The sequence below is a fragment of the Oncorhynchus nerka genome, linkage group LG17 (assembly GCF_034236695.1).
Source record: "Oncorhynchus nerka isolate Pitt River linkage group LG17, Oner_Uvic_2.0, whole genome shotgun sequence".
In the NCBI taxonomy this organism is placed as follows: domain Eukaryota; kingdom Metazoa; phylum Chordata; class Actinopteri; order Salmoniformes; family Salmonidae; genus Oncorhynchus; species Oncorhynchus nerka.
Genome location: NC_088412.1, coordinates 37,499,123 through 37,571,211, shown reverse-complemented (window position 1 = coordinate 37,571,211; position 72,089 = coordinate 37,499,123). Strand labels below are relative to the sequence as shown.

The window sequence follows — 72,089 nt, the reverse complement described above, 5'->3', positions numbered from 1 at the left end:
GGCTTTACCGCACAACGCTTCCTGGTGTATGATACAATGATAAGCTGTCAGCTCACCTGTCGCGTTTTCCTCTTGCATCTTTTCCCGTATCTTCGCCACCAGTCCGCTCCTGTGTCCACACATCGCAGGTGCTCCGTCGGTTGTCAAACCCACGAGTTTTTCCCAAGGCAGCTCCATCTCATTTACACATCTTGACACCTCTTCATACAAATCATGCCCCGTAGTTGTGCCATGCATAGGACGTAAAGCCAAAAACTCCTCTGTCACGCTTAGGTTGGAGTCCACTCCGCGGATGAAAATTGACAACTGGGCAATGTCAGAAATGTCGGTGCTCTCATCCACAGCCAAGGAATATGCAATAAAATCTTTTCCCTTTTTCACAAGCTGCTCTTTTAGATTGATGGACAACTGGTCTACTCTCTCGGCAATGGTGTTTCTGCTCAGACTCACATTTAAAAAGAGTTGCCTTTTTCTGGGCAAACTCGTCACAAACTTTAATCATGCAGTTTTTGATGAAATCCCCTCCGTAAATGGCCGGGCTGATTTAGCGATCTCTTCTGCCAAAATAAAACTGGCCTTGACAGCAGCCTGGCCTTGTGATTTGGCTTTTTGAACAGAGCCTGTCGAGATTTGAGGCCTCGTTTTAATTCCTCTGCCTTTTGTAGCCTTTGTTCCATGTCCATATTCTTGTTTTTGTCCGCGTGTTTCGTTTCATAATGTCGTCTCAGATTATACTCTTTCAGTACCGCCACACTTTCTCCACACAGAAGACACACAGGTTTTCCAGCTACCTTCGTGAACATATACTCCGACTCCCACCTTGTTTGAAACCCCCGGTTCTCAGTATCCACCTTCCGTTTTGCCATTTTTGATGGGTATCTGAAAGTTAATTTTACTGTGATGCTGACGACTGCTGTGCCAATAAATATTGAAATGAAGCAGCCTACTGCTCGGTGCGTCACCTTTGCATTGTGGGAAATGTAGTATTGGTGCGTGTAAAAGATCTGCGGGCTGCCGGCTTGCTGCGGGCCGGTTCTAATAATAAATCAAGATCATCCCAGGGGCCGTAAAAAACCTTCTTGCGGGCCGGATGTGGCCCGCGGGCCTTGACTCTGACATATGTGCCCTACAGCATCCATAGTATCATTTGTTCATATAGTCATAAATTCTGTGGTCTCTACAGACTCTATAGTCTTGTCACTTTCCATGCATATAGAATAACACCTCATGCTATTACTTAAAAACTTCTTAGGGCTGCAATCCCGTTAACAGGATTGATATGACAACAGCCAGTGAAAGTGCAGAGCGCCAAATTCAAACAGAAATCTCAAAATTAAAAATCCTCAAACATACATGTATTTTATACCATTTTAAAGGTAATCTTGTTGTTAATCCCAGCAAAGTGTCCGATTTCAAATAGGCTATACAGCAAAAGCACCACAAATGATTATGTTAGGTCACCCCCAAGTCAAAGAAAAATTCAGCCATTTTTCCAGCCAAAGAGAGGAGTCACAAAAAGCACAAATAGAGATCAAATTAATCACTAACCTTTGATGATCTTCATAAGATGACACTCATAGGACATCATGTTACACAATACAGATATGTTTTGTTCGATAAAGTGCATAGTTATATTTAAAAAATCTCAGTATACATTGGTGCGTTATGTTCACTAGTTCCAAAAACATCCGGTGATATTGCAGAGAGCCACATCATTTTACCGAAATACTCATTATAAATGTCGATGAAAATACAATTGTTAGACATGGAAATATGGATACACTTCTCCTTAATGCAACCGCGTGTCAGATTTCAGAAAAACTTTACGAAAAAAGCAAACCATGCAATAATCTGAGAACGGCGCTCAGAAAACAAAGAGATATTCGCCATGTTGGAGTCAACAGAAATCAGAAATAACATAAATATTCACTTACCTTTGATGATCTTCATCAGAATGCACTCCCAGGAATCCCAGTTCCACATTAAATGTTTAATTTGTTCAATAATGTCCATCATTTATGTCTAAAGAGCTACTTTTGTTAACACGTTTGGTAAGCAAATCCAAAGTCATGAAGCGCGTTCACTAGTTGCAGACGAAATGTCAAATAGTTCCGTTACTGCCCGTAGAAACATGTCAAACGATGTATGGAATCAATCTTTAGGATGTTTTTAACATAAAACTTCAATAATATTCCAACCGGAGAATTCCTTTGTTTTCAGAAAAGTAAAGGAACGGGAGATACCTCTCATGTGAAATGTGCGTGACCAGCGTGTGACTGCTGGCAGACCTCTGACTCATTCCTCTCTCATTCGTTCCCACGTCACAGTAGAATCCTCAAACAAGTTTCTAAAGACGGTTGACATCTAGTGGAAGCCTTCGGAAGTGCAACATAACCAATATCCCACTGTGTATTCAATAGGGGCTGGGTTGAAAATCGACCAACCTCAGATTTCCCACTTCCTGTTTGGATTTCTTCTCAGGTCTTTGCCTGCCATATGAGTTCTGTTATACTCACAGACATCATTCAAACAGTTTTAGAAACTTCTGAGTGTTTTCTATCCAACACTAATAATAATATGCATATATTAGCAACTGGGACTGAGGAGCAGGCAGTTTACTCTGGGCATCTTTTCATCCAAGCTACTCAATACTGCCCCTGCAGCCATAAGAAGTTAAGACTAGTGGTACCCTCTATACATATTTGTTTAGTTTTATTATATATTTAGATTTTTTTTATACAAATGCATTTCAAATTGACTTACCGAAATCAGTTGCCGTCCCTCAATTGTTCATGGATGATGGGTCTCCTCCTGGGCAGCTCACAGTAAAGGTCTGGCCTGGGTGGGTCTCGTTGTCTTTTGGTCAGACGGGAATTTCCCTCACGCTCCTTAAAATGTGCTACCAATTTTCCTCACAGACCCCATCTGGAAAGCTCCGCAGGCAGAATCAATCATCCTGTTCATTGACGCCAAATTGTTGTGGAAATTAATTTATAGAGGTACAGGAACTCAATCTTAAATTAATAATTGTTTATTGTCAGCCCGCTGGAGAGGTTCCAACAAACTCAATGCACCAAGTATACATGTCGATTAGGAGCTCTAACGGGGCAGTCCCGTTAGTTCCTTATATACTGAGTTATATTTGCATGATTTAGCTTATTCATCATTCATAATTAATTTTTGCTTCCTTCATGTGATGACCAATACTGGGTCATGCATGTGACAGACCAATACCTCACTAGGCTTTTTCTTTCTAAGCTGAGACCTTTAAAACGGAGATATCCCTTTGTCTAAACAAGATTCTGGGCTTACTGCCGAATTGCAGATACTGATAGTGAGGATTCGTTCAATCAGTCACTTGCATGAACACAGAAATTGGTTTATAGAAAAGCACAAACAAAAATGTCCATCACACTAATACAGATGCCATGCTCAATGGGTGACATGCTCAATGGGTGACATACAGGTCTGGTGAATATGTGGGCCATGGAAGAATTGGGACAATTTCAGCTTCCAGAAATTGTGTACAGATCCTTGGGACATGGGGCTGTGCATTATCAAGCTGAAACATGAGGTGATGGCGTCGGATGAAAGGCATGACAATGGGCCTCAGGATCTCGCCACGGTGTGCATTCAAATTGCCATCAATAAAGTGCAAATGTATCCATAGCTTATGCCTGCCCATATCATAACCCCACCGCCACTATGGGTCACTCTGTTCACAACGTTGACGTCAGCAATCCGCCACATGACGCCATACACACTGTCTGCCATATGCCCGGTACAGTTGAAACCGGGATGCATCCGTGAAGAGCACACTTCTTCAGCATGCCAGTGGCCATCAAAGGTGAGCATTTGCTGAACTGCAGTCACGTCAAGACCCTGGTGAGAACAACGAGCATGCAGATGACCTTTCATGAGACGGTTTCTGACAGTTTGTGCAGAAATTCTTTGATTGTAGGTTTGCACAGTTTCATCAGCTGTCTGTGTGGCTGGTCTCAGACTATCCCGCAGGTGAAGAAGCCGGATGTGGAGGTCCTGGCTAGCGTGGTTACACGTTGTCTGGGGCTGTGTGAGCAGTTGGGACGTACTGCCAAATTCTCTAAACCGACATTGGCTTGTGGTAGAGAAATTAACAATTATCTGACAACAGCTCTGGTAGCCATTCCTGCAGTCAGCATGCCAATTGCACACTCCCTTAAAACTTTAGATATCTGTGGCATTGTACATTTTAGAGTGGCCTTTTATTGTCCCCAGTACAACGTTGCTGGGTTTTTCACGCTCAACAGTTTCCCGTGTGCATCAACAATGGTCCACCACACAAAATAATCAACATGGGTCAGCATTCCCGTGGAACGCTTTCGACACCTTGTTGAGTCCAAGCCCTGACGAATTGAGGCTGATCTGGGGGCAAAAGTGAAAGGGTGCAACTCAACATTAGGAAGGTGTTCTTAATGTTTTGGACACTGTATTGCGGGGAATTATTAATGATTTACACAATGAAACAATGAGTGTGCAAGAATTGGCAGCAGTCAGTGCGCTTTCATGGAGAAAGGTGCCTAGCGCGTCTTCTCCACACAACACAAATTGTAAGCAAGCTAGTTACAGTTCCTCCGAAGGACATGATTGCCATTGGGAAAAGAGGGTGTGCTATCAGCTGATCATTAATCAAGTTAACATCCACAGTTTTTATATGACTAAAGTCATACCATGACAGCTGTGGTGGTAACAGGTAGTTTTGGTTCAATTTTATACATCCCGACAGATAATTTGTTCATTTGACATGGTGGGATTTTTTTGTGTCTGTAAAATTAATTATGCAAGAAATGGCGGTGGAAATGCCTTTGTGCGGAAATATTGATTTCTATAACCATCATATTGAAGTAAACTTGGAGTAAACTTACAATTAGAGTGATTATCTTAATTTACCGAGGTTAGCTAGCCAGCTATTTGTCGTCCTTAACGTAGGAGACACTGCTAGCTAGCCAACAGCTAGCCAACGTCTACCGAATAGAACTTCCGCACTCAACAACCCGGTCCGCTTCGCTCCACAGGTAGTATCACATTTTCATTTCATTTCATTACAGTACAACGGTTTGATTTGTCTGATCGTAGCTAGCTACATAGCTAGCTACATAGCCGTCTTTGTATCAAAGATAATTGTGTAGTCTAGAGCGTTTTTCTAGGTTAGCTAGCCAGCTATTGTCGTTCTTTTAACGCAACGTAATCAACACTGCTAGCTAGCCAGCTAGCCCCCGAATAGCAGCACTGTAAAAACTATTACACTCAACGGAACGACTTGATTAGTGTAGTGTCAACAACGCAGCCACTGCCAGCTAGCCTACAAAGTCAACAACGCAGCCACTGCCAGCTAGCCTACTTCAGCAGTACTGTATCATTTTAATCATTTTAGTCAATAAGATTCTTGCTACGTAAGCTTAACTTTCTGAACATTCGAGACGTGTAGTCCACTTGTCATTCCAATCTCCTTTGCATTAGCGTAGCCTCTTCTGTAGCCTGTCAACTATGTGTCTGTCTATCCCTGTTCTCTCCTCTCTGCACAGACCATACAAACGCTCCACACCGCGTGGCCGCGGCCACCCTAATCTGGTGGTCCCAGCGCGCACGACCCACGTGGAGTTCCAGGTCTCCGGTAGCCTCTGGAACTGCCGATCTGCGGCCAACAAGGCAGAGTTCATCTCAGCCTATGCCTCCCTCCAGTCCCTCGACTTCTTGGCACTGACGGAAACATGGATCACCACAGATAACACTGCTACTCCTACTGCTCTCTCTTCGTCCGCCCACGTGTTCTCGCACACCCGAGAGCTTCTGGTCAGCGGGGTGGTGGCACCGGGATCCTCATCTCTCCCAAGTGGTCATTCTCTCTTTCTCCCCTTACCCATCTGTCTATCGCCTCCTTTGAATTCCATGCTGTCACAGTTACCAGCCCTTTCAAGCTTAACATCCTTATCATTTATCGCCCTCCAGGTTCCCTCGGAGAGTTCATCAATGAGCTTGATGCCTTGATAAGCTCCTTTCCTGAGGACGGCTCACCTCTCACAGTTCTGGGCGACTTTAACCTCCCCACGTCTACCTTTGACTCATTCCTCTCTGCCTCCTTCTTTCCACTCCTCTCCTCTTCTGACCTCACCCTCTCACCTTCCCCCCCTACTCACAAGGCAGGCAATACGCTCGACCTCATCTTTACTAGATGCTGTTCTTCCACTAACCTCATTGCAACTCCTCCAAGTTTCCGACCACTACCTTGTATCCTTTTCCCTCTCGCTCTCATCCAACACTTCCCACACTGCCCCTACTCGGATGGTATCGCGCCGTCCCAACCTTCGCTCTCTCTCTCCCCCGCTACTCTCTCCTCTTCCATCCTATCATCTCTTCCCTCTGCTCAAACCTTCTCCAACCTATCTCCTGATTCTGCCTCCTCAACCCTCCTCTCCTCCCTTTCTGCATCCTTTGACTCTCTATGTCCCCTATCCTCCAGGCCGGCTCGGTCCTCCCCTCCCGCTCCGTGGCTCGACGACTCATTGCGAGCTCACAGAACAGGGCTCCGGGCAGCCGAGCGGAAATGGAGGAAAACTCGCCTCCCTGCGGACCTGGCATCCTTTCACTCCCTCCTCTCTACATTTTCCTCCTCTGTCTCTGCTGCTAAAGCCACTTTCTACCACTCTAAATTCCAAGCATCTGCCTCTAACCCTAGGAAGCTCTTTGCCACCTTCTCCTCCCTCCTGAATCCTCCTCCCCTCCCCTTTCTCCTCCCTCTCTGCAGATGACTTCGTCAACCATTTTGAAAAGAAGGTCGACGACATCCGATCCTCGTTTGCTAAGTCAAACGACACCGCTGGTTCTGCTCACACTGCCCTACCCTGTGCTCTGACCTCTTTCTCCCCTCTCTCTCCAGATGAAATCTTGCGTCTTGTGACGGCCGGCCGCCCAACAACCTGCCCGCTTGACCCTATCCCCTCCTCTCTTCTCCAGACCATTTCCGGAGACCTTCTCCCTTACCTCACCTCGCTCATCAACTCATCCCTGACCGCTGGCTACGTCCCTTCCGTCTTCAAGAGAGCGAGAGTTGCACCCCTTCTGAAAAAACCTACACTCGATCCCTCCGATGTCAACAACTACAGACCAGTATCCCTTCTTTCTTTTCTCTCCAAAACTCTTGAACGTGCCGTCCTTGGCCAGCTCTCCCGCTATCTCTCTCAGAATGACCTTCTTGATCCAAATCAGTCAGGTTTCAAGACTAGTCATTCAACTGAGACTGCTCTTCTCTGTATCACGGAGGCGCTCCGCTCCGCACTGCTAAAGCTAACTCTCTCTCCTCTGCTCTCATCCTTCTAGACCTATCGGCTGCCTTCGATACTGTGAACCATCAGATCCTCCTCTCCACCCTCTCCGAGTTGGGCATCTCCGGCGCGGCCCACGCTTGGATTGCGTCCTACCTGACAGGTCGCTCCTACCAGGTGGCGTGGCGAGAATCTGTCTCCTCACCACGTGCTCTCACCACTGGTGTCCCCCCAGGGCTCTGTTCTAGGCCCTCTCCTATTCTCGCTATACACCAAGTCACTTGGCTCTGTCATAACCTCACATGGTCTCTCCTATCATTGCTATGCAGACGACACACAATTAATCTTCTCCTTTCCCCCTTCTGATGACCAGGTGGCGAATCGCATCTCTGCATGTCTGGCAGACATATCAGTGTGGATGACGGATCACCACCTCAAGGACTGCCCGTTCCATGATCTCGCCATCACGGTTGACAACTCCATTGTGTCCTCCTCCCAGAGCGCTAAGAACCTTGGCGTGATCCTGGACAACACCCTGTCGTTCTCAACTAACATCAAGGCGGTGGCCCGTTCCTGTAGGTTCATGCTCTACAACATCCGCAGAGTACGACCCTGCCTCACACAGGAAGCGGCGCAGGTCCTAATCCAGGCACTTGTCATCTCCCGTCTGGATTACTGCAACTCGCTGTTGGCTGGGCTCCCTGCCTGTGCCATTAAACCCCTACAACTCATCCAGAACGCCGCAGCCCGTCTGGTGTTCAACCTTCCCAAGTTCTCTCACGTCACCCCGCTCCTCCGCTCTCTCCACTGGCTTCCAGTTGAAGCTCGCATCCGCTACAAGACCATGGTGCTTGCCTACGGAGCTGTGAGGGGAACGGCACCTCAGTACCTCCAGGCTCTGATCAGGCCCTACACCCAAACAAGGGCACTGCGTTCATCCACCTCTGGCCTGCTCGCCTCCCTACCACTGAGGAAGTACAGTTCCCGCTCAGCCCAGTCAAAACTGTTCGCTGCTCTGGCCCCCCAATGGTGGAACAAACTCCCTCACGACGCCAGGACAGCGGAGTCAATCACCACCTTCCGGAGACACCTGAAACCCCACCTCTTTAAGGAATACCTAGGATAGGATAAAGTAATCCTTCTCACCCCCCTTAAAAGATTTAGATGCACTATTGTAAAGTGGCTGTTCCACTGGATGTCATAAGGTGAATGCACCAATTTGTAAGTCGCTCTGGATAAGAGCGTCTGCTAAATGACTTAAATGTAAATGTAAATGTAATGAGTCAAGCGATGACATGGTATGTGGTCCTCCCACTACGACTTGGTAAACCATGCAGTTTATTAGGCTACAGATTAAATAAATGATGATCAAAGTGCGATAAATATCGAGAGTCTTATTCTGGTGACATGGTGATCGATGCTGTTTGGACAAATAAAAACACTTGCTCTTATCCATAATCTCATCATGTAGACTAGCCTACCCGCACTGTATCTGCGAGCTGTTGGCTAGAGGGCACGTGCCAAGACCAGAGTAGGAACAATTGCTATTTAACTCAGCAGTTGTGACAAAAACAAAATACGCACTGAACCTTATATTTTTATTTGGTACATGAAAACTCAAGCGAAAAAGTACATTTTGTTTGCACTATGTCGTCACACACTGATTTCAATCTGCAACAAGTCCGTTTGGTGGAAACACACCACTGGTGGGACAACGCACATATTTTCTTTATGCGAATTTTTGAATATTTGCATGAAATTTTGATGGAAACCTAGCTATTGATGTAAATCTGCTAGCTCAATTTAGTTCCATAACTTGGTTTCCATTCAATTTTTAACACATTTTCATGCCAATATTCTAAAGTCTGCATAAAACAACATGCGCATTTTCCCAATAGAGATGCGTTTGTATCAAAACAGACTTTCTGCAGATAAAAGGCTTTGCGTGATGACGTAGTGCACATAAAAATTACTTTTGCGGTTAAATTGACATGTACCGAATACAAGTTATATGGGTTTCCATCGCATTTTCAGCTCTACTGATGGCTTTGTCACAAAAACTGTTATATCGTAAACTCTAGTCTTGGTACATGCGCTCTAGCCAACAGCTCGCACATACAGTGGGGGTAGACTACCTACATTATGAGATAATTATGGATAAGAGCGATATTATTTGTATTTCTCAAACGGCAGCCAAGCATCGATCATCATGTCAACAGAATAATATCCTCCATATTTATTGGAAAGGTACATCAAGCTCTTTTTTTTTGTACATTGTACAAATTGTTTGTCCTTGTACATTTATCAGCTGTGAAGTTCAGAATTTATTTAATCTGGCGCCAAATAGAGCCCCACAGTGGAGGTGTCATAATACCCTTAAAACCTAGCAGTCAAACAGGGAAATGTGTCCAATCGCTTTTCCACCAGTCATTTTTCCCATAGCCCTTATTTTAAGTGTTTCTAAAATTCCCTATGGGATAAATGACTGGTGGGAAAATGATTGGAACCATTTCCTTGTTTGACCGCAAGGTTTTATTGGTATTATTGTGGTACTCTATTGACTACATGGTTTCCCAAAGTCATAGTTGGAGGACCACCCAACATATCATTGCCTGACTCCAAGTTCACTTTGATATGATGGTTATTCTATCAATATTTGCACATAAAGGCGTTTCCGCCGCCATTTGTCGCATAATTAATTTTATATACATAAAAAGATCCCACTATGTCGAACGAACAAATTGTCTGCATTTATAAAATTGTACAGGCATTTCATGTTTCCATCAGCCCAGTCGTGACTTTTTCCACACATCAATAATTAATCTGCATGAAATGGTTGGATGGAAACGTGGTTTATGATTGTGATTTAACTCGCTATCTTTCTGCTGCACGTATTTGCCAACCAGACCCAATATTGATGATTATGTAGGCTAAATCAAGTGTTATCAAATGTAATGCTGCTGTGGCCGTACTGTTTATATACAGTGCATTTGGAAAGTAGTCAGACCAAATCAAATCAAATGTATTTGTCACATACGATGCGAAATGCTTGTGCTTCTAGTTCCGACAATGCAGTAATAACCAACGAGTAATCTAACCTAACAATTCCAAAACTACTACCTTATACACACGAGTGTAAAGGCATAAAGTACATGTACATAAAGATATATGAATGAGTCATGGTACAGAACGGCATAGGCAAGATGCAGTAGATGGTATCGAGTACAGTATATACATATGAGATGAGTAATGTAGGGTATGTAAACAAAGTGGCATAGTTTAAAGTGGCTAGTGATACATGTATTACATGAAGATGCAGTAGATGATAGAGTACAGTATATACATATACATATGAGATGAATAATGTAGTGTATGTAAACATTATATTAAGTAGCATTGTTTAAAGTGGCTAGTGATATATTTTACATCAATTTCCATCAATTCCCATTATTAAAGTGGCTGGAGTTGAGTCAGTGTGTTGGCAGCAGCCACTCAATGTTAGTGGTGGCTGTTTAACAGTCTGATGGCCTTGAGATAGAAGCTGTTTTTCAGTCTCTCGGTCCCAGCTTTGATGCACCTGTACTGACCTCGCCTTCTGGATGATAGGGGGGTGAACAGGCAGTGGCTCGGGTGGTTGTTGTCCTTGATGATCTTTTTGGCCTTCCTGTGACATCGGGTGGTGTAGGTGTCCTGGAGGGCAGGTAGTTTGCCCCCGGTGATGCGTTGTGCAGACCTCACTACCCTCTGAAGAGCCTTACGGTTGTGGGCGGAGCAGTTGCCGTACCAGGCGGTGATACAGCCCGACAGGATGCTCTCGATTGTGCATCTGTAGAAGTTTGTGAGTGTGTTTGGTGACAAGCCGAATTTCTTCAGCCTCCTGAGGTTGAAGAGGCACTGCTGCGCCTTCTTCACGATGCTGTCTGTGTGGGTGGACCAATTCAGTTTGTCTGTGATGTGTACGCCGAGGAACTTAAAACGTACTACCCTCTCCACTACTGTTCCATCGATGTGGATGGGGGGGTGCTCCCTCTGCTGTTTCCTGAAGTCCACAATCATCTCCTTAGTTTTGTTGACGTTGAGTGTGAGGTTATTTTCCTGACACCACACTCCGAGGGCCCTCACCTCCTCCCTGTAGGCCGTTTCGTCGTTGTTGGTAATCAAGCCTAACACTGTAGTGTCGTCCGCAAACTTGATGATTGAGTTGGAGGCGTGCGTGGCCACGCAGTCGTGGGTGAACAGGGAGTACAGGAGAGGGCTCAGAACGCACCCTTGTGGGGGCCCAGTGTTGACGATCAGCGGGGTGGAGATGTTGTTACCTACCCTCACCACCTGGGGGCGGCCCGTCAGGAAGTCCAGTACCCAGTTGCACAGGGCAGGGTCGAGACCCAGGGTCTCGAGCTTGATGACGAGCTTGGAGGGTACTATAGTGTTAAATGCTGAGCTGTAGTCGATGAACAGCATTCTCAAATAGGTGTTCCTCTTGTCCAGATGGGTTAGGGCAGTGTGCAGTGTGGTTGAGATTGCATCGTCTGTGGACCTATTTGGGCGGTAAGCAAATTGGGGTGGGTCTAGGGTGTCAGGTAGGGTGGAGGTGATATGGTCCTTGACTAGTCTCTCAAAGCACTTCATGATGACGGAAGTGAGTGCTACGGGGCAGTAGTCGTTTAGCTCAGTTACCTTAGCTTTCTTGGGAACAGAAACAATGGTGGCCCTCTTGAAGCATGTGGGAACAGCAGACTGGGATAAGGATTGATTGAATATGTCCGTAAACACACCAGCCAGCTGGTCTGCGCATGCTCTGAGGGCGCGGCTGGGGATGCCGTCTGGGCCTGCAGCCTTGAGAGGGTTAACACGTTTAAATGTTTTACTCACGTCGGCTGCAGTGAAGGAGAGTCCGCATGTTTTGGTAGCAGGCCGTGTCAGTGGCACTGTATTGTCTTCAAAGCGGGCAAAAAAGTTATTTAGTCTGCCTGGGAGCAAGACATCCTAGTCCGTGACGGGGCTGGTTTTCTTTCTGTAATCTGTGATTTACTGTAGACCCTGCCACATACCTCTTGTGTCTGAGCCGTTGAATTGCGACTCTACTTTGTCTCTATACTGACGCTTAGCTTGTTTGATTGCCTTGCGGAGGGACCATGACTTATTGTTTACGTCACAGCCTTATTCTTAAATAAATTCAATTATTTTTTCATCAACCTACACATAATACCCCATAATGACAAAACAAAAACAGGTTTTTAGAAAACTGAAATACCTTCAGACCCTTTGCTATGAGACTGGATTGTGTCGAGGCACAGATCTTGGGAAGGGTACCAAAAAATGTCTGCAGCATTGAAGGTCCCCAAGAACACAGTGGCATCCTTTAATCTTTTAAATGGAAGAAGTTTGGATTCACCAAGACTCTTCCTAGAGCTGGCCACCCGGGAAGTGACCAAAAACCTGATGGTAACTCTGACAGAGCTCCAGATTTAATCTGTGGAGATGGGAGAACCTTCCAGAAGGACAACCATCTCTGCAGCACTCCACCAATCAGGCCTTTATGGTAGAGTGGCCAGACGGAAGCCACTCCTCAGTAAAAAGGCACATGACAGCCCGCTTGGAATTTGCCATAAGGCACCTAAAGGACTCAGGCCATGAGAAACAAGATTCTCTGGTCTGATGAAACCAAGATTGAACTCTTTAGCCTAAATGCCAAGTGTCACATCTGGAAGAAACCTGGCACCATCCCTACAATGAAGCATGGTGGTGGCAGTATCATGCTGTGGGGATGTTTTTCAGATGCAGGGACTGGGAGGCTAGTCAGGATCGAGGGAAAGATGAATGAAGCAAAGTACAGAGAGATCCTTGAAGAAAACCTGTTCCAGAGCGCTCAAGACCTCAGGACTGGGGCAAAGGTTCACCTTCCAACAGGACAACAACCCTAAGCACACAGACAAGACAACGCAGGAGTGGCTTCGAGACAAGTCTCTGAATGTCCTTGAGTGGCCCAGCCAGGAGTCCGGACTTGAACCCGATCGAACTCTGGAGAGACCTGAAAATAGCTGTGCAGCGAAGCTCCCCATCCAATCTGACAGAATTTGAGAGAATCTGCAGAGAATGGGAGAAACTCCCCAAATACAGGCGTGCCAAGCTTGTAGCATCATACCCCAAAAGAGTCGAGGCTGCAATCACTGCCAAAGGTGCTTCAACAAAGTACTGTGCAAAGGGTCTGAATAGTTATGCAAATGTAATAGTTCTTTTTTTTATGTATACATTTTCTTAAAACCTGTTTTTGCTTTGTCATTATGGGGTATTGTGTGTAGATTTATCAGTGGAAAACAATTTAATCCATTTTAGAATAAGGCTGTAAAGTAACAAAATATGGAAAAAGTCCTTCCACAAGATATTAACCCGACCCAAATCTAGGGTTGCTACCAAGCCGGCTGGTCCTTCGTTCTATTGGTTCGGTTGCTAGAGAAGTGGCCCAGTTGTTCAGGTGTTCTCCATCTATGGATGCGACCCAGTCGTTCGTTCTAAATGTTCCATTTTCATACTGGCTGGCAACATTCTTATTGCTCGCTAGCTAGCCAACTATGTCTAATTTACAGTCACGTCAAAAAGTGCAGCCAGAATATCAGCTGCATTTAAATTTGTTTAAGTTGTTTTACAGAGACACTTATTTGAATGCATCCATAACAATGAGGCATAGAATGTGTGCTCACTCGTCAGGACACTGTTGTTCAGAGGACTAGCCAAAAACACCGCTAACACAGTCGCTTCAAACTGTAGCTGGAAAGACTGCAAACGATCTGCACTTTGTTTCGTTTTGCCTTGTTACAACTGACACTTCTTTGCATATATCCATAAAAATGACGCCGGCGGATTCATGATTGACTGGCTGAGAAACGCTTTTATCCTGTACATTTAGATTATTTGCTAGGGGGCAGTTAATTAGTTTGGCTACTTCATAGATGTATGTACTGCTCTTACCTGTTTGGTCAATGGACATTGTGGAGTTTGACATAATCAAGTCTAAATAACATCCGTGTGAAGAATCGATGACCAAGCTCACCTGCCACTCACTTCACACTTCTAAGTGGTTGTGTTGTTTACAACATGAAAGGGATGCAGGGTTCTGTGTTCTGGTTGTTTGACGTAAAGGAACAGAACGCGCGTGTTACTTTAACTTTTTTAACACTTTTGTCTGTGTTCTCCACGACTCACTATTTAAATGCTGAATTTCAGGTATATGTGGTAGTCTACCGAACAACAGCCTTTTGCTAACATTTGTGACAGTACTGCAATTGTATGCACCATTATCAATGAGCCCTTTTCCCATACCATCCCCTCCCACTCTGTCTAACCGTGTACCAAGAAAACTGCAGCGCGCTGATAGCGTTCACGTGGATGCTGTTTTGCAGCATCAGAGGCGCACTTCCCAAGACCTAGTTTATTTGACGGGGGATGATACATGATTTGGTAAAACGGACTATTATTTGTTAAGCACTGTGGTTAATTATTGCTACACCAGAAGGCAGAATAATTGTGCAGAATATACGATAATATGTATATATTTTTTCGCTTCTTATGGGGTTTTCTTTTTCCTCCGGCAGGTTAGTGGTGTGAGATGTTCATTATTTGCCATGGCAAGAAGTCTGTTTTCATGGGTCTGGCTGAGGAAGCCTATCTACATACAGGTAAGCCAATGGAAAATCTTTCCTATACTTTCCTATTCACTATTGGAAGGTTGATTTATTCATGATACAGTATGGCACTTTCAACATTATATTTATCTTTTGGACACAATTGAATATACATTCATTTGCAATATTTAAATTTTGGTAGACTATACTTTGTGGCTTTATATTATTGTCATTGCCATCATTAATGCTTGTGTGGTTGTTGCATCTGATACAAATGTTTCCTTTTAATTAAGTATCATCATCATCATTGATCATATTTGCAATATGGCACTTAATGCTTTGTGGCGCTCAAGAGCAGCAGTCATTGGTCAAATTCAGTAGGCTTACTCACCGTTGCTGTAGCAACAGGGCTGATCATCCAGTGTTCACACAGGACAGGACACAAGGTTTTTTTTCCTCCCGTGAATGCATTCAATCATTGGTTCTTCTAGCTAAAAATATGTTTTGCTATCTTAGGTTGTAAGCCCTCTTATTTGCATTGTCCGAGTATGAGTTCCTGGTGCTGCTCTCGCTCATATTTACCTCCCATCAAAAATACTGTCTTTATGTTATACTCAACCCCATTCCCTTTATAGTGCACTACTTTGACCAGAGCCCTATACTTTAAGTATTGCATTATAGGGAATAGGGTGCCATTTGGGACACATTCAATATGAGTATTAGGTCAACTTGCTGTACTACAGGCCTATAATAACTGGTCAATGGTTTGCACATTTTTACAATTCTAGACAAATTCAGTAGATGATCTTAACTGTACAAGCAAACTAAGAATCATGACTAATTTACATATTCTTGGATTTCCCTTACCCCCCCTCTCACAAGTTACTGGAGACCATGCAGGAGATCCAACCTTTACAAGGCAGATGGTGTTTTCTGCAAATTACGGAGCCCAAGCCTTATGTTGTTTATTTAGATATGGTTAATGTTTGTAGGTATTTCCCCCCCCCCCCAGTGATTAATGTATTTCTGTTAAATAGCACCCTGGTATTTTATTTCATAGCCTGAAACCCTGGCTTTATCATCTTATCTGTCTGCTGAGCTGTTCAGCCAGGAGTCCCACTGTGAACTGCATTTGTTTTGCTCTCTGTGTGTGTGTGCCTGTGTGCTTGCGTGTGTGCGTCTGCCACCTCAGTCTCACGGACCGTTTTCTAGGCCATTTTGCTTCTTCCTAATGAGGGCATAGATTGACTGGAACAGCTTCACTCGCCGGTTGGTAACTCCATAGGAAAAGCGATTTTCATACAAACGTATATAAAAACCCAAGCAGGCATGTTGTATTCTTACTAGGATATATCGATTCCTTGTAATTATGTTTATCAATGCACCTCACCGTTTAATAAATGCGCTCCCCAGTAGCCTACAGAATTTCCAAGAATGTCACAAATAATTTAATCTCGTCAACCCGGAACCAATGTAAACGGCCACGAGTGATTACAAATCATTCAACAAATCCTTAGCATTCAAATGATTGCCTATGGTTGAGTCTGTTGTCTGACTTACTCCTCATAATAGTATCAGACGTTGCACTGCATGCCGCTGAAGTTATCACCGCCATCCTGCTGTACCTTTCATCTCCACATAGGCTACACACTGTGGAAGGCCATGGTTGTCAGGATGCGGATAGCTCAGTGGTCCAGCCAAGTATTCCGAAAACTGCTCCATGGAGCCTGTCTGTCTGCCAGGAGACAGGGGTAATCCTGCCATGCTGGATCCAGTTTACTGTGCTCAGTCATCCAGATCTGATATCCAATGCTCCTTGAGTCCTTGACGCTCAGAGTTAGACTCTGGGAATGACGCATAGGCTGCGTTCCAAATGGCAAAGTGGATATCACCGAACACGTAGCCCTGGCTGCTTGTCTCCTGTGATTTGTCACCTATCTGGCACAGTGTGAATGTGTGATCAGGCACTGCTCTATTTTTGTACGGCTATTAGGAATTAAAACAACAGATGCCCATTGCCCACCCACCAGTTTTATCCCTATGGAGTAAGAGAGAACCAGGTCTGATATACCCTTGTGGCCCGAGCCAACATGAATATGATTGAGGAACTGTGTCAGTATGAAAGTTTAAAGGTTATATGGATGGGTATATAAATAGGACATAGACGAAGGCACAAGACAACAAACATTAGAGAGGGTTATGATCATGACATTTGATGTTGGCACAGTTTAACAGTACTAACTAAAACACACGTACACAAGACAGAGAAAATGGTTCAAAATGCTAAATTGCCTGTTTTTGGAAGAATTTGGGTTACCAACATATTAGTCAGTTCTTCAATTGCAGTTGAACTTAAAGAGATGTGGGGGAGGTTTAAGGAAGAGCTGTCTGTCACGTCTAATCTTTCCACTGCTCTCTCTCCTCAGGGGAACACCTGCGTGCTCCCATTTCTCAATCTGCTCTTCTTTCCATTCTCTGCAGTGCATGACTCTATCAGCATTTGTTCACGAACCAATACAATGTCTGGGGTCTAAGCTTTTCCAGCTGGACTTGGTGGGAGCCTAAAGAAATCAATATTACTTAAGATGCAACATTTTGCTGTTATGACAACTATTTTGCTATTCTGTGCATGCATGCTTGTGAGTGTTTGCGTGCCTGTGTGCCTGCGTGAGAGATGGAGAGAGAGCGAGTATGTGTATTATAGCATGCATGTACTGTATGTGAGAAGACTGTAACGTACATATTCCATGTTCGTGGCCTGTTGAACCAACTACGCAGTATGTAAGTGAAAAGTGAACAACTGGCCCAAAAGCTGTCGCAGTGTTGAGTCAGTTTGGGGATGGAGGTGTGTCCGCATCCAGGAAGGGGTGATGAGGTCTTTCTTATTGCCTGCTGTCTGACTCGGACTGGGATGAGTCAGATCACCAAGGCAGTGCATAGCTCCTTCACACAGCACCGACAGAGAGAGTGTTACATCTCCCAGAGCCTGCACCGTGCACACAGAGACTGTGTGATTCCCAAATGGAACCGTATCCCCTATATAGTGCAGTGCTTTGACGAGAGAGAGTCCATCCAATACAAGTCAAGGGTTTTTCTTTTTAAGTGTTAAACAAATCTAAATATATTTTAGATTCTTCAAAGTAGCCACCCTTTGCCTTGATGACAGCTTAGCCCACTCTTGACATTCTCTCAACCAGCTTCACCTGAAATGCTTTTCCAACAGTCTTTAAGGAGTTCCCACATATGCTGTGGTCTAACTCGTCCCAAACCATCTCAATTGGGTTGAGGTCGGGTGATTGTGGAGGCCAGGTCATCTGATGCCACACTCCATCACTCTCCTTCTTGGTCAAATAGCCCTTACACATCCAAGAGGTGTATTGGGTCATTGTCCTGTTGAAAAACAAATGATAGTCCCAATAAGCCCAAACCAGATGGGATGGTGTATCGCTGCAGAATGCTGTGGTAGCCATGCTGGTTAAGTGTGCCTTTAATTCTAAGTAAATCACTGACAGTGTCACCAGCAAAGCACCCCCACACATCACACTTCCTCCCCCATGCTTCACGGTGGAAACCACACATGCGGAGATCATTCGTTCACCTACTCTGCGTCTCACAAAGACACGGTGGTTGGAACAAAAATCTCAAATTTAGAATCATCAGACTAAAGGAAGATTTCCACCAATCTAATGTTCATTGCTCGTGTTTCTTGGCCCAAGCAAGTCTCTTCATCTTATTGCTGTCCTTTAATAGTGGTTTCTTTGCCTCAATTGACCATGAAGGCCTGATTCACACAGTCTCTTCTGAATAATTGATGTTGAGATGTGTCTGTTACTTGTTACTGCAATTTCAGAGGCTGGTAACTCTAATGAACTTATCCTCTGGAGCAGAGGTAACTCTGGGCCTTCCTTTCCTATGGTGGTCCTCATGAGAGCCAGTTTCATCGTAGCGCTTGATGGTTTTTGTGACTGCACATTTTCCGTATTGACTGACCTTCAAGGGTTTTACCAAATAGGGCTATCTTCTGTATACCACCCCTATCTTGTCACAACACAACTGATTGGCTCAAATGCATTAAGAAGTAAAGAAATTCCACAAATTAACTTTTAACAAGGCACACCTGTTAATTGAAATGCATGCCAGCTGGTTGAGAAAATGCCAAGAGTGTGCAAAGCTGTCATCAAGGCAAAGGGTGGCTACTTTAAAGAATCTAAAATCTAAAATATTTTTTGATTTGTTTAACACTTTATTGGTTACTACATGATTCCATATGGGTTATTTCACAGTTTTGATGTCTTCACTATTATTCTACAATGTAGAAAATTGTCAAATTAAAGAAAAACCCTTGAATCAGTAGGTGTGTCCAAACCTTTGACTGGTACTGTATATACTGTGTTCTATTCTACTGTATTTTAGTCAATGCCACTCCGACATTGCTCGTCCTAATATTTATATATTTCTTTATTCCATTATTTTACTTTTAGATTTGTGTGGATTGTTGTGACTTGTTAGATATTACTGCAACGTTGGAGCTAGGAACACAAGCATTTAGCTTATTACACCCGCAATAATATCTGCTAAATATGTGTATGTGACCAATAACATTTGATTTGATAAACCCCAAGGCCCAATGTAATGCATGAAAGTCAGTATTTAGAGGACAAACAGCGTTCCAAAAGGCACCCTACTTCCTAAAAAGTGTATTTATTTTGACCAGGGACAGTTAATGCACAATACAAGGGAATGGAGAGCCATTTGGGATGCACCCTTGCTCTTTCCCCACTAGCAGCCTATGGGATCCTGTATAGGAGAGAGAAATGCATCATCACAGAGTTGAAATGATAGCCCTCAAAACAGTGAGTTTTAAAAGCCAACCACATACAGTTGAAGTCGGAAGTTTACATACACCTTAGTCAAATACAATTAAACTCAGTTTTTCACAATTCCTGAAATGTAATCCTAGTAAAAATGTATTATCTTAGTTCAGTTAGGATCACTACTTTATTTTAAGAATGTGAAATATCAGAATAATAGTAGAGATAATTATTTATTTCAGCTTTTATTTTTTTCATCACATTCCCAGTGGGTCAGAAATTTACATACACTCAATTAGTATTTGGTAGGATTGCCTTTAAATTGTTTAACTTGGGTCAAACCTTTCGGGTGGCCTTCCACATGCCTCCCTCAATAAGTTGGGTGAATTTTGGCCCATTCCTCCAGCCAGAGCTAGTGTAACTGAGTCACGTTTGTAGGCCTCATTGCTCGCACACGCTTTTTCAGTTCTGCCCCCAAATCTTCTATAGGATTGAGGTCAGGGCTTTGTGATGCCCACTCCAATAATTTGACTTTGTTATCCTTAAGCCATTTTGCCACAACTTTGGAAGTATGCTTGGGGTCATTGTCCATTTGGAAGACCCATTTGCGACCAAGCTTTAACTTCCTGACTGATGTCTTGATGTTGCTTCAATAATGCCTTTATCGATCTACTGAGACCATTTATAGAGACCATGTATAATCATTATTAATCAGGAAGGAAGTGTTAAAAAAAGGCAATAACAATTTAGAGTGTGTCAGAAAGATACACACTGAGAGTACAAACATTAGGAACACCTGCTCTTTCCAAGACATAGACTGACCAGGTGAATCCAGGTGAAAGCTATGATCCCTTATTGATGTCACTTGTTAAATCCACTTCAATTGGTGTAGATTACGGGGAAGAGACAGGTTACAGAAGGATTTTTAAGCTTGAAGTAAATTCCATTTTAAATCAAATTTTATTGGTCACATACACATGGTTAGCAGATGTTTTTGTGAGTGTAGCGAAATGCTTGTAATTTAGACATTGATTGTGTGTGTGTGCCATTCAGAGGGTGAATGGCAAGACAAAAGATTTAAGTGACTTTGAATGGGGTATGGTAGTAGGTGCCAGGTTTGAGTGTGTCAAGAAATGCACCGCTACTGGGTTTTTCCACGCTCAACAGTTTCCTGTGTGTATCAAGAATGGTCTACCACCCAAAAGAAATCCAGTCAACTTGACACAACTGTGGAAAGCATTGGAGTCAACATGGGCCAGCATCCCTGTGGAACGCTTTCAACACCTTGTAGAGTCCATGCTCTGACGATTTGAGGGCAAAGGGGGGGGTTCAACTAAATATTTGGAAGGTGTTCCTAATGTTTTTTACACTCAGTGTAGATTGTACAGTACTGTAACTGTCTCTCTGTACCTAACCATGTGTTACCACGGAGAGCCATTGGGTTGTTGATTACTAGAGTAAGTATTCCAATTCCAAGTTCTATGGGTAGAACACTCTGAGGATGTGCAAAAGACAGAGAAGATTGTTCCGTAGATATGGGGTCAAATTAAATGATATAATTGATTCAATGCTGGCTCATACAGAATACATAGATAATCTATTTCTCCCCTCATTCTATGGCCCTCTTCACCTCTGTCCAGTGATTTATTGTTCTCTCTGTCACAATGGTAAAGTCATCTGGGAAGAATGAGTCACCTGGTCTGTGCTCACAGATGGTAGCTTGACTAAAACAAACAGAGATGCAAGACCAACAGAGACTTGGAACATGGAAGAAGTCCTCTGAGTCTCCTCCCTCCCTGGTCTGTCACTGGCTACATCCCAAATGACAACCTATTCCCTAAATAGTGCACCTATTCCCTAAATAGTGCACCTATTCCCTATATAGCCCTATGGGCCCTGGTCAAAAGTAGTGCACTGGGCCCTGGTCAAAAGTAGTGCACTGGGCTCTGGTCAAAATATGTGCACTATATAGGGAATAGGGTGCCATTTTGGCCTGTATTCATGGATGCCAAGGGATGCCAGGCTTCCCCAACAAAATGTACCAAGAAAAAAACATTTCAAATAATTCATCTTTTGTCTCTCTGTGTTTCATCATTTCCCTTCAATTCGCAAAACGCTGAATGTATCTCAGTGGAGAAAGCATCCAAGTGAGCGAAACAGCGCCCCTTTCTCTCTGTATGTGTAGGCCATCTATCTGATGCTGTCTGGTCCAAAAGAGTATGACATTGTTGCTGCCTGTAGCATTGAATACAGGGGAAGCCAAACAATGTTGAGCTCAACTGTGAATGGTCCTGGTGTACTTTAAAAAAAGTGTCAAGGGAAGCCAGTTTGGATTTGACTTCCTCCCGATCACATCGCATCGCATCGAGAGCATACGTCATTGACAGAAACTTGTTGTGTGTCTCATTGAGTTGTTTTCTTCCGGTGGCTAGCTAGCTAGCTAAAACTGTCCCTTTCCTAAATTAGCCATGGGATGGAGATAGGCATTTGGACTTGTGGTTTTAGGCTACATAATTCTCCGTAATGGCCAACGATTTTATCCAACCATAAATTCATACATTGTTCCCCTGGCCTGAAAGGATGGAAGTTCAATATGTAGCTAATGATTAACCTCAGTGTCCCTACACCTGGATGGTTGTTGCTAACTTGCACTTATGTGACTAGAATGACGTTGTAAGTAACAGCCAACTTTTCAGGACATAGACGTGTCTTATATGGGCAGAAAGCTTAAATTATTGTTAATCTAACTGCACTGTCCAATTTACAGTAGCTATTGCAGTGAAAAAATACAATGCTATTGTTTGAGGAGAGTGCAACAACAACAACTTATCACTTCAGCTGGTTTGATACATTCATCTCTGAAGGTAAATAATGTACTTACATTCAGTAATCTTGCTCTGATTTGTCCTCCTAAGGGTGCCAGAGATCAAATGTAGCATAGTTTTGTTTGATCAAATACATTTTTATATTCAGTAGGAACTGGGTTTTACAGTTTGAACCCCTGCTGTGTCTTGAGCTACAGGCAGTTAGATTTGGGTATGTCATTTTAGGCAAAAATTGAAAAAAAGGGTCCGATTCTTACTAAAGCTGCCCATAAAAGGAAGTTAGGCTAGCGAGTAAGCATTTTCACCAGTAGCCTAGAACAACAAAAATTGTAAGTGTGTACTGTATGACAGAGTGGGAGAGTGTTTCGTCAACATGAAAGAGAGGAGGATGGCATTGGCGTTTCTCTACAATTAGGGTGAGTGAACATGTTTTTTCTACTTGCACAAACACACCAAAATCATAACCTTGGACAGCCATATCATATTTAGCTTACTTTGATTGGACTAAATTGTTCTTGGTATCTTTTAGTTGTCACTGTATTAGACTAAGCATGGGTGATTTGATGATGTTAAAATGTTGAAGTTGAAATGGTGCTGGAATAGTGGAAGCATCTCCTGTTTTCTTTGCGACTTGCTGTAACTCTGTGGTTTTAAATCATTAGTTGTTTGGTAGTCCGAAAATGTCAGAAACATTAACTTGCTTGACCATGCTGTAGGTCATGTAACTGTTTGTTACATGCAATATACTTTATGTAGTTCACCAGACATATGTTGCTCTCCGGTTTTGTGATGAAACAAAGGTGTGGTTGAATTTATTCTGCCACTGTATCTTCTTATTGTCTCGGCCTCAGGCCTATATAACAATGTCGCAAGGCAAATGAACTAACAGGTTATAACGCATACAACGCAATTATCACAAAAACATAGGTTGTAATATGGCATTTTTTTCTGTCTGCGCTTCCCCAGGGATTTTATCCACGCACTGCTATTGTATGGGACACAGCCTTTGTCAGTAAACAGGGCTGTATTGACTCCCTGTCCCCAAACACACTCTGTTTCACTCTCTTTCTCCCCACTCTCCCTCTCTCTCCATCTTGCTCTCCCTCAATAAGAGGAGTTATCACTCCTTTCACATACATTTGATACTTTTTACAAGAACACCCACCTCTTCTGGATATGAATAATACAGTAAGCAGGTCTAGGATGTCTGTTTGCTGTTAGTTCCTGAGGAACATGTCGAAAGGTTGGATTTTCTAGGAAGATCAAAATTCTATATTTATTTCCCCAAATGCATTTAGCAAACTGACTCAAATTTAGGAAGTGTTGTTTTGAATCATTTTCTTTTTCTATGAATCTCACGTTTCACAGCCTGACCAAACGACGTGTGTTATCTGTCTCTCACCTCATCTATTTTGCATAATTGTTATCATACTTAATCTTGCTTAAACTTGCATATTTCATGATGCCCCCCCAGTGATGGAGCTATTTATATCCATTCATTCATTCATTGGATAACTAGACTACTTGTACTAGACCAGCCTGCTTATTAAAGTGACTGGAAATCCCTGTAGTGCTCAGTGATTCTCTTGCTTTCAACATTCCAAAATGCTACTGATCTTAAGTATTCACAAAAGACTATTTCTAGTCATGTCTTCTGTAAATATTTGTGCCATATTTCTCAACTTCACATTCATACTTCCTTGGTAATATGATTTATCCTTATTGCAACATAAAGGTGGGGCAATACTTAGCCTACATATCCAACATTTTCGGCATTTTATAATATTTACCTGTCTGTGCATGTTCAAACATGATCTAGATCAGGGCCGACTAAACTGGGGCTCAAAATTCCCAACCCCCCCCAAATATATATTTTTAGTTTTTAAGAAGTGGGGTCTCAACTTACTGTTGAGAGACTTCATAGTACACGGTTCCCCAACTGGCATTCCATGGGCCGAATTTGGAATTTGGCCCGCGGGTGGTTTTATTTGGGCCCCCGAGTATTCTGAGCTAAAATAAATTGTATAGGCCTCCGTGGGGTGACGCACAATGGGCCTAGCGTCGTCCAGGTTAGGGAGGGCTTGGCCGGTAGGGATATCCTTGTCTTATCGCGCACCAGTGACTCCTGTGGCAGGCCGGGCGCAGTGCACGCTAACCAAGGTTGCCAGGTGCACGGTGTAGCCTCCGACACATTGGTGCGGCTGGCTTCCGGGTTGGATGCGCGCTGTGTTAAGAAGCAGTGCGGCTTGGTTGGGTTGTGTATTGGAGGACGCATGACTTTCAACCTTCGTCTCTCCCGAGCCCGTACGGGAGTTGTAGCGGTAAGACAAGATAGTAGCTACTAAAACAATTGGATACCACGAAAAATTGGGGAGAAAAAGGGGTAAAAAATAAATAAATAAATTGTATATACATTTTTTACCATTGTAGGACATTAAAGACTGTAAAAACACCAGGAAATCAGCTCCAAGAGATTTAATTTAACATATATGTTCCCAAGTATTCCCACACATAAGAGAGATGTGATAGTATGCAAATGTAAGCAAGGTTTTAAATTATTATGTTTTAGTCAAACATTATACTGTATTTGTTTTGGTTTCTTGCGGCCAATTTGCAGTCTACAAATGATTTGTAATTGTGTTCCGGCCCCTCGACCATCTGCTCAAGAACAAATCGGCCCGCGGCTGAATCTAGTTGATGATCCCTGGCATAATAGAATACACATTAACTGACTTGCCTAGTAAAATAAAGGTAAAATTAAAAATTAAAAAATGTTGACAGACCATTTACATGTCTGGAAGTGTTCCAAAAGGATTTTGTTCATTCACTCAGCAGTGATTGCACGTTTATTTCTCTTGCTTGGTTAAAATACAATAGTCTAAAACCTCTGATTTGTTGAAAACAGACTAATTTAATCACGTAGTAAACCATGTAAGCAAGCATTACATTTTCTTTTGACTGCACGCTGCTGAGACATACGATTGTGATATGTTATGTTTCGTATGATATGTATCGATTTGTGGATGTCCATAATCCATTTTGCATATGTTACAAATGACAATTCATATGATGTTACAAATTGCAATTCGTATGATATTTTACGAATTTCAATTCGTACAATATGTTGTGAATTTCCAATATGCATGATATGTTACACATTCCAATTTGTTGTGGCTAACGCTAGCTAGGTGGCTACGGCTAATGTTAGTTAGGTGACTAATGTTAGCTAGGCTAGGGGTCAAGGTTAGGTGAAGGGGTTAAGGTTTGGGTTAATGTTAAAGGGTTAAGGTTAGGTTTAGGGGAAGGGTTAGCTAGCATGCTAAGTAGTTGCAAAGGAGCAAAAAAGTAGTAAGTAGTTGCAAAGTTGGTAATTAGCTAAAATGCCCATCCTTCCACCCCGACCAACCACCCTTGAGTAACCTTCTGTCTTAAGTAACCATACCAAACCTAACATAGGATACTAATTCCAGTGTCTCGGATTTACATTTACTATGTTACGCCTAGTGTATGAGACCAGGCTGGCACACAGCAAGTTGTGATTTTTCCCTGGTGCACCCTGTTTTACCACCTGACTAATTTTTACATGTGGATGATGACTTCAGAAATGTAACTTGACATTGTGTTGATCAGTCTGCACAAATTTGGATTATAAGAATGTCAAGATGGCAGGAGAGAAAGCATATGCCAGAGCCAGGGTTGTTACATGACCATATTACCTCTACACCGGTAGTCACGAGTCATGACCGCAGTCAAATTCCACTCTGACCTTTTAATCATGGTGTCCCTGGCTTAATGTCCCTGGCTTCTCCAAGTTCTGATGGTCATTAGTAGCCTACCAAACTTGCTAACTGCCTGGTCCTCAGCACTCTATTGTCCCTCTAATCACTCTGACATCAATGCAAATGTAAACGAAAATCAAATTAAACACTTCATGAGCTCATGTTGCGCAACATTTCTATAGGCTATGCAATTGCGTGATGGCGTCTATTAAAGAGAGGAAGATCCCATCAGCTAGGCCTACTATATTTATTCCTCAACTTTCCCACTATTAAGCACACTGCTTTGCTTTACAACAGAAGTATAGCCTATCTGGCTGGCATGAAAATGAACCACGGGAAAAGCATCCTCCATTCGCTATTTAAATGCATAGATGACATGTCTTTTTTCCCCGGCTGCCCCTGTTCCGAGCAGGTGAATGATAATGGTCCATTCTAAATCAAAACTCATTTCACACATATATTATTTAGTATGTGTAAAAGATAAGATTAAATTAAGAATAGTCTGATGGGTAGCAATATTAGTATTAATGAATGACATTATCACTTGTTGATTTCCTGCATGTGCAGTAAGGCAAGAAACAGCGCTTGTATTATTTTAATATCTTTTTTAGTATAGTCACACACCTCATGTAGCCTAGTCCTTTATAATAAAGCATTACATGCATAATCACATTTGCGGTCACTTTGGAGAATGGTGTTTTCCAGCTAATTGATTGCATTGTGGAACATTCACACTTATAGCCTACTGCCGTGTGCTCATTGCTGTGCTCATAATGTAGAGAAATAGCCTAATAGTTTATCAACATTTTAAGCTGAACGTTCTGTTTTGTTGCATCTGTCTCTTTGGTGTTTTTTGGGGGAATATTTCTTTCTTGCACAGAATAGGTCCAGTTTTGTACTATGGGGGACAGTATATTGACAAACGCTAGTGTTTTTGCTGTTTATTAGGCATACTCATCTTGTTGGCTGACGAAAAGTAAATGTGGACAGTTCCAACATCTTCAATATGAGCCACGGAATTCGATAAGAAGCCGATGTTTCTGTCTTCGTGTGTAGCCTACTTTGGAGCTGAGATGCCTGTGAGAAGGACCCAATCACGTGACCGGCATTAGCTAATAAGAATTTAGATATCTGAGAGAGCCATGTGAGTGAGAGGTGCTTTAGAGCAAGGCGATTGGCAGCAGGGAGAAGATAATTATAATTATTATATTCAGCCCAAGGGCACTGTGAGGGAAATTGTATGTTTATGTATCAAATCAATGCTATTTTTATGTTTATGTATCAAATCAATGCTACTTTCTAATAACTAATTAGATAGGTTCATACAGGTGACTGACTGATTGTGTATGGAGGAATCCTAACAATCACTGATCCTCAACTTGGCAGTAAGCCCAGAATATTGCTATGGGAACAACCGAGGTACCTCAGTTTCAAGGTCTCAACTTGGGGAGAGAGAAGGCCTTGTGAGGTACTGGTCAGTCACATGTGCGAGCCACTGGTAGTGATGAATTAATTGTGTTAAATTATGCAAATATAACTTGTCTGTGTATAGCCGTATAGAAAACAACTGCATGGACCACACCAGTAGAGTTTTTCTGATGGACCTGTATGGTGTGCAGAGTTTGTTGTAACCTCTCCAACTTGCTGATAATAAATAGGGAATCATTTTAAGATTGGCTTTAGGTGTCCCTGGTGTTGAATTTCCACCACAGCACAATGGCCACTGGCATGGATTTTTTTCAGTGGTGTAAAATACTTAAAATACTTAAGTACTACTTAAGTAGTCTTTTGGGGTATCTGTACTTTACTTTACTATTTTTACTTTACTACATTTTACTCCATACATTTGACTTTGAAATGATTTACACTTAAGTATTAAGTATATTTTTAACCAAATACTTTGACTTTTACTCAGGGTCATTTTCTATTAAGGTATTTTTTACTTTGACTTTGACAGTTAAGTCTGACAGTACTTTTTCCACCACTGGATTTTTTAGGGGGCATTATGGCCACACAAGGGGGATGCCGCCTGGAAATTCGGGGCATTTTTGTCAAATTGAGAATGAGAGACTGATGAAGTGTGTAGCCTGCATAAAAAGAAAGCAGAGCTCATGCCTTTCATGGAACTTTTTTCAAATCATCATTAGAGTCGCATCATGCAGTCTTAGAATGGATTAACCCTTGTGTGGTGTTCATGTGGTGTTCACACAAACTTAGATTTATTGATATCCCTGTTCCGTGTATTCAACAGCTGAGGTGGGAGCTCTGGCTTGTTTTTTTTGTACTGTTTCTACCATCGTCAGCTTCCTCTTGAGGAGCTCCTGTCCCAGCTTGTGCGAATTTAAAAAGTTATCGCATGTGATGTTGTGGCCACGGAGTCCCTGTGTCACGTCCCGGACAACCTGCATCCCTTGGTTCTTCTCAGGGGCTCCTCCATCTGGCTTCCCCGTATACACTTGCAAGATCCACACATATTGTGAAACAGCATCACAGGCAGTCCAGATCTTGATTTTATATTTTGCGGGTTTAGACGGTATGTGCTGCCTGAAGGGGCAGAGGCCCCTAAATGGCATAAGCTGCTCATCAACAGTAACATTGGGCCCAGGTTTGTAATACAGGGGAAGGTGGTCCACCAACCTGATTGCAGCTAGCTTGTCTTTCTGCCGCCGAGCTTGTCTGGTGTCTCGGTTACAGAAGCGGATAATCCTAAAAATAATGTGGAAATTCTCCAGATACATTGTTGCACTGAAAAGTTATCTTCCAGTTTCTGCATCCCACAGGGATTCTGTGGATTCCCCATTGGATCTGAAAACACCAGCAAAGATAAGAACCCCAAAGTATGCAGGTTAATGAGTTTGGTCCATCTCCTTCCATCTCTCTCAAAAAACACACCTTCCCGCCGCCATTTTGCCACAACTTTGGAAGTATGCTTGTGGTCATTGACCATTTGGAAGACCCATTTGCGGCCAAGCTTTAACTTCCTGACTGATGTCTTGAGATGTTGCTTCAATATATCCACATGCCTCATGATGCTATTTTGTGAAGTGCACCTGCCCCTCCTGCAGCAAAGCACCCCCACAACATGATGCTGCCATCCCCATGCTTCACGGTTGGGATGGTGTTCTTTGACTTGCAAGCCTCCCCCTTTTTCCTCCAAACATAACGATGGTCATTCTGGCCAAACAGTTCTGTTTTTGTTTCACCAGACCAGAGGACATTTCTCCAAAGTGTACGATCTTTGTCCCCATGTGCAGTTGCAAACCGTAGTCTGGCATTTTTATGGCGGTTTTGGAACTGTGGCTTCTTCCTTACTGAGCGGCCTTTCAGGTTATGTCGATATAGGACTCGTTTTAATGTGGATATAGATACTTTTGTACCTGTTTCCTCCAGCATCTTTACAAGGTTCTTTGCTGTTGTTCTGGGATTGATTTGCACTTTTCTCACCAAAGTATGTGAATCTCTAGGAGACAGAACACGTCTCCTTCCTGAGTGGTATGACAACTGCGTGGTCCCATGGTGTTTATACTTGCCTGCTATTGTTTGTACAGATAAACATGGTATCTTCAGGCATTTGGAAATTGCTCCCAAGGATGATCTAGCCTTGTGGAGGTCTACAATTTTTTTTCTGAGGTCTTGGCTGATTTCTTCTGATTTTCCCATGATGTCAAGCAAAGAGGCCCTGAGTTTGAAGGTAGGCCTTGAAATACATCCACAGGTACACCTCCAGTTGACTCAAATGATGTCAATTAGCCTATCAGAAGCTTCTAAAGCCATGACATAATTTTCTGGAATTTTCCAAGCTGTTTAAAGGGACAGTCAACTTAGTGTATGTAAACTTCTGACCCACTGGAATTGTGATACAGTGAATTATAAATGAAATAATTTGTCTGTAAACAATTGTTGGCAAAATTACTTGTGTCATGCAGAAAGTAGATGTCCTGAATGACTTGCCAAAACTGTAGTTTGTTAACAAGAAATTTGTGGAGTGGTTGAATAACGAGTTGTAATGACTCCAACCTATGTGTAAACTTCCGACTTCAACTGTACATAGGGCAACAGTCTCTAGGGTGCAGGGTAGAGTACCGGGTGGTAGCCGTCTGGTAACACTGGCTATGGTTCATGGCAGGGTACAGGTGACCATTAAACAGTCCTTAACAGTCCTTATTAGCCTTATGAACATAGAAGATTGGTTGCAGGTTCTATACTAGAATGGTAAAATGTAATACATATTTTTTTATACAGGTAATCAGAATGTGTTGCTCGGTGTAAAGTTATATATATAAGGCTATGATTTTATTAATGTTTGAAGTGTAATTTTATGATTACTTTGAAATAAAGCTATTGTTTTAACAGCGCCTATTGTTTACCTTTTATATTTCTAAATAAATAATGTCTATTTGTTCAGTACGAAGGCCATCACTCATTATATTTTGTCCCACCGAGCCCAAAAGTGTGAGCACCCCTGATCTAGATGCTGTTAACGTGTGTCTTCAGTCTTACTGTATCTGGGTCATGTTCAGTTGTATTATTATAAGATAACCACCCGAACTTCAAATAGGAATGTATTCAGATCATGATCTTATTATTATGTGATGAAGGTCATCACAGCTCTCTCTCCCCCTTCTCTCTCCTTTCTCTTTCTCCCCCCTTTCCCCCAGGCCCGATTCTCTTACCTGCACATGAAGTATATGTTCTTCTCGTGGCTGGCAGTGTTTGTGGGTAGCTGGGTGGTGTATGTGGAGTACTCATCCTACTCAGAGCTGTGCCGTGGACAAGCATGCAAGAATGCCATAGTAAGTTCTCTATTTCCTTATATGAAATTAGTAAATTGATAGAGCCACCTACTGGTTAAAAAAAAGACTCATCCTTCAAATACAATATTCCATTGTCAGCTCTATATTGTGTTGAAACCATCCTGCGAGTTACTATACAAAACAAACACTTTGTGTGTCTATTAGTTAGTTACAGTATTCAAACCCACACCATATCTATCTATTTCAGTGTGACAAGTACAGGAAAGGATTGATCGACGGCTCGGCCTGCACCAGCCTGTGTGAGAAAGACACGCTGTACCTGGGGAAGTGTCTCTCATCCAAGCCTAACAACCAGGTCAGATCTGCATCTGATCCTTTGTCTGTTCCGGCACTTGCTAATATTAGTTCTATGGTAAATCTCAAACGTTTTTCTGTGATTCATCACGTCCTCGCCTCCTTTCCCAAATGAGAGGGAAGGAGAGAATCCAAGGATCTTCTCCTCCAATCCACATGCATCTCCTCACTTCTTTCTGACATTGGGGAGGTGGTGAGGAGTGAGGACACGGGGAATCAATAAATTACCTTTAAGATTCACCCCTAGTGTTTAGCACTACAGGGCCAATTGCAACCATCTATGGTCAGCAGATTATCGCCAGCTGATCTCTCATCAAGGATCAGACCCTTTTTTTAAATTTTCACCTAAAATGACATACCCAAATCTGCCTGTAGCTCAGGACCTGAAGCAAGGATATACATATTATTGATACCATTTGAAAGGAAACACTTTGAAGTTTGTGGAAATGTGAAATTAATGTAGGAGAATAACACATTAGATCTGGTAAAAGATAATCCAAACAAACATTTGTTTTCATTTTTTTAAAATCCTCTTTGAAATACAAGAGAAAAGCCATTAAATCACATTGGAGTTTGGGCGCAATTTACAGTTTGGCCACAAGATTGCAGCAGTGTATGTGCAACATTTCTTACTGATCCAATGAAGCATTGCGTTACTGCGCCAAATTTTGTATGATGTCTGCCCAAATGTGCCAAATTGGTCAATTGATGCATTCAAGTACATAACTATAGAGAACATACAACAATTATATGGTAATAAAAAATGTAAGTTTACACACTCCCAGGAATGTCATAAATTATGGATAATTAGCTTCCCTACAGAAAAGACAGTAACCTTCATACATCTAGATGGCCGTGGGAGTGGGGCCAGACACAGCAGTGGTTCAAACTGTAGAACCAGGTTCCTTCATTTGATTATAAAAATCTAACGAAACTATGCTACATTTTATCTCTGGGACCCTCAGGATGACAAATCAGAGCAAGATTACTGAATGTAAGTACATTATTTACCTTCAGAGGTGAATGTATCAAACCAGTTGCCGTGATAAAAGGTTGTTGTTGTGCACTCTCAAACAATAGCATTGTATTTTTCACTATAATAGCTACTTGGACCCTTCAGTTAGATGAACACAAATTTAAGCTTTCTGGCCATATAATACATGTCTGTGTCCTGGAAAGTTGGCTGGAACAACATCATTCTATTCACATTAGTAACAACCATCCCGGGTATAGAGACACCGATCCCGTAGAGGTTAAAAATCACCCACACAGCTGATCTCAATTGCAAACATCATTGGCCATCGATTTACCGCTCCACAACGCGGATGTCGGTGTTATCTTTTAGTCCCATAGAGAATGATAGAGGCCTCTAGTGGCCCTAAAGGTCATATTAGCATGGGCAGCTCCATTGAGGGCATCTACCATTTTAATGTAGTCAACTGGGTGGGACTTCCAACTTCATTGGCTGATCCCTCCTGGTGACTATGTTGAAGTTATGTCCAACCGGTACAACAGGAGGGATGAGCCAATCGTTTAGGAAAAAAATGGACTACTTCAAAATGAAGAATGCCTCTGGCAGTGCCCATGCTGTCACAGACGCTAAAATGGTACCACGGCTCAGGAGAAGACCCAGAGGCAGACAGTTTCGAGATAACAAAAGTTTATTACAATAACAGGGGTGCAGGCAAACGACAGGTCAAGGGCAGGCACAGGTCAGTAATCCAGAACAGAGTCCAAAAGATACAGAACGTTAGGCAGGCTTAGGCTAGGCAGAGTTCAGTAATCCAAGGCGGTGTCACAAGGTACAGAACGGCAGGCAGGATCAGGGTAGGCAGAATGGTCAAAACTGGAACTAGAGAAAAACAGGAGAATGGGGAAAACCGCTGGTAGGCTTGACAAGACGAACTGGCAACAGACAAGCGGAGAACACAACTCTAAATACCCTGGGGAAGATGGGCGACACCTGGAGGGGGGTGGAGACAAGCACAAAGACAGGTGAAACAGATCAGGGTGTGACAAATGCCACAGATACAAAAATCAGTCCTCTATTTAGCTATGTGTTTAGTCCTGAATGCAACCAAAACATTTTCAAGATGATTTCGCCCTCTGGTGGGTATTATCATCGTAACAATTTAATCCTAAAGTTGATTTATCTATTTGATAATCATTCCGTACAACTGAAAAAGTATTTAATTTCCTTGTTTACCATGGCAAATCTACTATGGCAATATAGCCTCCCCTACACATTTTATGGATGGAAAAATCATGGTGCAGGATACATCTTTCATTTCCAATTTATGAAATCTATTAATGATTTTACTTGTCTTAATAAAATATGGCCATTTCTGTTCGAGGGGAAAAGCAAATATTCTTTAACTGTAGGCTACAAATTGGATATATGGAAGTAAATCATGATTGAATTGTGGGACATTTTTTAAACAATTTGACAATCATTAATTACAATTGAAATAAAGGATTTCCTTGTTTATCTTGCCACAGCAGTGCCTTAGACTGCTGCGCCACTCGGGAAGCCCTTACTGTGACAATCCTACACATTTTATGTTTCCAATATATGTAATCCATTCATTACGATTTGTCTTTCAAAAATATAGTTATTTCTTATCAAGACCATGGGTCGGAAATATCCCTGCACTGTGTAACGAAATCAAGTCAGTCGTGATGGGTTATAAAATCTATAACTTTTATCAAATTAAAATGTAGTCTGATAAAGTTATTTAAAATGGCACACATATACTATTTTGCAATTTAAGATGATAGGTTTAAATGAAGTATAGGCCTACAACTCCTATATTCTTATAATAAGTATTTTATATTCATCAGCCTTACGGTTTCAAATGCTCCTGATATGTTGTTATTGGGGGCGGGAATAAAGAATCTAGACAATGAGAGTTGCAGCTGTCTGCCATCAAAGTAAGATCAGCTAAATCACTGATTTATGCTTGTGGGATTTTCATTGCAATCAAGCTTATTTTAGCACGCAGGTGCGTGTAATCTCCCACTACTATAATTTAAAGAAAACCAGCACTAACACGGTGCTCCATGAGAAGTTCTGCATCTTCCTTGCTATCCACCCAGAGTGACTCTGTGTCTGATAACAAACACCAGCGTGTTGTGGCTCTGTGTGTGTGTGTCTCTCAGGTGTACTCTGGTGGCTGGGGGGACCTGGAGGGGGTGGTTAAGTGCCAGATGGAGGAGGTTCCTCGTTATGACCCGGGAGCTGAGATGGAGCACAGGAAGGAGGCTTCGCGCTTCAACAAGCCCACCAAGGGAACCTCTGTGGAGAAGTTCAAAGCGATAGTCCTCAGCCACCTCAAGGTCAGAGCACTGTCATCTCATCCCAGTGTGATTCATTAGCCTTCCTGCTTTTCCACTTTATAAATGGTTTCATGTCGGCAACACTTATTTGAAGGCTAGTAACATAGGGACTTCATAACACATTCATAATTCATACATACTGCCTTCATAATCAGGGCTTCATAGCCGCAAGTTGATACTTTCGTTATGTCACAGTATTCATGTAACTTATTGCAACCTTTGTACGTGTGTTATGACTTAAGTGTCTAGTGTGTTCATCAATGCAGTTCTGTTATGAAGGTATCTCTTAACCCCTTATTCCTCTTCCTCTCCAGACCAAGGTGGGTGAACAGGCCAACCTTCAAGACCTGGTGAGCCTGGTTCTTTTCGTGGCCGACTACAACAAAGACGGCCTCATCTCTCTACCCGAGGCCCGTTCCATGTGGGCCCTGCTCCAGCTCAATGAGTTCCTTTTAGCGGTGGTCCTGCAGGACAGGGAGCATGCCCCCAGGCTCCTGGGCTTCTGTGGGGACCTGTACGTGATGGAGAAGGTAATCCAATAGGAACACCCATTTATGGATTCTAATAACGTTTTTGGGATAAAAATGTTCTCACACAACACAAAAATGAACACTAACAAATGGATTCCAATCATGAGCTTATTTATGTGATGAAAGTCATCACAGCTCTCTCCCTCCTTCTCCTCACCCTCCTTCTTAACCCCCGTCTCTCTCGCTCCCTCTCTACCCTTCTTTCTCTGTACCTGTATGTGATGGAGAAGGTGCCCTACGCTCCCCTGTACGGCATCAGCCTGCCATGGGTAGTGGAGCTGTGGATACCCGCGGGGTTACGAAGCAGCATGGACCAGTGGTTCACGCCCTCCTGGCCCCGCAAGGCCAAGATCTCCATTGGCCTCTTGGAGCTTGTAGAGGATGTCTTCCACGGCACCTTTGGCTCCTTCCTCATGTGTGACGTGAGTGCAGCCGACTTTGGCTACAACGACCACCACGACCTGAAGGTGATGGACGCTCGTCACATCGTCCCCGAGGCCACTTTCCAGGAAGCCATGAGGGAGCGGCGGTGCAACGTGGACGAGGACTGTCTGTACGGGACCGACTGTCGCACTTCCTGTGACCTCACCAAGCACCGGTGTACGCCAGAGGTGACACGGCCCAACCTGGCCAAGGCGTGCAGCTCGCTGAAGGAATATCTCCTGCGTGGGGCGCCGTCTGACATTCAGGATGATCTGGAGAAACAGCTGTATGCTTGTATAGCGTTGAAGGGCTCGGCGGAGCAAATGGAGATGGAACACTCGCTTATACTGAACAACCTGAAGACCTTGTTGTGGAAGAAAATATCGCACACCAAGGACTCCTAATGAGGCGAAAATATAGGTACTGTACATCCCGACTTTCCACCCTTTTCCCAAAGTGTGCACTAGAACACTCCCGGTCATGTATTTGAAAGCATTGGTTGGAAACAAGTACGGAGAGTGGTTAAATACACAATTTGGAAAAGGGTGGAGAATCAGTACACATATGAGCACTACCGCTGCCTCTCTGTCAAACCGTCTGGTTTCACAATGCCTCAGAACTGGACTTGACTGGGAGTCTATGGCAGGAGTGGATGAAACAACTGCTGGTTTTAATTGGCAATTCTGTCTCTCACCATCTAGTATAACCCTTAGAACCTCCCCCTACTTTGTGGACTTGTGGAGTTCAAAGTGCAAGTGAGAGAGTTTGGAAAATGTGCAAATACTCATCTAGAAATAGTTTTCACATATTAACTTTATATTTCTGAACTCAGAATCAGTTGAACATCCCAAAAATAATATGATCAATGTGATAGAACATTTATTTTAATTTGGCGATTTTCACCAAGTCCCATCTAACAGAGCTCCACAGTGGAGGTGTCATAATACCCATAAATCCTTGCGGTCAAACAGAAATGGTTCCAATTGTTTTGACATCACTCATTTTTCCCATAGGGAATTTCAGAAACACTTCAAAATAAGGGCTGCGTTTCGTGATAACCATATAAATCTCTCTCGAACAAGGTGACATTTATCAATATATTTGGCTGTATTTACACTAGGCTACCTGGGGCAGCAGTAACTGGAAGGTTGCTGGATCAAATACCCAAGCTGGAAAGGTAAAAATCTGTCATTCTGCCCCTGAGCAAGGCAGTTAACCCACTGCTCCCCGGGCGTCGAACACATGGATGTCGTTTATGGCAGCCCCCCCGCACCTCTCTGATTCAGAGGGGTTGGGTTAAATGTGGAAGACACATTTCAGTTGAAGGCATTCAGTTGTACAACTGTCTAGGTATCCCCCTTTCTCTTCCCTTTCAGATTCTAAAATGCTAATTAGCATCAATGTAGACATGAAATTTTATTGGTCACATGCAGATGTTATTTCGAGTGTAGCGAAATGCTTGTGCTTCTAGTTCCAACAGTGCAGCAATATCTAACATGTAATCTAACAATTCAACAACAACTACCTAATACATACAAATCTAAGTAAAGGAATTGAATAAGAATATATACATATACATATATGGTTGTGCAATCATGGAGTGGCATAGGCAAGATGCAATAAATGGTATAAAATACAGTATATACATATGAGATGAGTTATGCAAGATATGTAAACGTTATTAAAATGGCATTATTAAAGTGACTAGTGGTCCATTTATTAAAGTGGCCAATGATTTCAAGCCTGTATGTAGGCAGCAGCTTCTCTGTGTTAGTGATGGCTGTTTAACAGTCTGATGGCCTTGATATAGAAGCTGTTTTCAGTCTCTCGGTCCCAGCTTTGATGCACCCGTACTGACCTCGCCTTCTGGATGGTAGCGGGGTGAACAGGCAGTGGTTCGGGTGGTTGTTGTCCTTTGATCTTTTTGGCCATCCTGTGACATCGGGTGCTGTAGGTGTCATGGAGGGCATATAGTTTGCCCCCGGGGGATCAGCGAAGTGGAGGTGTTATTTCCTATCTTCACCACCCGTCAGGAAGTCCAGGACCCAATTGCACAGGGCAGGGTTGAGACTCAGGGCCTCAAGCTTAATGAATGAATGCTGAGCTCTAGACAATGAACAGCATTCTTACATAGGTATTCCTCTTGTCCAGATGGGATAGAGCAGTGGGCAGTGTGATGGCGATTGCATCGTCTGTGGACCTATTGGGGCGGTAAACAAATGGAAGTGGGTCTAGGGCAGGGGTGGGCCGACTTTTTGGCTCGAGGGCCACATCGGGATTTTGAAATTCAACGGAGGGCCGCATTTTTGGGGGGACCAATTGTTTGTTAAAATCAATTAGCCATCGCAGTGCTAGCTGTGCCACCAGAGACTCTGGGTTCGCGCCCAGGCTCTGTCGCAGCCGGCCGCGAACGGGAGGTCCATGGGGCGACGCACAATTGGCCTAGCGTCGTCCGGGTTAGGGAGGGTTTGGCCGGTAGGGATATCCTTGTCTCATCGTGCACTAGCGACTCCTGTTGTGGGCCGGACGCAGTGCACGCTAACCAGGTCGCCAGGTGCACAGTGTTTCCTCCGACACATTGGTGCGGCTGGCTTCCGGGTTGGATGCGCGCTGTCTTTAGAAGCAGTGCGGCTTGGTTGGGTTGTGTTTCGGAGGACGCATGGCTTTCGACCTTAGTCTCTCCCGAGCCCGTACGGGAGTTGTAGCGATGAGAAAAGATAGTAACTACTAACAAATTGGGTAGAAAAGGGGTTACTTTTTTTTTGTTTAAACACAAAAAATAATATAAAAAAAAAAAAAATTAGCGGTGGCCTCCCAAGTGGCAAAGCGGTCTACGGTGCTTGAGGTGTCACTACAGACCTTTGTTCGATCCCGGGCTGTGTCCCAGATGGCCGTGACTGGGGGACCCATGAGGTGGCGCACAATTGGCCCAGCGTCGTCCAGGTTAGGGGAGGGTTTGGCAGGCCGAGATTTCCTTGTCCCATCGTGCTATAGTGACTCATGTGGCGGGCCGGGCGCATATATGCTGACACGGGCAAAATATGTTTCCTCTGTGTTTCCTCTGACACATTGGTGTAGTTGGCTTCCGGCTTAGGCCGGCATTGTGTCAAGAAGCAGTGTGGCTTGGCTGGGTCATGTTTCAGAGGACGCACGGCTCTCGACCTTCGCCTCTCCTGAGTCGGTATGGGAGTCGGTATGGGAGTTGCAGCCATGGGACAAGACTAACTATCAATTGGACACCATGAAATTGGGGAGAAAAAAATCGAGACATCAATAAAAAAAGATCTATCATTTCATAAAAAATATATATATAATACAGTGCCTTGTGAAAGTATTCGGCCCCCTTGAACTTTGCGACCTTTTGCCACATTTCAGGCTTCAAACAAAGATATAAAACTGTATTTTTTTGTGAAGAATCAACAACAAGTGGGACACAATCATGAAGTGGAATGACATATTGGATATTTCAAACTTTTTGCGGAGGAACTTTTTTAACAAATCAAAAACTGAAAAATTGGGCGTGCAAAATTATTCAGCCCCCTTAAGTTAATACTTTGTAGCGCCACCTTTTGCTGTGATTACAGCTGTAAGTCGCTTGGGGTATGTCTCTATCAGTTTTGCACATCGAGAGACTGACATTTTTTTCCCATTCCTCCTTGCAAAACAGCTCGAGCTCAGTGAGGTTGGATGGAGAGCATTTGTGAACAGCAGTTTTCAGTTCTTTCCACAGATTCTCGATTGGATTCAGGTCTGGACTTTGACTTGGCCATTCTAACACCTGGATATGTTTATTTTTGAACCATTCCATTGTAGATTTTGCTTTATGTTTTGGATCATTGTCTTGTTGGAAGACAAATCTCCGTCCCAGTCTCAGGTCTTTTGCAGACTCCATCAGGTTTTCTTCCAGAATGGTCCTGTATTTGGCTCCATCCATCTTCCCATCAATTTGAACCATCTTCCCTGTCCCTGCTGAAGAAAAGCAGGCCCAAACCATGATGCTGCCACCACCATGTTTGACAGTGGGGATGGTGTGTTCAGGGTGACGAGCTGTGTTGCTTTTACGCCAAACATAACGTTTTGCATTGTTGCCAAAAAGTTCAATTTTGGTTTCATCTGACCAGAGCACCTTCTTCCACATGTTTGGAGTGTCTCCCAGGTGGCTTGTGGCAAACTTTAAACGACACTTTTTATGGATATCTTTAAGAAATGGCTTTCTTCTTGCCACTCTTCCATAAAGGCCAGATTTGTGCAATATACGACTGATTGTTGTCCTATGGACAGAGTCTCCCACCTCAGCTGTAGATCTCTGCAGTTCATCCAGAGTGATCATGGGCCTCTTGGCTGCATCTCTGATCAGTCTTCTCCTTGTATGAGCTGAAAGTTTAGAGGGACGGCCAGGTCTTGGTAGATTTGCAGTGGTCTGATACTCCTTCCATTTCAATATTATCTCTTGCACAGTGCTCCTTGGGATGTTTAAAGCTTGGGAAATCTTTTTGTATCCAAATCCGGCTTTAAACTTCTTCACAACAGTATCTCGGACCTGCCTGGTGTGTTCCTTGTTCTTCATGATGCTCTCTGCGCTTTTAACGGACCTCTGAGACGATCACAGTGCAGGTGCATTTATACGGAGACTTGATTACACACAGGTGGATTGTATTTATCATCATTAGTCATTTAGGTCAACATTGGATCATTCAGAGATCCTCACTGAACTTCTGGAGAGAGTTTGCTGCACTGAAAGTAAAGGGGCTGAATAATTTTGCACGCCCAATTTTTCAGTTTTTGATTTGTTAAAAAAGTTTGAAATATCCAATAAATGTCGTTCCACTTCATGATTGTGTCCCACTTGTTGTTGATTCTTCACAAAAATATACAGTTTTATATCTTTATGTTTGAAGCCTGAAATGTGGCAAAAGGTCGCAAAGTTCAAGGGGGCCGAATACTTTCGCAAGGCACTGTATGTCTCGTGGGCTGGATTGAAGTGCCCGGCGTGCCGGATACGGCTTGCAGGCTGTACTTTTCACCCCCTTGGTCTAGGGTGACAGGTAAGGTGCAGGTGATATGATCCTTGACTCTCAAAGCACTTCATGATGACAGAAGGGAGTGTCCCCACAAGCCATCTTGAAGCATGTGGGGACAGCAGACTGGGATAGGGAAAGATTGAATATGTCCATAAACACACCAATTAGCTGGTCTGTGCATGCTCTAAGGACGTGGCTAGTGATGCAGTCTTGTGAAGGTTAACACGTTTAAATGTCTTCGTCACGTTGGCCACGGAGAACGAGATTCCACAGTCCTTGATAGTGGGCCGCGTCGGTGGCACTGTATTATCCTCAAAGCGGGCAAAGAAGGAGTTTAGTTTGTCTAGAAGCAAGATGTAGGTGTCTATGACGTGGCTGGTTTTCCTTTTGTAGTCTGTGATTGTCTGTAGACCCAGCCACATACGTCTCATGTCTGAGCCGTAGAATTGCGACTCCACTTTGTCTCTATACTGACATTTCGCTTGTTTGATTGCCTTGCGGAGGAAATAACTACACTGTTTGTATTCAGCCATATTCCCCGTCACCTTTCCATGGTTAAATGGAGTGGTTCGCTCTTTCAGTTTTGCGCGAATGCCACCATCTTTCCACTTTTTCTGGTTAGGGTAGGTTTTAATAGTCACAGTAGGTACAACATCTCCAATACACTTCCTGAAAAACTCACTCACTAAATCAGCGTATGTCAATATTATTCTCTGAAGCTACCTGGGGCCTGTTGCACAAAACTAGGATAAGGGATTAAGCCAGGATATCTTGGTGATCCTGGCTCAATTGATCCGTAATCCGGTTGCACTAAAGATGGATAGGGGGCAGGAGGATATGTTATGGTATAAATTACCATGGAGATTTATTCTGTGGAGCTAGCCTGCTCCAGACCAGGCTAAATTCCAGGATCTATTTAATCTCATCCCTAATGTCAGTCAGCAGTCACCACAAATGGAAACCAATAGTTATTTCACTGCTCACTATACATTGTTATCACATATAACTAGACCCACTGTTATTTAAACGTTTGTGATCATTAATTTCAATGATTTTGGATAAAAAAATGATTTTTAGATGTTGCTATCATTAGATAATTTACAGTTTCCCATAGACTATAAGGCTATATATAAAATGATAGAATATTAGGGCCACAGAGGGGAAAAAAAACACAAGTCATAATATTGTAACCAGTTGTTTTAAAGGAGGACAGTTGTTAAAATGACAGATGTGGGGCATTTCGTGAAATTGTACTTCAGTATGGTTTCATAAACAAAGACATGCTGATGTGCCAGAATATTAAGTATCACATTGTCATAAGTATCAAAACTGTAAAAACAATGTAGCTTTTCTGCAGAAAGAACCAGCCTCATAAATTTATGACTTTATCCTTTTTCTTCAGTGTGGCCCTAGTACTCTGTCATATAAACAAATACACATTCCATATGAATATAAAAACACAATGTGTAACATTATGTTCCTTTATTGAATAAGGACAAAACAAAGCAGGTAAACCATCAGCTCCTTTCGAAACTGAAGTCACAGTGACTCTACAAGATGGAAAGCACAGAATCCAAGCATATTATACAAAATGATACATACACATTCAAAGGTCTGTATATAACACACCCTGCATGTCTGCACACTAAAATAAATGCAGGACAAATCCATACACATCAACTGAACAGACAAATGAATGGATGCAGTAGCCTCCTGCAGCCTTGTATTACACACAGTATACCGCACAAACATCATAAGAGGCCAAATTGGCCAAAAACGAACCCAAAAAAAACCAAATTCCTCTGCCACCGCAGGACATATTTAACCAAAATTGAAAGCACACATACTAACTAAAATAATTCAACACATATTGGTCCCTCAGCAGCCGACCATTGTCGTCATCAGGGAAGATTGCCGGATTGTCCCAGTCCATGGCTGGTGGCACTCTGGGGGCCCTCTCCTTCCTCAGGCAGGCCACATTGTGGAGGACAGCACAAGCCACAGTAATATCACATGCCCTAACAGGGCTGACCCTTAATTTGTGAAGGCAGTGAAAGCGTGCCTTCAGGAGGCCAAAGGTCATTTCAACTCTGGCCCTGGCATGGGCATGGTTGTAGGCCTGCTGTGCTTCCTGGGGGTCTGTGAAAGGTGTCAGGAGAAAAGGCTGGCAGCCATACCCCCTGTCTCCCAGCAACACACCAGAGAATTCACCTGTCAACACAAAATCTCATCATTACTACCTCATAAACACAGTGATATTCTTGACACAGCCATGATGGTTATAAATAGGGGTTGTGTGGCTTACCTTGTGATAGCACTGATAGATTTCAGAGGCCCGAAAGATTCTGGAGTCATGGACTGAGCCAGGCCATTTTGCCACAACATTGCTGATCACACAGTCAGCATTGCAGACCATCTGAAATCATAAGATGAGGAATATTACACCAATCAATGCACATCACTGGCAATGCAGAGTGTTCGTCAATGGACAATATCAAAAAGTTATGTTCACCTGAACATTAATGCTGTGAAAGGATTTCCTATTCACAAAATCGGCCTCATGGGCACCTGAGGGGCTTTTATCCTTATGTGTGTGCAGTCCACTGCACCAATGACATTGGGGAAACCTGTCACACAAAGTAATGAGTATCCTACTATGTGTTAACAGTTGTCCTGTAATTTGTAGATCCTCTTACCTGCAATCCTATAGAACTCCTCTTTGATGTCACAGAGTCTTCTGTGGCCAGGGAAGGAGATGAAGACATCTGCTAATGCTTTGATAGCCAGACACACACTCCTTATTGTGCGGCAAATTGTGGCCTTGTTCAGTTGTTCTGCATCCCCACTGAGTACAGGAAGGCTCCACTAGCAAAAAGCGCAAGGCCACACAAACCATTTGCTCCACACTCAGTGCATGGCTCCGTGCAGTGCGGTGCTTAATCCTGGGACCCAGTAGTCTGCATAGATACCTGATGCCATCTGCAGAAAACCTGTATCTTTCATATAGATGGTCATCAGGGAAGGCCAGTGGGTCCAACCGGTCCCTGAAGACCCTTTCTCGCCTGAAGGCTCTCCTCAGCACAAGTGTTTCTTCATCCACCACATCTCGCACGAATGGGCATGCCATTGTCAGAGCAGAAAGGAACATACAATTTTGGGCCTTCATATAGGCTAGTGGCCACACCTGGTGCTGGGGGGGTGGGCAAAAGAGGGCGATGCCTTATAACGACGACTTGGTTGTACTGATTGCTGGGAAAATAAATAAAAAAACCTTAGAAAGATGCCACCGTCCTGTGTGCTCACAATAAGAGCTCATATGTCATGGCTCACTTGACTTTACGAGAATATACCAAATTTTTATTTTGAGCTGTGTCATCTTCTTGGAGCTGGGGGAGGAAAGAAAAATAATGATTAATACATTTGTGTTACAGTTAGCATACAGTGTACATTGAAGGCATATCTCACCTCCCTCTCAAGTTTTTTTTATTTCAAGGTCCAGTTTCCTAATTGTCCTCTTTTTATTTCGGACTCCAGTGCAAGATTTTCCATCTTTTTCTTCTTGTACTGAATGTCTATGTCTGCCAGTTCTATTTGGCGCCGGAGGTGGTTGCCATACAACTTTCTGATAGCTTGTGAGCTCTGTGAACACAATACAATTAGCGCAGCTGGAATTTGGCAGGATGTGGTGTCCTTTTATTAATACGCACTATGTTGCCAGGCTGGTTTTCCCACTGTATAGCATCTGGGTCCTGTAAAAGAAATTAGATTTTTTGATTTTGATGAGGACTCCTCACCATTGTAGAGTAAATAGTACTTTCACAGTCTTAACATGATACCTCATGCCTTCTGGAATCCAGAGAGATGGTCTCCTCCTCATCATCGTCTCCATCATGTGCTGTTGCTGCTGCACTGGGGCCTTCACCCTATCACATTTAATCGGATTCATATTGAAGCTAGTAGACAAGACATGCCAGGCCTACAGTATGCCTTTGATGGAGTACTCACTGGATCAGCATCGTCTGGTGCTTGTGCTGGTGGCTCTAACAGGAACACAGTGCTGCCAGGCACTGCAAGGCAATAGGTAAACCAAAGTCAGACAGTCCAAATTGATTCAATATGAATGTGGTTGTATCCCATGTAGAGATGGAAGGACATACCTTGAATGAAGCGGGTGGCATCTTGGGAGGAACCTATGCTCGTCTCTTTCCCCCAGGGATCCCCTCTAAGACGGGCCTGCCTTTATTTAGCTCCAAGGCCATGTCCTCTGCTGGGGTAAGGTCAGCCTTTGGTGACCCACCACCCGTGCCTTGTCTGTGGGTATTCTTTTCACTGCTAAAACAGTACAGACAATGTGTGAGCAGGCACCTTCTGGGTACAATATATGCTTGTGCTTTGTTAAATATTAGTCAGGGACCATACCATTCTGCAGAATGTTCTTGTATTTGATTTTGACCTGCTGCCATGTCCGTTTTGGCCCGTTCATGTTTAATCTACACACACACACACACATTTAATGGAGTCACACTGCAAAAATTACTTGGTATTTTTGTCTTGTTTTCAGTAAAAATATCAAAAAATGTATCATAGCTTTATACAGTGTGATTGAGTTACTTTACACAATTTCACTCATATCTGCAGTGCATTTCAATTAAAAATTTAACCGTTTCATAATTACAGTACAACTGCATTTTTGGAGATGTGAATTAAATATTTGAATTGTAATTGTGATGTTTCAGCGGAGCGGTGAGTGTGTAATTGTGCACTACTTACGCATTCAGGCGGTCTGCAATACTTTGCCACGCTTTTTCTCTTTGCTTTATCACTGTGGCGGTGTTGCCTTTCTTCTTAATTATATCTTTTACCTCCTCGTATGCCTCCATGAGGATTTGTGCTTCCGACGGGGAAAAGTACGCGGCTCTAGTTGCCATGGTAAATCAGTTAATCTGTGATCTGTGGCGGGGTCTATTTGAGTGAGCCGTGAGCGCGCACCTATCCAGGATTGGTTTCACCTGGTTTAATGAATCCGTGTCTGCTCATCCTGGCTTGGTCTTTGTGCAACCAATTAAGCCTGGACGCACATGTTTTGGCTTCATTGAGCTCAGCTGAGTCATTAATCCCGGATGTCTTAATTCTACTTTTGTGCAACAGGCCCCTGGAACATGTCCGTCTGTGTGATCAAAACAATCTTAAAGCGTGGATTCCAATTGGTCAGACCAGCGTTGAATAGCCCTTAGCAAGGAAAAATCCTGTTTGAGTTTCTGCCTATAGAAAGGGAGGAGCAAATTGGAGTCGTGGTCAGATTTGCCGAATGGAGGGCGATGTATGCATTGCGGAAGTTAGAGTAGTAGTGATCCAGTGTTTTTCCAGTGCGAGTGCTACAGTCAATATGCTAATAAAATTTAGGTAGCCTTGTTCTCACATTTGCTTTGTTAAAATCCCCAGCTACAATAAATGCAGCCTCAAGATATATGGTTTCCAGTTTGCATAAAGTCCAGTAAAGTTCCTTGAGGGCCGTCGTGGTATCGACTTGAGGGGGGATATACACGGCTGTGACCGAGGAGAATTCTCTTGGGAGATAATACGGTTGGCATTTGATTGTGAGGAATTCTAGGTCAGGAGAACAAAAGGACTTGAGTTCCTGTATGTTGTTATGATTACACCATGAGATGTTAATCATGTATAACATACACCCCTGCCCTTTTTCTTCTAGGTTGCTGTACCGACTCCAACAGCATATCCCAAGAGACACATTTTCAGTTAAACAGAGTATGTTACAATCCCTGATGTCTCTCTGGAAAGCAACCCTTGCCCTAATTTTGTCTACCTCATCTAGAGACTGGACATTAGCGAGTAATATACTCGGAAGCTGTGGGTGGTGTGTGCGCCTCCGAAGTCTGACCAGAAGACCACTCCGTCTGCCTTGCCTCTTCTCCAGTGGCGTTGTTTTGGGTCAGCCTCTGGAATCAGTTCAAATACCCTGGGTGGTTCGGCGAAAGGATCCGCATCGGGAAAGGAGTATTCCTGATCGTAGTGCTGGTAAATTGACATCTCGCTGATATCCAATAGTTCTTCCCGGCTGTATGTTAAAACACTTGAGATTTTTTGGGCTGACAAGGTAAGAAATAATACATAAAAAAAATAAAAATACTGCAAAGTTTCCTATGGACTAGAAGTGAGGCAGCCTCCTCTGTCGGCGCCATTACTAGTTAATCATGCAAAACTACTAATCCCTGCAAGCTCCTGAATCTCTCTAGCTGACACCTTTGCAAACAGGTGGTCTCAATAGAAACTTGCACAACACAGTTCAGTGTTGTCAATTTAAAGAAATGTAGCTAATTTATGAATTACTACATTTAGGTAATATTAAATGGTTAATCCAGAGATTCTTACCTTTGTCTCGATTCGGGAGTAATTGGAACCATTTCCCTGTTTGACTGCTGGGTTTTATGGGTATTAGGGCTGTGGTAGTCTATGCAGTTGTAACAGGCTCGCTCCCTGTCCCGCCTCGATTTTAACCACACCCCTTTTCAACTCCCAATTTGTTGAACAATGATACCAGAACTGATAAAACGATGAGCCAGATGTTTCACCGGATGTAAAAATCTGAAGCATCCGGTTCACCTTTCCACTCTCCACCAAATATGGTGAAGAGAGGAAGCCCAGTGGCCGGCAGAGCGAGAAGATGGAGCGAGAGATTTTGACCGACATTCTCCTCATTTTCTCATCAATGGAACATTTGATCTCAATACAGTTGGTTAATTAAACTGTGATTGTCAGGTATAAACAATTCTCTACAATCGAGGGGGAGGGGGTAATTTTAGCATTTTCTCTTCATGTGTGTAATGTTTAGATTAGATTTGATTAGATTTACTGTACATTTCTAGAAAACAATGTCATTGTCAACTTCTCCCTCAGCATCTTTATTTACATCAGCAATTGACGTTTAACATTTATGGAAGTTGGTCAAATTTTGAATTTGAATTTTGACAATCATATTTTCTAGAACCCAAAGGCATGATAAATGTGCACATTAAAGACCCAGTGCAGTCAAATGTGATTATCCTGTGTGTTATACACTACCGTTCAAAGGTTGACACACCTACTCATTCAAAGGTTTTTCTTTATTTTACTATTTTCTACACTGTACTATTAAATAACACACATGGAATCCTTTAGTAACCAAAAAGTGTCAAACAAATCTAAATATATTTGAGATCCTTCAAAGTAGCCACCCTTTTGCCTTGATGACAGCTTTGCACACTCTTGGCATTCTCTCAACCAGCTTCATGAGGAATGCTTTTCCAACAACCTTGAAGGAGTTCTCACATATGCGGAGCACTTGTTGGCTGCTTTTCCTTCACTCTGTGGTCCAACTCATCCCAAACCATTTCAATTGGGTTGAGGTTGGGTGATTGTGGAAGCCAGGTCAACTGAGGCAGCACTCCATAACACTCCTTCTTGGTCAGATAGCCATTACACATCCTGAAGGTGTGTTTTGGGTCATTGTCCTGTTGAAAAACTAATTTTAGTCCCACTAAGTGCATACCATGACATATCGCTGCAGAATGCTGTGGTAGCCATCCTGGTTCAGTGTGCCATGAATTCTAAATAAATCAATGTCACCAGCAAAGCACCCCCACACACCCTCCATGTTTCACGGTGGGAACCACACATGCAGAGATTATCCGTTCACCTACTACGCATCTCATAAAGACATGGCGGTTGGAACCAAAAGTCTCAAATTTGGGCTCATCAGACCAAAGGACAGATTTCCACTGGTCTATTGTCCATTGCTTGTGTTTCTTGGCTCAAGCTAGTCTCTTATTATTGGTGTCCTTTAGTAGTGGTTTCTTTGCAGCTATTCAACTATGAAGGCCTGATTCACACAGTCTCCTCTGAACAGTTGTTGAGATATGTCTGTTAATTGAACTCCGTGAAGTATTTATTTGGGCTGCAATCTGAGGTGTAGTTAACTCTAATGAACTTATCCTGTGCAGCAGAGGTAACTCTGGGTCTTCCTTTCCTGTGGCGGTCCTCATGAGAGCCGGTTTCATCATAGCTCTTGATGGTTTTTGTGACTGCATTTGAAGAAATTTCCTGATTGACTGACCTTCATGTCTTAAAGTAATGATGGACTGTCATTTGTCTTCAGCTCACAGACAGATGGCCTGACATTCTCATGTAGAATTCTCTTATACAAAGCATATTTCATGGTTCCTTCTATTAAGACAAGTCATCCAGGTCCTGAGGCAGCAAAGCATTCCCAAAACATCACAGAACCACCACCATACTTGACCGTTGGTATGAGGTTCTTACTGTAGAATACAGTGTTTGGTTTTCGCCAGGAATAAAAATGGGACCCATGTAATCTTTGTGTGTGTTAATTGTAAATCCAGGTTCCCTTTAACTAATACCAGGTTTGGTTGAAGGTCTGATAACATTCAGTATCAAAAATAGAAGTTAGAAAGGGGCAAAATACCTTACAGGCCATCAGACTGTTGTACAGTCACCACTAGCAAGCATATGCCCAGTACCCTGCCCTGAACTTTAGTCACTGTTACTAGCCAGCTACCACCCGGTACTCTACCCTGCTGCCCTGGGGGTGCAACTCAACATTAGGAAGGCGTTCCGAATGAATGAATGAAACCAGTCAAAAGTTTAGACACACCTACTAAACATTTTTTTTTTTTAAACAATTATTTACATTATACAATAATAGTGAAAAATCAAAACTATGAAATAACACATATGGAATCATGTAGTAACCAAAAACATGTTCATTAAAAATATATTATTATTTGAGATTCCTGAAAGTAGCCACCATTTGCCTTGATGACAGCTTTGCACACTCTTGGCATTCACTCAACCAGCTTCACCTGTAATGCTTTTACAACAGTCTTAGAGGAGTTCCCACATTTGCTAGGCACTTGAAACTGCTTTCCCTTCACTCTGCGGTCCAACTCATCTCAGATGGTTTGAGGTCGGGGGATTATGGAGGCCATCATCTGATGCAGTACTCCATTCTCCTTCGTGGTCAAAAAGCCATTTGGGGCAGCAGGTAGCCTAGTGGTTAGAGCGTTTGGCCAGTAACCGAAAGGTTGCTGAATTGAATCCCCGAGCTGACAAGGTAAAAATCTGTTGTTCTTCCCATGAACAACCCACTGATCCCCGGTAAGCTGTGAATTTTTTCTTAACTGACTTGCCTAGTTAAATACATTTTACATTTAAAATTACACAGACTGGAGGTATTTTGGGTCACTGACCTGTTGAAAAACAAATGATATTCCCACTAAGCGCAAACCATCTACAAGTCTTTGCTAGGTAAAGCCCCACATTATTTCAGCTCACTGGTCACCATAGCAGCACTCACCCGTAGCACGTGCTCCAGCAGGTATATCGCACTGGTCAAACCCAAAGCCAATTCCTCATTTGGCCGCCTTTCCTTCCAGTTCTCTGCTGCCAATGACTGGAACGAACTGCAAAAATCACTGAAGCTGGAGACCCATATCTCCTCACCAGCTTTAAGCACCAGCTGTCAGAGCAGCTCATAGACCACTGCACCTGTACATAGCCCATCTGTAAATAGCCCATCCAACTACCTCATCCCCATACTGTACTTATTTATCTTGCTCCTTTGCACCCCAGTATCTCTAAGTTCACATTCATCTTCTGCACATTCCAGTGTTTAATTGCTATATTGTAATTACTTCGTCACCATGGCCTATTGTTACGAATCCCTTTTGGCCCGACAGTCTAGGGGGGGATGGTAATGAGACCCGTAACATAACTCATGCAAATTATAATTGTGACAAAGTAAAAGTGAGAACGAAATAACCACGACTACTGAAATCTACCGTCAAACTCAGGGGTTATTAATAAAACACACAGTAATGGGGGGAGCAGGAAAAGGGGCTGAGCTGGACCCAAGGAAAGAAACGATAAGTATAAAAAAAAAAACTAAACTAGCCTACTTTAACAACAGCTAACTAACTAACCAAAAATACAGTGGGTGGTCCGCCCAGTTCTAACTAGTGTATTTAACAAAGTCTACCTACGGGTAGTGTATGCCCATGGGCGACTTGTCTTGGTTTCCCCTTTTCCCGCCAGCAAACAAACACCATAACTAAAAACAATACTCACAGGTGATGAAAGTGCTATGGAGGTGCTCAAACAAAAGAGAGGTTAATACACAAAGAGAGAGTGAACCACAGAGTCCTACAGACATGGCATTTACAGAGCGATTGAGCTCTAGAGCAAACAACTGACAGGGTTTTTAAACCAAGGGAAAATAACTGTGATTGGGTAGGAAACAGGAGGAGGTGTGTCTTCTGATTGATGATTGATTGTTGACTGATTGGGGAGTGATGATTTTCACCTGTGAGGGGAGAAGGAGAGAAAAGAAACACACACACAGGATACCTGTATCCGTAACACCTATTTATTGCCTTACCTCCCTTATCTTACCTCATTTGCACACACTGTATATATTAAAAAATAACTCTGTGTTGTTGTATGTGTCGAACTGCTTTGCTTTATCGCAGTTGTAAATGAGAACTTGTTCTCAACTAGCCTACCAGGTTAAATAAAAGGTTAAATAAATCAAATATATATTTGTTTAAACAGGTGGGATAGCGTATCGCTGTGGTGGCCATGCTGGTTAAGTGTGCCTTGAATTCTAAATAAATCCCCAGACTACGCCACCAGCAAAGCACCACCACACCTCCATGCTTCACGGTGGGAACCACACATGCAGAGATCATCAGTTCACCTACTCTGTGACTCAAAGACACAGCGGTTGGAACCAAAAATATCACATTTGGACTCAGACTAAAGGAAGATTTCCAACAATATTATGTCCATTGCTCGTGTTTCTTGGCCCAAGAATGTCTCTTTTTCTTATTTATTTTATTTAACTAGGCAAGTCGGTTAAGAATAAATTCTTATTTACAATGACGGCCTACCCCGGCCAAACACGGACGACGCTAGGCCAATGGCACTCCCAATCACGGCCGGTTGCGATACAGCCAGGAACCGAACTAGGGTCTGTAATGACGCCTCTATCACTGAGAAGCAGTGCCTTAGACCGTTGCACCACTCGGGAGCCCTTATTGGTGTCCTTTAGTAGTGGGTGGTTTATTTGCAGCAATTCGACCATGAAGACCTGATTCACAGTCTCCTCTGAACAGTTGATTTCGAGACGTGTCTGTTACTTGAACTCTGAAGCATTTATTTGGCTTCAATTTCTGAGGCTGGTAACTCTAATGAATGTATCCTCTGCAGCAGAGGTAACTCTGGGTCTTCCTTTCCAGTGGTGGTCCTCATGAGAGCCAGTTTCATCATAGTGCTTGATGGTTTTTGCGACTGTACTTGAAGAAACATTCAAAGTTCTTGACATTTTCCGGATTGACTGACCTTAATGTCTTAATGTAATGATGGAGTGTTGCTTCTCTTTGCTTATTTGAGCTGTTCTTGTCATAATATGGACTTAGTCTTTTACCAAATAGGGCTATCTTCTGTATACCACCCCTATCTTGTCACAACACAATTGATTGGCTCAAGAAGGAAAGAAATTCCAAATTAACAAGGCACACCTGTTAATTTAAATGCATTCCAGGTGACTACCCCATGAAGCTGGTTGGGAGAATGCCACTTAAAATGAGTACTGGAGCCTATTTCAGTCCAAGTAAAGCACTGACAATGGATTAGTTCAAATAGACCAATAACAGCTAGTTTTCCCCTGCCCACTCCCAGACCATCCTAACAACATTTTTAGCTTGAGAATTAGCAGCTAAGAAGCTATTTTTGTTTCTTTTTGACTGAAAACAATCACAGTAAGGTTACACAAATGTGATAGTGAGATAAAAATGGCTACATTCGCCTTCAATATAAATCAAATCCCTTTCATTGCAAGCCCCCAGAGACCCTTTAGATCTGATGAGGTTAATATTAACCAATATATGATTTAATTCCTAAACCAGTAGGCCCAGGGTTATGAACACATGTTCATTGTCTATGGCAGGGGTATTGAAATCCGAGACGGGAGGTCTGGAGAACCAGAGGAAGGCGTATGGAACGCCGTTTGGGCCATAAAGCACATTGTCAAAACGCAATATTTTTGATAAAATCCTACGTAGGTGCAGGCACTAAATTAATACATGCTTTATGACCCAAACGGCATTCCATAAATTGCGCCTGTCACACGCATCTGCCCTCTCATTGGCTAGAATGAACACGCCTGCATTGGACCGTTGAGGTCTTGCAATTGCCATTGTTAGAGCGTTCACTCTAATAGATTGTCAATGTAGGTAAGTAGGGCAAACAGCAGTCCCAGGTCAAAAACGGTCCCCAAATCGAAGGGACGAATGAAAAGCTGCAGTGGAACTGGTGACAAGAGGTCCAGATTTGAATACCACAAACAATACAACTTAAAACGGCAAAGTTCTCATGGCATAATTGCTGGATAATAGCCAAATTATTTTTTAAACTGCACCATGACAAAGTGTAGAATTGTAATTTATTTGCTTTAAAACAGCAACATTCTCTCCGATGCCAAGAGATGTGCCTTTAAAATGTTCCTTCCCAGGGACCTAGACCTTGGTTCGTTCGGCCATCCACATTCTGATTGAAGGGATCTCTAATGAATTTGCTATCACAAAAGGGGTCTCCGGCCTAAAAAAAGAAGCTTGAGAACCCCATATATATATATATATATGTGTATCTATTCTATACAATCTCAACCACTAAACAGTAGGGGTAACTTGAAACAGTCATTTTTATACTTTCATCGAAGCGTCTATAAATAAACATGCACAAATAACATAGAGGCTTGCATTCTTTTCCAATATATTTATTATAACAAAGCATTGTTGCTCCATCATTAGGACCAGAGAGTTTAGCTGTCGGCAGCCTCCTGTTCCTGAGCCCGGAGGAAGCTGGCCTTCTTCTGGGCAACGCGGTCTTTCCTCTGGGCCAGAGAGAGCTTGGCACGGTTCCACCTGGTGACCAAACAGGGAGGATGGATTTCAGAATTACATGTTAACAATTCAATTTTTACAGTGTCAGGAAATATGAAGAGGGTGGCTGTCACATCAGTAAACTGCTTTAAAATACTGAAGGAAAATGACTGGGGGGGGGGTGTTATAATTTGATTTCCATTCAGTAACTAAACAGAATGTCAAAGGAATTTCTGTTTACTTCCAGAATTAAATAGAATTGACACTGATTAGGTTCGTGATCATCTAGGCAAGTTTGCTATCAGGTTATAGAATTATAACATGAAGAGCAACAATGCAGTGGCACTGCATTTCCAATAGAAAATAGCCAAAACTGCTCATCAACTCACCTCTTCTTCTTGACTTCTTTCTTAGGTTTCTTTTCATGGACTGGGTTCTCACGAATGCCAGCGTGTGCCTTTCTGTACATTTCCTCAACCTGCAGGACAAGTGTGGCAAACAAATTAGGTTAATGTGGGTAAATGCCAATTCCAGCAATCAAATACACACAACCATAAAGGCTCCTACTGGATAGCCAAAAATCTACTTCCCCTTTTTAATACTAAACCATGCAAGCTTGACTCAGTATAGTTTCTACTCTACCCTTATTGTCTAATTATTTATACATCCAATCGATAGGAATGAGGTGATGACATATTGTATTTTCAGTTGCATTTTCATTCTAGCACATGTATGACAAACTAATGAACTGTGCTGCTCTCAGCCCCGTCTTGAAACGTTGATTACATCAACCTGGGCAAATGAAGGACCAACTACAATTTGCTCAGCATCAAATGTTTCATCATCAAGCAGCACACAGTTCCTACTCTGAAATCCAAATCGACCCCTAGTCACTTCTGTAGGTCAGAGAGCAGTGGATAGTTGGGAGCAATATGGTGACAGTTTAAGTAAACACTTAACCCTAAACCAGGGCCTCACCCCTACCAACTCGCTGTTGGTGGACTCAGTTGTCACATGTGGCTGACAACACCAAGGGCAACTTCCAAAGTGATGAGGATTAAATTAACCCATTACTTCAGGAAACACCTGACTTGAATTATGCAATTCATGTTCCACGTTTAAATAAAACAATCAATTAAAATTAACACATTTCTCCTGTTATTTTACATTAAAATTGTTATTTGGGGTGCACTTCATTTGATAGGCTTGTCAAGCCTCGAAAAAGGCAGGCCATGCATATAACATATAATTAGGCACACCTCATTCCTTCATATGAAATTGCACAAACTCCAAACATCTCAGTGAGTGTTGGCATAGCACTTTGCTCTCGACCTGGCAGCCTTGCTGGCTTGGTTGAAGCCACTATTGGAGGCTCATGTTGGCCCCTACAATTACTACTCCCTTTGCTTTGGGACACTTTTGCATATGGCAGAGGCCCCCCGTAAATGCGCAAATGGAAAGCCGAGGGGAAGGGACTGTTTTGGGATTCAGCATAACATTCCCTTCATAATTTATTTGTGGAGAAGCTGATATGACCCCCCCCAGTATGCTTACAAGCATGAGGCCTAACAATTTAACAGAACAGTAGTTACTACCCACTCAGGTTCAGTGAAAACCAGGTGACGATACCATCTAGCAGTGGTGTGAAGCAGTTTCCCAACTCCAGTCCTTGAGTATAGCTAACACACATTCCTGTTGTAGCCCCAAATAAGCACAGCTGATTCAATTTGTCAACTAATCAAGCCTTCAGTTGAACCAGGAGTTTCTCCGATTGCTAAAACAAAATGTGTGCTGTCGGGGTACTGGGGTTCAGAAACACTTGTGTAAGGGAACTAATAGAGCCAGGTATTGGCAGGAATCTCCCCATACATCATCACAATGGGTTCAGGGTGAACGTTGAACTTACCTTGTCAGGGACAACGCCATTCTTGATGAAGCGGGAGAACTGCTTCTTGTATGCATCCTCATCTTCCTCCATCAGGTAGCTCATATACTCTGACACATTGACGCCCATGATGTGCTTGCGGTGGACCTCCGCATTGAACTCTTTGCTCTCAGCATCATACCCAGGAAAGCGCTTAGTGCTGGGGGGGCAAACAACAATATCAGGCTGAAAGAGGCTACTGAACAACCGGGATCATTCAATATTATCAATAGCGCTTTTCCTGAAGACTGTCAGCACCAAGGCCAAATAGTTCCACTAAAGCAATATAAAAATGACTTCTTGCAGAATTCCAAGGAAATAACTATACACTTACACATTAGCACAATTGCATCTTTCCTATTACGGCGTAAAAGCATGGGCATCTCCATTTTGAGGTAGTCAATTTTCCTTTTACAGAGTTGGCAAACAAACCGAAAGGGTGCACATTGCCACCTAGAATGTGTTGTTTGAACAGGTAAAAAGCTAAGGTTGCCGATTTACTGCCACCTGCAGTTATAGAACGTTTCCTCACAAGTATAATTCCTCACGGATCCCTCCTGGTGATGGAATTGTGTGATCCTTCCTTAACCCATAGGAAGTCCCACCCAGGTGACTACTTCAAAAGCCCTCAATGGCACTAGACATGCTAATACAGACACCAGAGCCCTCGATCTCTGTGCATATAACACATTTGGATGGTAAACCAATGAATCATATTGCTCTGAGCAACATCTTGAAAACAGGACATTTTACATCAACCTGGGCAAATGAAGGAACTTCAATTTGCTCAATCTTGAGTGTATCAAACAAAATATTGATCCTGATAACTTCCCGAAATACTAGCCTGGTCACAGATCTGTTTGTGATGTACAGAAAAATGGCACAAACCAACCTGGGACATGTGGCAGTATGCATCAAGAGTAAGAACACTAATCTATGATCAGTCTTGCCTTTTAAAATCACAATGAATAAGATTATGGACAGCACTTTTACTCCTGGCTACAGCAATGTGTTCCTAACGCACAGAAGTGTAATTACCTGTGAGGGATGGACAGGCCTCCATCCACAGCCCCCTTCAGGGCCCCGAACACCTTGTTGCCAGTGCTGGTTCTGGCGAGCCCTGCGTCTAGATAGCAGGTGAATGCACCTGGCTGACCATCAATACTCTCTACGTTGAACTCATCTCCAGTCACCTCCACCTGGCCCTCGTACACCTTGTCCAGGCCAAACTTGTTCAGCAGCTAGAATGGAAAGACAAAAGGGATTAGATAAATCTGTTGTATTATTAAAACAAGCTGACTACATGTTTTCTTGCTGAGCGAAAACTCTACCACAGGTGGCTAAAGAGGCAAGGCAACCACTCATGCTGCAGTCATAAGTCCATTTTAAACAAATCTGCCACACTGACAAACCACAAAGCTGATTCTGAAGCAACACATTAGCAAGCGAAACAAAAACTGACAGGTTGCTTTTTGGCTGACCAACGACCAATTATTTACAGTGAGAACAGAAGAGCAGGGTCGCCTTCAAAAGGATTGTTTGATAATTCAGATTTAGAACAGACATGCTTTTATCTTTCATGTCTTACACAAAATCATGTAATCTCTAATACACAACAATTTTGTGCAAACGAGAACACGACTCAGTTCTGTCAATAGCTTAGCAATTTGAGCACCAACTGTTCATACAGCGTCCATCATACTTCAAGGCATTGAAGACCAAATGAGGTTTGAGGAAAGGGTACTCAAGAGAAATTATGACTTTTCAAACTCCATCAGGGTAGAAACATAGAATACGCATTAGCTAATAAGACCCAGTCCTGAAAACTATAGCAGCCGCCATCAGGTCAAAGTGGGGGTGTATGAGAGCTAATCTTACCCTGCGGGCCAGCAGCAGACCAGTGCAGTAGGCTGCTGCGTAGTTAGTTAGTCCCACGGCGATCCCGTACTTGGGCAGCTCGTGGGAGTAGGCGGCGCACACGATCATGTCCCCCTCAATCTTGGCATAGGCAATCTAGAGCAAATACACAAGCAAGCATGAGAAAATCAAGGCATCAAGGAGTTGTGGGTTTGACTAACATGGGCCACATGATTAATTGTCAATAATAAAATGTTTTGGCTAAAAGCTTCTGCTAAATTATTATCTACGTATCTGGGATTGGAGAACGAGTATGTGGCCGTAAGTTCTTTGTCCATTGTCGTAATTCCAGCTATATTTTCTCATGTGAATCCCATCTTACCTGGCAGACGATATCCCGGTTGGAGAAGCGGACGATCATCCTGTACTTGGGTGTGTTGTACTTGTTCTTATCTTGGATGACCAGGCGCTTACGGGCAAAGTAGTCGGTCTTTCCCTCTAAGCAAAACAAGGATACCCAAGTCAATCAAGTGGTGGTGCGTCAGTGGAATGAATAGGGTCTTTAGTGTGAAATTAAAGATCAAGACATGTCATTTTCAAGTTTAGACTCCTACTTGAATCTTAAGTCCTAAAACCAGTCTTACCTCTCCTCCTCCTGAATTTGACCTGGTACCTCTTGAAGTAGGACTTATTCTTCACCACTTTCACAAAACCCTATGAGAGAAGACAGTTTAACTTATTTTTCATTTAAATAGTTAAGTTCAGAAGACATTCTTATTTACAATGACGGCCTACCGGGGCAGAGTGGGTTAACTGCCTTGTTCAGGGGAAGAACGACAGATTTTTACCTTGTTAGGTCGAGGATTCGAGCCAGCAACCTTTCGGTTACTGACCCAACGCTCTAACCACTAGCCTACCTGCCGCCCCAGGTAGCTTGCATGTGTCAGTCCAACTAGCCAGCTACTTGTCAACACACAAAACGTATCCCTAACATTACACATGCTGCACTTAAAAGTACACTTTATGTGGCCAAAGCGATCAAACATTATGTTGCACTGAGTATTGGGCCTGTCATCGTTGATAGTAACAGCTAACTAGCCTAACAGTGTTAGCCAGCCGTGCCTTTGCTACTTTTAGTGTTAGGCAACACCGCAAACATGTTCGATAGCAATTTTACGTCCCGGGACATGATAAACAACATCCACTCATCAGGGAAAGTAACACATAGTTGGGAATATCTCCACAGCGCTAAAGGAAACATTAAATCGTGAAGGCGGCCATTAGGCCACGTTTGATAGACCCCGGTGAACAGTAGCCGGGCAGCCGGACAGAATCCATCTTCATCCAAGGAGTTTCAAAAACATAAAAACATGTGATTGCAGACAACAAACGTTGATGTCTAACACATGTATGTAGGAACGTATTTTGGCAATTTACTAACCATTTTGCAGCCTTTTCTGTCTCCTTAGCCAGGAGCCTGGAGTCAAAGACTGGGATTTCACTCCGCTGCACTAGAAAAAGGAAATTTTCATTTGCGCATGTTCCGTAAATAGCGCGTCACCGGATGTAGCAGAAAAGTAGGGAAAATTCTGCACTGCCCTCTACTGTACAAAACGAACAACGACAAGACCAGCTGATAAAATGGCTCAAACAAGAAAGAGTACTTGATCAAAAATATGTATCACTATGTGATTTTTCTTTGTGGGGTTGTAAATAAACCATCCTACAACACAAATGTATTTCACCTTTATTTAACCAGGTAGGCTAGTTGAGAACAAGTTCTCATTTGCAACTGCGACCTATCACTTTGTGACTGTACCATGCTGTGTGTGCATGCCTTCAGAAAGTATTCACACCCCTTGACTTTTTGGGCATTTTGTTGTGTTAAAACGTGGGATTAAATGGATTTCATTGTCTTTTTTTTGCCAACGATCTACACAAAATACTACTCTTTGTTGAAGAAACATTTTAACATTTGTCAAATATATATATCTTGATATGATAAGTATTCAACCCCCTAAGTCAATACATGTGAGAATCACATTTGGCAGTGATTACAGCTATGAGTCTTTCTGGGTAAGTCTCTAAGAGCTTTCCACACCTGGATTGTGCAAAATTGGCCCATTATTGTTTAAAAAAAATAATTCAAGCTCTATCAAATTGGTTGTTGATCATCGCTAGACAACCACTTTCAGGTCTTGCCATAGATTTTCAAGCAGATTTAAGTCAAAATTGTAACTCTACCACTCAGGAACTTCTTAGTAAGCAACTCCATTGTAGATTTTGTCATTTGTTTTAGGTCATTGTCCTGCTGAAAGATGAAATCATCTCCCAGTGTGGTGGAAAGCAGACTGAACTAGGTTTTCCTGTAGGATTTTGCCTGTGCTCGGCTCCATTCTATTTAGTTTTTATCCTGAAAAACTCCCCCGTCCTTAACGATTACAAGCATAACCGTAACATGATGCAGCCACCACTATGCTTGGAAATATGAAGAGTGGTACTCAGTAATGTGTTGTGTTGGATTTGCCCCAAACATAACACTGTGTATTCAGGACAAAAGGTTAATTGCTTTGCCACATTTTTTGCAGTATTACTTCAGTGTGTTGTTGCAAACAGGATGCAAATATTCTTAACAAGCTTCCTTCTTTTCATTCTGTCAATTTGGTTAGTATTGTGGAGTAACTACAATGTTGTTGAACCATCCTCAGTTTTTCCTATCACAGCCATTAAACTCCGTACCTGTTTTAAAGTCACCATTGGCCTCATGGTGAAATCCCTGAGCGAGTTCCTTCCTCTCCAGCACCTGTCTTAGGAAGGCCGCCTGTATCTTTGAAGTGCCTAGGTGTATTGATACACCATCCAAAGGTAATTAATAACTTCATCATGCTCAAAGGGATATACTTTTTTTTAAATGTACCCATCTACCAATAAGTGCTCTTCTTTGTGAGGCATCCGAAAACCTCCCTGGTCTATGTGGTTGAATCTGTGTTTGAAATTCACTGTTCGTCTGAGGGTCCTTATAGATAATTGTATGTGTGGGGTACAGAGATGAGGGAGTCATTCAAAAATCATGTTAAACACTCATTGCACATAGAGTGAGTCCATGCAACTTATTATGTGAATTGTTAAGGAAATATTTACTCCTGAACTTATTTAGGTTTACCATAACAAAGGGGTTGAATACTTATTGACTTAAGACATTTCAGCTTTTCATTTTTAACCCATTTTAAATTCAGGCTGTAACGTAACAAAATGTGGAAAAAGTCAAGGGGTGTGAATACTTTCTAATGGCACAATTTACTGAATAAAAATGTATATTTTGTTTTCCTTATTGTACCTACCTCGGCCAACAGCTCCGGCCCCCCCGCAGCTCCTCGCCCAAGCCTCTCCAGGTTCTCCTTTACCCAAATCCAGATAGCAGATGTTCTGAAAGAGCTGCAAAACCTGGACCCGTATAAATCAGCTGGGCTTGACAATCTGGACCCTCTATTTCTGAAACTATCCGCCGCCATTGTCGCAACCCCTATTACCAGCCTGTTCAACCTCTTATATCGTCTGAGATCCCCAAGGATTGGAACGCTGCCGCAGTCATCCCCCTCTTCAAAGGGGGAGACACCCTGGACCCAAACTGTTACAGACCTATATCCATTCTGCCCTGCCTATCTAAGGTCTTCGAAAGCCAAGTCAACAAACAGGTCACTGACCATCTCGAATCCCACCGTACATTCTCCGCTATGCAATCTGGTTTCCGAGCCGGTCACGGGTGCACCTCAGCCACACTCAAGGTACTAAACGACATCATAACCGCCATCGATAAAAGACAGTACTGTGCAGCCGTCTTCATCGACCTTGCCAAGGCTTTCGACTCTGTCAATCACCATATTCTTATCGGCAGACTCAGTAGCCTCGGCTTTTCGGATGACTGCCTTGCCTGGTTCACCAATTACTTTGCAGACAGAGTTCAGTGTGTCAAATCGGAGGGCATGTTGTCCGGTCCTCTGGCAGTCTCTATGGGGGTGCCACAGGGTTCAATTCTCGGGCCGACTCTTTTCTCTGTGTATATCAATGATGTTGCTCTTGCTGCGGGCGATTCCCTGATCCACCTCTACGCAGACGACACCATTCTATACACTTTCGGCCCGTCATTGGACACTGTGCTATCTAACCTCCAATCGAGCTTCAATGCCATACAACACTCCTTCCGTGGCCTCCAACTGCTCTTAAACGCTAGTAAAACCAAATGCATGCTTTTCAACCGATCGCTGCCTGCACCCGCTTGCCCGACTAGCATCACCACACTGGATGGTTCCGACCTTGAATATGTGGACACCTATAAGTACCTAGGTGTCTGGCTAGACTGCAAACTCTCCTTCCAGACCCATATCAAACATCTCCAATCGAAAATCAAATCAAGAGTCGGCTTTCTATTCCGCAACAAAGCCTCCTTCACTCACGCTGCCAAGCTTACCCTAGTAAAACTGACTATCCTACCGATCCTCGACTTCGGCGATGTCATCTACAAAATGGCTTCCAACACTCTTCTCAGCAAACTGGATGCAGTTTATCACAGTGCCATCCGTTTTGTCACTAAAGCACCTTATACTACCCACCACTGCGACTTGTATGCTCTAGTCGGCTGGCACTCGCTACATATTCGTCGCCAGACCCACTGGCTCCAGGTCATCTACAAGGCCATGCTAGGCAAAGCTCCGCCTTATCTCAGCTCACTGGTCACGATGGCAACACCCATCCGTAGCACGCGCTCCAGCAGGTGTATCTCATTGAGCATCCCCAAAGCCAACACCTCATTCGGCCGCCTTTCGTTCCAGTACTCTGCTGCCTGTGACTGGAACGATTTGCAAAAATCCCTGAAGTTGGAGACTTTTATCTCCCTCACCAACTTCAAACATCAGCTATCTGAGCAGCTAACCGATCGCTGCAGCTGTACATAATCTATTGGTAAATAAGCCCACCCATTTTCACCTACCTCATCCCCACAGTTTTTATTTATTTACCTTTCTGCTCTTTTGCACACAAATATCTCTACCTGTACATGATCATCTATCACTCCAGTTGTTAATCTGCAATATTGTAATTATTCGCCTACCTCCTCATGCCTTTTGCACACATTGTATATAGACTCCCCTTTTTTTTCTCTACTGTGTTATTGACTTGTTAATTGTTTACTCCATGTGTAACTCTGTGTTGTCTGTTCACTCTGCTATGCTTTATCTTGGCCAGGTCGCAGTTGCAAATGAGAACCTGTTCTCAACTAGCCTACCTGGTTAAATAAAGGTGAAATAAAAAATAAAATAAAAATAAAATGTAAGGTATCTACGTTTTGAGATAGGAAAATGTTAATAATAAAAACAACAGACACACCCAAAGGGTTTTGTACAGAACATACAAGCGTCGTCAAATGGGTGTTTTTTCTGTTATAGTATGTGGTTTGTACTGTATCTATTGTCAGTCCATAACAGACATACTGTGCATATGGCGTAGGCAAGAGTCATACGTCAGACATTTTTTTTAGGACAGACAAGGGTGTGGCTAACATAAGAAATATGATATTTATGTAAGTACTTCCACGTAAAACCAGAAAAGTTTGTTTGATGACCTTTTGTTCATATGTGGATCAAAAGCAGTCAGCTCTGCCATTCACCTCATTCTCACCTGTCTTAGAAAAGGCTTAAGTGCTTCTTTAGTCTGAGCTGGACAGCTGATCGTGAACCTTTATTTTGACATTTTCTGATTGACATTGTCTCTCTGTCACCCACTCTAAGTGTGGGATGTTTGCTGTGATCTACTCCGGGCAGCAAAATTCCAAAACGTCCTGTGGAACTGATACTATTGTCAGAGCCAGTTAGCCTCAGGTGAGTTTGTGCTGTAGTGATTGGCTTCCAGTTCTTTGTAGTTACTCTTGACTTTAGTAGACTACAGCTAATAGGAACATACTGTTTTACAGAGCAAATACAATATGTTAAGAACTTGTTTAGATAACTTTTTATGAGATTAAAACTGATACAGAATTATCCAATGGGTCTACTATATTCTCTGATAGTGTTTTAGCTTGGGTGCTGATAAGAAATGGCTGACATGAACTTGCATCATTTTTCAAAAACCTATAGGGCTAGCTAATGTAGTTTATGAAGAGGCCAAAAAGCTAACGAAGTTTATGTAGCTAAGTGTAGGGCAATACAATAAACAGTAGATAGCAGTAGTGTACTATTTTTTCAGTTGTTAGGTTTTTGAGGTCGACTGACGTGGCGCATGCTCTGTACAGTGGATGTAAACATTGTAGCTGCCCTTTTGTTGGCACGAGCGGGCTGTGGATTTGTGTAGGCTACACGTATTCGGCTCGATGGGCTGGACGGTGGAGCTGTTGCCTGGTGGTGGAATCAGCTAGCGGCAGCTAACAAGCAAACTAAAACTCGGCATTAAATAAAATCTGAAACCTGGCTGTTGAACTCCTTACAGTTCAATTGCGCAAGACTGTGCAGTTGTACTTTGGTCCATGGAAAGTTCATATTGATCTCTGAGGATTGAAAAGGCTTCCAGGCAAGGTAAGTACGGTCAGTTTTTTTTTTTTTGTGAGAGCAAGGAGCTGTTGCTAGCTAACGTTAATAGTTGTCAAGCTACTTTTCCTCTCCAGTCGGATAGGTTTCATGTTAGCTAGCTAGCTACAGTGTTTGGAAATAGTCTGGAGTTAATCATGCGTCTGGTACTGTAGGTTGCTTGAGACGGTTCTGTAATTCAGTTAGCTTTTTATGTCACTAAATAACGTTAGTTAGCTAACTTGCTGGCTAATCACGTAAACTGCATTAGCTAACTGGTTAGCTACATAGCTTAGCTAACTAACTAGCAACTTCGATAGCTAATAAGCTGTTTGTTCATGAACTCAAAATGCATCGCTAGTTAGCTAAACTGCATGCAAACTATTTCCTGTAGCCAGCCAAGGAACTTCAGAAAGTAACGGTTACGTATGTGGACAGCAAACAAAACTCACACCTCATCAGATACTTCAAACAACACCCGTTATAAACACTTCAGTTACTGTAGCTAGTTACATGTTACTGTAGCTAGTTACATTTGTAGTCACAATGGTTGAAGGAGAACCGTTTTTTGCTAATCGTTTAAAGTTACTTTCAAGATAGCTGATGTAGTTTTAAGTTAATCTGTTTCAAGTCCAACACCAGTCAGTTTCCAGGTGAGTTCTTCAAATGAACAGTACCTGGCTGATCTGATCCGTTTACTTACAGCTGCACTAGGGTCGGACGAGCCCAATATTGGACGAAAGGAGCCTAACATTACTCCTTAGTCCAAGGACCTTGCATGTTCTGTTTAAAGGGCGAATTGACTCTAGCTATAACAGCCAAATACTCCATCTAAACGTGAATTGATTCTGAATTGCGGTACTGTTCTATAAACATAAATCCCTCTACCTCGTCCAGGTTTCAATCAATTAAGGAACAGGAAAGCCATTTGTTTTGGAAACTCCATCTCATGTGCTACAGAAACATCGCTAACCAAACAACAGTGGTAGGTGCCTGGGTACATGAATTAAAGGGTAACTACACACACACAAAAAAATCCTAGATTTTTCCCAGACCTTAAAAGTGGTCTCCTGGTGGCTTTTAATTAAGCGTTCTTATGGACTTAGAACATCATATTTTGTTATTGTTCTATTAGTTTGACTTTGAGAGCAAAAACATTAAAAAGGGGGTGAAATCTGAAACCTGTGAATTGCTGAGTTGACAGCTTCATTTATCTGTTTCAATAGTAGACCTACAATTAGCCTACTTGCAGTACAGCTTGTGTAAAAGTATTGCTTCTATCCCAACCTGGGATAGAGCCAGGGACCCTCTGAAAACATCCACAACTGACGCAGTCTTTGTAGCGCTAGTAAAACAACCACTTCAATGTCTCAGAGCGAGTGACATCACTGATTTGAAATACTACTAGCGCACACTGCTAACTAGTTAGCCATTTCACACCTGATTGTGTGAAAGATCAATATGGGATCAATATGTCACTGTTTGTCATCTTTCATACAAGGCGCCTTTCTTATTTATTCATATTTTTTATTAACCAATCCACCCCCCACCTCCCCTCTTCGGAGGACACATATCTTGTTTGTTTTTTACAGCATTTATTCTACATATACAGTTGAAGTCGGAAGTTTACATACACCTTAGCCAACTACATTTCAACTCAGTATTTCACAATTCCTGACATTTAATCCTAGTAAAAATTCCCTGTCTTAGGTCAGTTAGGATCACCACTTTATATTAAGAATGTGAAATGTCAGAATTATAGTCGAGAGTGATTTATTTAATCTTTTATTTCTTTCATCATTCCCAGTGTGTCAGAAGTTTTACATACACTCAATTGGTATTTGGTAGCATTGTCTTTAAATTGTTTAACTTGGGTCAAATGTTTTGGGTAGCCTTCCACAAGCTTCCCACAATAAGTTGGGTCAATTTTGGCCCATTCCTCCTGACAGAGCTGGTGTAAAGGAGTCAGGTTTGTAGGCCTCCTTGCTCGCACACGCTTCCACCCCTGTGCTTCATGGTTGGGGTGGTCTTCTTCGGCTTGCAAGCCTCCCCCTTTTTCCTCCAAACATAACGATGGTCATTATGTCCAAACAGTTCTGTTTGTTTCATCATACCAGAGGACATTTCTCCAAAAAGTACGATCTTTGTCCCCATGTGCAGTTGCTAACCTTAGTCTGGCTTTCTTATGGCGGTTTTGGAGCAGTGGCTTCTTCCCTGTTGAGCGGCCTTTCAGGTTATGTCGATATAGGACTCCTTTTTACTGTGGATATAGATACTTTTGTACCTGTTTCCTCCAGCTGTTCTGGGATTGGTTTGCACTTTTCTCACCAAAGGACGTTCATCTCTAGGAGATAGAACGCATCTCCTTCCATGGTGTTTATACTTGCATGCTATTGTTTGTACAGGTGAATGTGGTACTTTCAGGTGTTTGGAAATTGCTTCCAAGGATGAACCAGACTTGTGGAAGTCTACAATTTTGTTATTCTGTGGTCTTGGCTGATTTCTTTTGATTTTCCCATGATGTCAAGCAAAGAGGCACTGAGTTTGAAGGTAGGCCTTGAAATGCATCCACATGTATACCTCCAATTGACTCCTATCCTTGACTCCTAGCCTATCCGAAGCTTCTAAAGCCATAACACAATTTTCTGGAATTTTCCAAGCTGTTTAAAGGCACAGTGAACTTCTGACCCACTGGAATTGTGATACAGTGAATTATAAGTGAAATAATCTGTCTTAACAACTGTTGGAAAAATTACTTGAGTTGTGCACAAAGTAGCTGTCCTAACCGACTTGCCAAAACTATAGTTTGTTACCAAGAAATTTGTGGAATGGTTGAAAAGCGAGTTTTAATGACTCCAACCTAAGTGTATGTAATCTTCTGTGTTCAACTGTACATACATTTGACATACATGGTACTTTTATATAAAACAATCACATAACATTAATACATTACCAAACATAAGCTCTTTAATCCCAACCCTAAACCACTCATGGTCCATCCCACCTATCGCTATAGACCATCCTCGTTTGGTTTCCATGTGCCACATTTTTTAAATGTACTGTGATGTTTTACATACATTTTTAACATTTTCTAATTATATAATATCCACAGATTGTGAGCTAAAGATAAACCTTTCTTACAAGTATTATTATATTATTTATTGACTGACTATGGCTTTCCAAATCACCCAACGCTGCTATTTGTAAGGTTCATTTTAAGTGCATGTTGCGATTTTATTTTCATTTTTTATAAACTGTTCCTGGACCTGTGACCAGAAACAAGCTACATAGGGGCAATACCAGAATATATGATCTAGTTATGCTGTTTCTTCACAGCAAAATCTAAAGAGCTGAGAGATATATATCATTCTGTCGGTGGCAAGAATTGTGTATATAATAATTTAAATGGAAAGACTCAGTGTTGAATCAAGTCTAGTTTTTTTGTACCAGTTCATTAACCATGTGCCATAGAATCAGTACTTTGAAAATCTCTTCCCATCTATTTTGCAACCTGTATGACGCAGCTGTCAACATTTTTGTCCTCAAATGAAACTGGTGTATCTATCTCTATTCATGACAATTATTTTAAGCCAATTTGTATCTTTAATATATGGCAGGCAAACAAGTTCCCTACCTTCTCCTTTTTCCACTTGCTTCCATTTTTGTGGTAATGCTGCAGTTGATTTTAAGGTTGGCTTGTTTAGAAATCAAAAAGATAAAAACAAGTGTCAATGTATGCTGATGACTAGTTTTTTCTTAAGTCTGTAATCTGTATACCTGTACAGTCTCATTGAAGATCTTGATCTTAAAGATCAAGATCAAGATCTTAAAACCTAATTATGACAAGTATACCATATTACGTATTGGATTGTTAAAAAGACGATGTTAACACTACCTTGTAGTTTACCAATAAAATGGGCGGATGGTGAAGTAGACATACTTGGTATTCACATTTCAAAAATATAAATGAACTTACCCACAATCAATTTCAATAGAAAGTTAGCAAATATATTTAAGATTTTGCAACCATGGAGGTGTAAAAAGTTGTCTATTTATGGAAACATCACATTGATTTAACACTAGGGTCCTATTAGTTTACTTACTAATGGCGCTGCCTACTCCAGACAACACGTTTTTTTAATCATATGAGCAACAAAAAAATAACTTTATTTGGAATGCTAATCCAGACAAAATTAAGCGTGCCTATTTATATAATGAATATGAGTTTGTGGGGGGCTAAAATGATTAAATATTAAAGCTTAAAACCTCTCACTAAAAGGTTCACTCATGCATAAATTATACTTAAACCCTAAATGGATAGGGATTTTCACTTTTTTTATAAATAGCGTGCCCAATTTCAACTTCCTGCTACTCATCCCCAGAATATAAGATGTGCATATTATTTGGATAGAAACACTGAAGTTTCTAAAACTGTTTGAATCATGTCTGTGAGTATAACATAACTTATGTAGCAGGCAAAACCCTGAGGACAAATCATTCCGATTTTTCTTTTGAGGTCACTGTCTATTCAATGAGTTTTCATTGGGAAACTAGATTTCTAAGGTAGTTGTTTGCAGTCCTACCGCTTCCACTGGATGTCACCAGTCTTTAGAAATTGGTTCAGGTTATTCCTTTGTGTAATGACGTAGTACGGCCATCTTCAATGACTGTCACGTTATGTGTACTTTTTGAGAGTTGCGCAAGACCAGAAAGGTTGCGTTAGTTTGTTGTCTTCCTGTATTGAACACAGATAGTCCCGTATACAATTTGATCGATTATTAACGTTTAAAAATACCTACAGTTGTATTACAAAAGTAGTTTGAAATGTTTTGGCAAAGTTTACAGGTAACTTTTGAGATTTTTTAGTGACGTTGCGCAAATTGGAAGCTGTGTTTTTCTGGATCAAACGCGCCAAGTAAATGGACGTTTTGGATATATATCGACGGAATTAATCGAACAAAAGGACCATTTGTGATGTTTATGGGACATATTGGAGTGCCAACAAAAGAAACTCGTCAAAGGTAAGGCATGATTTATATTTTATTTCTGTGTTTTGTGTAGCGCCTGCAGGGTTGAAATATGCTTTCTCTTTCTCTTTACTGTTGTGCTATCATCAGATAATAGCATCTTATGCTTTCACCAAAAAGCCCTTTTGAAATCTGACATGTTGGCTGGATTCACAACGAGCGTAGCTTTAATTTGGTATATTCAATGTGTGATTTCAAAGTTGAATTTTTATAGTAATTTATTTGAATTTGGCGCTCTGCATTTTCACTGGGTGTTGTCCAGGTGGGACGCTACCGTCCCACATATCCCAGAGAGGTTAACCTCTTGATGTACTTGTTGGATCTAATTTTAATAGCTAGCATTTCAGTGGCCGTAATAAATAAATAAGGAGACAATGGACAGCCTTGTTTTACTCCTCTTAAAAGCTCAATACTTTCTGAGAAGTAACCATTATTTACTATTTTACATCTTGCGTTACTGTACATCACCTAAAGGCCCCTTTCCTTTGCCGGGTGGGAAATTTATAGCCTATACCCACTTCTCCAGGCACAACTACACCATTGGGTTGAGGTAAGTTTTCCAAGCCATATCTCGCACCTGTGGGTAGATATTTTGATTCAACAAATGAGAGCCAGAACAAATCACCAAATCTGGTTATACTTGATAAAAAAATCTTTATTGTACTTATAAGGGAGCTGTCAACATCAAATACAATTTTTTTTGTCACATACACGTGATTAACAGATGTTATTGCGGGTGTAGTGAAATGCCTGTGCTTCTAGTTCTGACAGTGCAGTAATATCTAACAAATTAAACAACATACCCAATACACACATCTAAGTATGAATGAATTAAGACTATATACATATGGACGAGCGATGGCATAGCGGAACGGACTAAGATACAGTAGAATTGTTTTGAAAAACAGTATATACATATGAGATGAGTAATGCAAGATATCTAAGCATTAAGTGAATGAGATACCGTAAAATAGTATAGAAAACTGTATATACACATGAGATGAGTAATACCAGATATGTAAACATTAAGTGGGGGCATGCTGTCCGGTCCTCTGGCAGTCTCTATGGGGGTGCCACAGGGTTCAATTCTCGGGCCGACTCTTTTCTCTGTATATATCAATGATGTTGCTCTTGCTGCGGGCGATTCCCTGATCCACCTCTACGCAGACGACACCATTCTATATACTTTCGGCCCGTCATTGGACACTGTGCTATCTAACCTCCAAACGAGCTTCAATGCCATACAGCACTCCTTCCGTGGCCTCCAACTGCTCTTAAACGCGAGTAAAACCAAATGCATGCTTTTCAACCGATCGCTGCCTGCACCCGCATGCCCGACTAGCATCACCACCCTGGATGGTTCCGACCTTGAATATGTGGACATCTATAAGTACCTAGGTGTCTGGCTAGACTGCAAACTCTCCTTCCAGACTCACATCAAACATCTCCAATCGAAAATCAAATCAAGAGTCGGCTTTCTATTCCGCAACAAAGCCTCCTTCACTCACGCCGCCAAGCTTACCCTAGTAAAACTGACTATCCTACCGATCCTCGATTTCGGCGATGTCATCTACAAAATGGCTTCCAACACTCTACTCAGCAAACTGCATCCAGTTTGCTATCACAGTGCCATCCGTTTTGTCACCAAAGCACCTTATACCACCCACCACTGCGACTTGTATGCTCTAGTCGGCTGGCCCTCGCTACATATTCGTCGCCAGACCCACTGGCTCCAGGTCATCTACAAGTCCATGCTAGGTAAAGCTCCGCCTTATCTCAGTTCACTGGTCACGATGGCAACACCCATCCGTAGCACACGCTCCAGCAGGTGTATCTCACTGATCATCCCTAAAGCCAACACCTCATTTGGCCGCCTTTCGTTCCAGTACTCTGCTGCCTGTGACTGGAATGAACTGCAAAATCGCTGAAGTTGGAGACTTTTATCTCCCTCACCAACTTCAAACATCAGCTATCCGAGCAGCTAACCGATCGCTGCAGCTGTACATAGTCTATTGGTAAATAGCCCACCCATTTTCACCTACCTCATCCCCATACTGTTTTTATACTGTTTTTTTTTTATTTTTTTTATTTATTTATTTACTTTTCTGCTCTTTTGCACACCAATATCTCTACCTGTACATGACCATCTGATCATTTATCACCCCAGTGTTAATCTGCAAAATTGTATTATTCGCCTACCTCCTCATGCCTTTCGCACACATTGTATATAGACTGCCCATTTTTTTTCTACTGTGTTATTGACTTGTTAATTGCTTACTCCATGTGTAACTCTGTGTTGTCTGTTCACACTGCTATGCTTTATCTTGGCCAGGTCGCAGTTGCAAATGAGAACTTGTTCTCAACTAGCCTACCTGGTTAAATAAAGGTGAAAAAAAAAAAAAAAAAAAAGTGACTAAGATACCATAGAATACAGTATATAAATGAGATGTGTATATATATATGTAATATGTAAACATTATTAAAGTAACTAGTGTTCCATTCCTTAAAGTGACCAGTGATTCCTAGTCTATGCATATAAGCAGCAGCCTTTCTATGTTAGTGATGGCTGTTTAACAGTCTGATGGCCTTGAGATAGAAGCTGTTTTTCAGTCTCTCTGCCCCAGCTTTGATGCATCTGTACTGACTTTGCCTTCTGGATGATAGCGGGGTGAACAGGCAGTGGCTCGGGTGGTTGTTGTCCTTTGATCTTTTTGGCCTTAGTGTGACATCGGGAGCTGTAGGTGTCCTGGAGGGCGAGTAGTTTGCCCCCGGTGATGCGTTGGTTGGACCGCACCACCCTCTGGAGAGCCTTGTGGTTGCGTGCTGTGCAGTTGCCCTACCACGCGGTTATATAGCCTGACAGGATGCTTTAAATTGTTCATCTGTAAAAATGTACAGACCGAGGTTGAAGAGGCTCTGTTGCGCCTTCATCACCGCGCTGTCTGTGTGGGTGGCCCATTGTGGGGCCCCAGTGTTGAGGATCAGCGGAGTGGAGGTGATGTTTCCTACCTGGGGGCC

The 72,089-nt window shown here is 42.5% G+C and overlaps 3 protein-coding genes and 1 long non-coding RNA gene across 15 annotated transcripts in view; 2 read left to right on the top strand and 2 right to left on the bottom strand.

Moving 5' to 3' along the window:
• Positions 1–14,898: 14,898 nt before the first annotated feature.
• On the top strand, positions 14,899–37,420 carry LOC115145503 (divergent protein kinase domain 1A-like). The gene is made up of 6 exons (XM_029687037.2): positions 14,899–14,977; positions 30,997–31,131; positions 31,340–31,447; positions 34,606–34,782; positions 35,097–35,312; positions 35,543–37,420. The coding sequence occupies exons 1-6, from the start codon at positions 14,924–14,926 to the stop codon at positions 36,137–36,139; spliced, it is 1,287 nt and encodes a 428-aa protein (XP_029542897.2). The 5' UTR covers positions 14,899–14,923; the 3' UTR covers positions 36,140–37,420.
• A 5,655-nt stretch (positions 37,421–43,075) lies between these two features.
• LOC135561431 (uncharacterized) lies at positions 43,076–45,991 on the bottom strand. Of its 6 annotated transcripts, XR_010459445.1 has the most exons (7): positions 44,914–45,990; positions 44,762–44,823; positions 44,593–44,679; positions 44,222–44,505; positions 44,107–44,142; positions 43,453–44,005; positions 43,076–43,172 (listed from the first exon to the last, which is right to left on the bottom strand). It is a non-coding gene; the product is annotated as an uncharacterized LOC135561431 (long non-coding RNA). The 6 variants fall into 6 exon arrangements; XR_010459443.1 differs by having other exon boundaries at positions 44,107–44,505; positions 44,914–45,991; XR_010459441.1 differs by lacking the exons at positions 43,076–43,172; positions 43,453–44,005 and having other exon boundaries at positions 44,055–44,505; positions 44,914–45,246; positions 45,527–45,934.
• Positions 45,992–53,587: 7,596 nt separating this feature from the next.
• LOC115145185 (large ribosomal subunit protein uL18) lies at positions 53,588–59,036 on the bottom strand. The gene is made up of 8 exons (XM_029686526.2): positions 58,932–59,036; positions 58,135–58,204; positions 57,873–57,988; positions 57,512–57,646; positions 56,672–56,874; positions 55,616–55,793; positions 54,099–54,187; positions 53,588–53,751 (listed from the first exon to the last, which is right to left on the bottom strand). Exons 1-8 carry the CDS (start codon positions 58,932–58,934, stop codon positions 53,649–53,651), a joined length of 897 nt encoding a protein of 298 aa, XP_029542386.1. The 5' UTR covers positions 58,935–59,036; the 3' UTR covers positions 53,588–53,648.
• Positions 59,037–63,188: 4,152 nt separating this feature from the next.
• The window catches only part of LOC115145182 (ecotropic viral integration site 5 protein homolog), a 106,825-nt gene continuing 97,924 nt past the window's right edge, over positions 63,189–72,089 (top strand). For 4 of the 7 annotated variants that reach the window (XM_029686521.2, XM_029686520.2, XM_065003150.1 and 1 more), the window contains exon 1: positions 63,814–64,053. The gene's annotated coding sequence lies outside the window, so the exon portion shown is untranslated. Of the gene's footprint in view, positions 63,364–63,805; positions 64,054–68,870; positions 69,066–72,089 lie in introns of those variants that run through there. The other 3 variants (XM_029686518.2, XM_065003152.1, XM_065003149.1) reach the window with 3 other exon arrangements.

Excerpts from the sequence above, each read along its gene's own strand:
- LOC115145185 (XM_029686526.2), bottom strand. Across the intron at positions 57,989-58,134 it reads CAAATTCAGGAGGAGGAGAG|AGGGAAAGACCGACTACTTT; the intron begins GTAAGACTGGTT and ends TGTTTTGCTTAG. Across the intron at positions 54,188-55,615 it reads ATGGCGTTGTCCCTGACAAG|GTTGAGGAAATGTACAGAAA; the intron begins GTAAGTTCAACG and ends CTTGTCCTGCAG.
- LOC115145503 (XM_029687037.2), top strand. The coding sequence starts at position 14,924 with ATGGCAAGAAGTCTGTTTTCATGGGTCTGGCTGAGGAAGCCTATCTAC. Across the intron at positions 34,783-35,096 it reads TAGTCCTCAGCCACCTCAAG|ACCAAGGTGGGTGAACAGGC; the intron begins GTCAGAGCACTG and ends CTTCCTCTCCAG. Across the intron at positions 35,313-35,542 it reads ACCTGTACGTGATGGAGAAG|GTGCCCTACGCTCCCCTGTA; the intron begins GTAATCCAATAG and ends GTGATGGAGAAG.